This window comes from Enoplosus armatus, chromosome 12, assembly GCF_043641665.1.
Source record: "Enoplosus armatus isolate fEnoArm2 chromosome 12, fEnoArm2.hap1, whole genome shotgun sequence".
NCBI classification, from domain to species: Eukaryota; Metazoa; Chordata; class Actinopteri; order Centrarchiformes; family Enoplosidae; genus Enoplosus; species Enoplosus armatus.
This window is the reverse complement of record NC_092191.1, coordinates 8,731,734-8,782,566: the sequence shown is the minus strand read 5'-3', so window position 1 is coordinate 8,782,566 and position 50,833 is coordinate 8,731,734. Positions and strand designations below refer to the sequence as shown.

The window sequence follows — 50,833 nt, the reverse complement described above, 5'->3', positions numbered from 1 at the left end:
GTGTGTGAGAGAGAGAGAGAGAGAGTGAGGAAGCAGCACAGGGAACAGGTAAAGGGGTCAATTTGTCAAGCCAAGGTTATTGGTTATTGGCCCCCACTTATGAGCTTTTGTACAGTCTCTCATTTCTCTGATTAGACTCTTTCTGGATCCTTCTGATTCAAACTCAGATCCAGAATTTTGTTGATTTAAGATCATGATGGTGAGGAGTACAAACAACATTACCATAATGACAAAACAATGGCACCTGGCAGGAATTAAGTGCAACATAAATTACATGAACAGAGGTCAAATATCCTCTAAGAAGGCACCTGATTTATGTTTTTTTCTTTTGGCTTATCAAGCTGCAGTGACAAAATTAAATTAAGGATGGATGTGCTGGTAATTTGGCAGGTACTTTTCCCCATATTTCACTATGCCTGCATTCTTTCCTTCAAAAAGAATAATAATTGTTTAAAATAAAAAAAAGACAGAAACCCTCTTTTTCCTATCCATATCAATTTATGTCCCATTTAAACTCTTGTTTAAATTTAAACTCCTATTTAAATTGGACATAAAGATCACACACTGACATACCTCAGAGTTTGCTATGGCAATTATGTATACACTGATATGATTTGATATTTGGGAAAAACATGGAAAGTCTCTGTTTTTGTATTTTATTCCAAATCACTCTTCTATAATCAGATTTAACAAAGTCCCTCTGATCCCCTATATATCCATATGAACTAGTATTTAGACATGGAGAATATTTGCTCTCAAGACAGATATCTACAGTAATCACATCATAACATTTTCAGGGATAATACAATTACACAACTATTAGTCCTAAGTGGTAATGTGGGAAGATTACAGTGGTTCCATCACTTAAACTTGTTATAAAGAAGACAGATTGAGTGCCACAGACACCCTAAATCCCATCAGAAGCATTAATATTTAAGTGTCTTTTCGTTAGGCGTTCATAAATAGGCTTATCCAAAGTTTATGTAGGCTAATCGTTGCTCTCGCCCTCTGCTCTCTCTCCCTCTGTGTGAATGTGTCTCTCACTCTCTAAGAATATGGCCAGGCTCCTCCTCTTTATGATAATGTGACAGTAGCATCTCCAGCTCGGAGACAAGCCTCCTCTCATTCTGACTCAACTATGTGATCTGTTTTTCTACACACGGACTCTGTGTCTCCTCTCTCCTCTTCTTTTTATCCCCCTCTCCTCCTCGGCACACTCAATGCGCACTTCCCTCTCACAAAGCAACTGCGTTTGTTCGGCGAAGTTACTTTCTTAAATAGTTGACTTTGAAGTTTACTTTTGTTCCAATTATTGGACATGACTACCATGGCAACTCCGGCTGCTCCGGCTCTGCTCCCCGCCGCTCCACTCGGGCACCACCCGGCGCCGAGTTCCGTCTCTCCGGCCACCAACTCTCCGCCACCTGCGGCCACCTCCGCCGCTTCTTCCCCGGCTCCTCCGGTGGCGCACCCGGCGCTGCTTCACCAGTTCAGGGCGGACCTCTTACTACCGAACGGGACACCGTTAAAGACCGGAGGAGCTCCGGTGTCCAGCAGCGCTAAGCCCGTGTACGCAACCCCGTCGCCCGTGGAGAGCACGCCGCAGAACAACGAGTGCAAACTGGTGGAGGTGAAAGGTGCCAAGCTGGCCTCGTTCACCGTGAAAGACACGGAGCTCATCTGCCTGCCGCAGGCTTTCGACGTGTTTCTCAAGCACCTGGTCGGCGGGCTCCACACCGTCTACACCAAGCTGAAACGGCTGGACATTGCCCCGGTGGTGTGCAACGTGGAGCAGGTCCGGGTGCTGCGGGGGCTTGGGGCCATCCAGCCCGGCGTGAACCGGTGCAAACTCATCTCCAGGCAGGACTTCGAGACGCTCTACAGCGACTGTACCAACGCAAGGTGAGTCGGGTGTGGGGGACAGGGGGGACAGGGAGGACAAGGGAGGAGTGACAGTGTGACCCGGTCGTAATGCGGTTGATGTAGGGTTAACCAGCTTATTATGGGGGAAGGGGGAGGGCAGCAGGTGGGGTCATCGAAAGCAGGTAGGCCTACAAGGGATCTCGTCAACATATAGGGTTTTAGGAACTTTTACTCACCACCTTCATACGCTGCTGTCTACCTGATACCAGGCTGCAGGTCATGACAAAACTTCAGAAAATTCAAAATTATATTGCAAATTACTTGTCAGTGATGATTCATGATTAGTTTGCAAAGACCTTGTGGTGTTATGTTTTATATTTATTAGGATATCGTAATATTTCAGGACTGCTATAGCTTTACTCTGATATCTGCATGAGATTCCTCTAAATTAAAGGCTAATAGAGTCTACTAGAAACTATATAAACTATATGGGGGAAAGGCATGTTCCATAAATTAATTTTTCTGAAAATGTTTTTGTGTGCATTGGATGTTGTATACCAGTTGATGATGACTGACTGGACGTCCAGTTAACTCCTTTTTTATTTACTGCTGCAAGGCCTGTCACTAATTACCATTTTAACGCATGATAAACGCTGTGATGGTGATGATGGCGTTGATGGTGTCGGCGATAATGAATTTCAGTAATCTCAATAAAGAAAAACACTCTAAAAAGTTTGTCATGTTATCATAGGCTATGATCTCTCGCTCTCTCTGACATGCACACACACACACACACACACACACACACTCTCTCTTTTTCTCTGACACACACACATGCCCACATTGAATCTGACACTGTCATTCTGAGAAATTGATTCTTCACAGAAATTAATTAATTTTCATTTGGCCCCAAGCGGCAGCTTAAATCAGGACAAGCTCACTCACTCACTCACTGATCCCTTTGCTCTCTCTCCTTCTCTCTGCCTCCCTCTCTCCCTCTCCCTCTCTCTCCTTCCTTAATAACTCGCTGTCTTATCATATCAACACTCTTTAGCCCTGAGCATCAGAACAGAGGAGATGATTAAATGAATTCTCGGTATTTATGATGCGATTATGTAAATTAGCTGTTTTGCAGAACTCCGATGGTGACCAACTACATGGGTCATCAATCCAATGCACCACAGAGATGTTGGGATAAAGGGGCTAAATTGGCGGGGATTTGTGGTTTCCTGGTGCCTCAGTCTGCTGTTGTGCAGACCACATGCTCATAACAGCATGGGTTTGAATCCAGAGGAGTCTGGATTAGCCTTAGTTTGGGGAATTTATATTGTTTGATAGTTAATCCCTGCTCCTTGGAGCATGAATGATCCAATTTACACCTGCCATTAAATGCGGATAGAGGATGTGTCAAAATGTGTACAGACAGACACCAACATTAGCAATGTATAAACAACTTTTTTTCCATTTCTTTATGTTTCCTGACTGTAGGTCAAATCATGCAGGTGCTCTGTTTTGATTTTAATACCAGGTGTTAGCTTTTGATACAAGCGTTGACTTGTTGAGCAAAGCCAGAAACACTCTAAAAAGAAACTAACTATTGTGAGAATCAGCTTCCAGCTCCATGTGCGTGGATTAACACCTGCACTTAAGCATTTGAGGCCCTCCAACCAAGACAAAATCCAGATGCATCTTCTGGCTGCTTTGGGATTTCTTATATGTCAGGTGTTAATGGGAATGTTGTTCTACAACCGCTGAAAATACACAGCCTCCGCCGTCTCTAATTATCCACACAACACTCAAACAGCCTTTAGTTAATGAGATCTGAAAACATCACTCGTCTGAAATCTTCAAACGACTTCCGTGATTCTTTGTCTGTAGGCTTCAAATGTGCTGTGGTAGCTATTAGTATCATCCCCCTGCATTAGAAGTTCCTAAGTAATCCCTCGTGTGGAAGGAGCAACATACAGTAGCAGGTAAAAAATGGGACTCAAGATGTTTATCGTTAAGGCAGGAAGGCTGGCCGACTAAACCTAAAAGTTCCAAGAACATCTCCAAGACTCTGATGTTACGGCTCTCTGACAGCGTCAGGGCTCAGTGAGGGTTTTGTTACTGATTAAGACAGCCATCACTTATTATTTTCCAGTCCAGTACAGTCAGACAGGCTGGGGGAGAAATAACAGCCCTGTCTGATAGTTTAACACGACGAACAGAGCGCTTTACATGGATTCCTGCTGTTTATTCTTTTGGCTGTTTGTTCAATCATTGCTTCTTTTTTAAGATTAAAACGTTTTGAAGCAGAGGTTACGGAAATGTCCTCTGTTTATCATCCTCTTTCCTTCTCGTCTTTGTCTCACTCTTTTACTCCTGCTGTGCACAAACACACACACACACACACACACACACACACACACACACACACACACACCCTGACCACTGACTCATCAAACCATGAAGAAGGGCCGACTTCACCCTCAGTCAAAGCCTAGTTATAATTCATGCATAGGTGGCACACAAACACACACTCTCTCTCTGTCATCTCCTAGCGCACACACGCACGCACACACACACACACACACACACACACACACACACACACACACACACACACACACACACGCACACACGCACACACACACACACTCACACGGTCACGCCTGTGTGTTTGCTGGCTTTGCTGCTAAATGACATTAGTTCCACAGAGAGAACATGGCGTGTAGGAGGCAACCTGATCCTCCGTCCTTTTCTTTCTCCCTCACAAAGGAACAGTTTCATTCTCTGTTAGGAACACACATCAAACAGCTCGCTCAGGTCAAACTGTGTGTGTGTGCATATCTAGATATATATGTATACTTTGTGTGCGAGTACACAAATGCCCCCCCCACACACACACATGTTGCATAAGAGTAGTGTAATATGGCGAGGTAGAAGATCTCTTGTCACTTTTTAACAAAGCATGTGTTGATAACAGCACATGGTTTCTGCATTTGTACGTGTGAACATCTTTTACACAAAAAAGCCTGAAAAAGTAGAACAAGATGTGTGTTACTTTAAAGGGTTAGATAATCTAAAAAATATAGTATATTTTATCATATGTACTATATATGATACTATATAGGTCAATAAAATGGAGGTGAATGGGATTTTGTTTGTGGTGTTCAGTGCCTTGAAAATAACATACAAACTGCCTTGTCAGTGTCCATATTTCTCTGGAGAACAGATTACATACAGACAGATTTTCAGAAGTCTTCAGAAGTACTTTAGACCTACTTCTGAAGAAATAGTGCCTGTGAAAACTGTTCTAGAGAGATATGTTGTGCTGAAAATATCATTTTCTAATGGTGTGAGGGCCACAAACAAAATTCCTTTCACATCTACTGTATTGAGGTGGAAGCAGAAAACTCAAAAACCTCTGCATCTCAAAGTCGGCATGGCTAGATATCACCACAGGTAAAAGGGAAAATGCTTTGTTGTGGACATGACAGAAGATGACCTGAGTTCACATGTGTTTCTTTGCAGCTCTAACCAGGGACTTTTACAAAAGCAGAGTCAAAATGAAGCAGGTGTAGAGTAAACATTAGGCAACAGTTAGTTAAATCAAACGATGAATGATAAATTAAACAAAGCGGCCTGCGGAGTACAACAAAAGCCTGCTTTTTTTGTTTCTCTGTGGCAAACCTCGGCCGCCCAAGTTGGCAGCGGAAAGCCGGTGTGTGTGTCTGTGTGTGTGTGGGAAGGTGGGCTCCTCAAAGCCGAGCCCCACTGCCATGCCATAACTCACTGTCAAAGTCAGCAGTGTTAGCATGAAGGGGAGGAGGGTTATGTGTGTGTGTGTGTGTTGGGGTGATTAGCTCAACTTTAACCTCCGCACTCTTTTGATGTTTTATAGAGAAGAGCACGATGAGATAGAGAGGGCCTCCGTGTCTTCCACTATGACAGGTTTTAATGGAGTACACACACACACACACACGCACACACACACACACACAGTCTTGACATCGTCTTGACCCTGGAATGTGGGAGAGGAATGCGAGGCGGTATCAGTTTAGGAGATCAGATTCTTGCCATGATCAAACGTCCCGTGTGTGTGTTGCCTGCTTCTTTCATGACATCATCACACAGGCTTTCCTAATAACAATGGCGCATATAGCCTTTTTTCAGCCCTCGATTTGAGAGGAAGATCGCAACATCAATCTTTCCCTGCCTTCTCTAACCGGCAGCATAAGTCTTCCTGCGTACAGCGACGACGGTATGATTTATCAAACCGGACCGTGACGGCGAATACAAACCCCCGTGTGATAAACACAGATTGAAAGGATGGGAGCATGGGAGCTGTAAACCGCCGCTAATATATTCCAAACAAAATCTTGTTTGAGCTAGTTCCCCTCTCCTACACACACTCACATATAAACACACACACACAGCTGCTACCTATCAGCACCTCACTCCCTCCAAGCCAGTAGCTGTTCCACTGTTTTGACTGTAACACTTCCTCTTCTTTCATTACTTTTCTCTTTCCCCTCTGTGTGTGTGTGTGTGTGTGTGTGTGTGTGTGTGTGTGTGTGTGTGTGTGTGTGTTATAGCGAGGAAGAGAGAGATCTGTCATCTTTGTTATGTTTTGTTTCTGTTCCACCTGTGCTAAGCTCCAGCTGCCATGTTTGGTGTTTCATGTTTCAGGTAACACACACGCTAAGCTTTGGAGGGCAGAACTCAATGTACAGAGTACCCTCTTTCTAAAAAAAAAAATAGAAATGTGTGTTTGTGTGTGTGTGTGGCCAGAGCGTTGGCATGAGGGAGGACGTCTGGGTGAGATTTTAATTAAAGTTTGAGACAAAGAGGTCATAAGCCATACACCCCCTCCTCTACACACACCTTACACACACACACACACACACACAATGCACTGTTTTCTCTCTTCCCCCTCCTCTCTCTCATTCCATCCCCTCAGCTTGATGACTTTTCCATGAAAGGCTTTTTCATTAATCCTACCTCAGGGAACCGGTGCTCTCCAACCTCACACACACACACACACACTCGCAAAACACACACTCGCATGCACAACACACACATAGACCTCCCTCTACGGGTCACTTTGATGTATCAACGCACTTGCAGACTAAACACAAAATTAGGTTCCAGTTCTTTATGCCTCCTAAAATGCAACATATACAAAGGCTCACACATACACACACACACACACACACACACCAACACACACACACATACACAGGCCATTAATTAGTGTGTGCAAATAAACAGTAGCAAGGGAAAGGGAAGCGGCTGCAGTTAAAACCAACCACAGTCTTTGGTCCATGTGTATTTTATTTCCCCCCACTAGTGTTTGCTTCTGCATTGTGTGTGTGTGTGTGTGTGTGTGTGTGTGTGTGTTCATTTGAGGTGTTTCAACATCATTTGCAGTGGAACTGTGTTGCTTTACCTTCAAACTTGAGACCTAAAAATACATTTCCTGCTTTTGTTAAGCACAGTATGCTGCTCTATATGCGCTGTGCAAAAAAATATTGTGTGTGATGTGAATGTACCCCCACCTCCCCCCAAAAAACCCAACACACACTCACAACTTCATCCCTCTTGCACATTCCTGCCGTCTGTCTGTCTGTCTGTCTGTCATGTTGTGTGTGTGAATATGTGTACATCTACCTATCTCTCGCTGTCTACGTGCCGATGTGTCTATGTGTGTCTCTCGCTGTCTACGTGCCTGCGAGTATGTGTGTGTGAGAGTGTGCGAGTGTGTGTGTGTGATATCTGATGTCAGCTGTCACATCCCAGTCGGTCTGGGCCCATAATAAGAGACAATAATAACAACTCATTAAAACCGAGGGCAGGAACTGTGGAGCTCATCGGCTCATCAAATTAACCTTTGAACACTTCATAATACACACACACATGCCAGACACGACCACACACACACACACACACACACACACACACACACACACACACACACACACACACACACATACACTAGGTACCTGTTTTTCTCCCACAGTTAGTGACTATACAATCTTTCTCTCTGTCTTTTTGTCTCTCTCCATCTTCCCCCCCTTTCTCAGCCAGTGGGTGTGTCAACAGGGGATTGGTCCTTTCTGCTGGGTAATTGATGAATTATATGCAATATGCAAATGAGGCGCCATTAATCTCCTGACTGACAGCTTCGTTTATGGGGCCTTAATGACGGCTGGATTAGATTCTAATTAAAATCTGCTCAAAGACACCCCACGCTAGGAAGCTGCTGCTGCTGCTGCTATCTCTCCCTCTTTTTTTTACTCTTTCCCACCTTTTCTCACTCTCTCGGACTCACCTTCTATATGTTTCCCCTCGTCTTTTCCTCTCACGTTCCCTATCTCCCTTTTCATCTCTATTGTTCTGTCTGTTTCTTTTGCTCTCTGTCACGCCTTCTTCGTCTCCTCTTTCCCCTCTCTTTTTCCCTCTTTCACTCACTTTGTCTTTTAACATCACACACACACACACACACACACACACACACACACACACACACACACACACACTTCACACACACATATGCATGCCTGCCCACAGACTCATGTTATCCAATGTCAGGCTGGTATAAAAGGAGATGAGCTGCGCTGGTTGTCATTAAGCCTGATGTGGCCCGTGTCATTTCCCCTGTCAGGACATTCACACCGTTTAGTCAGAGCCAAAGTGATGTCTGACAGCTTTTCACATACTTCCTCCAGGATTGATTGAGCATGCCCGGCTCAATCAAACCATGTGAATCTGCTTGTAGTCGCAGCCTTTATTGAGGAAATTTCTGACATGGCAGGAAAAAAGGGGAATGAATGACCAAATGAGGAAAGGATGGAAAGGGAAGGAGGCGAGCAAACACATTTAATAAGCAAACAAATGAATGAGTAAGCTGAACAGTAATGAGGTGCTTTATTGATGCCATAGGGAAACTCCTTTTTTGCTTGCTCGTATCCACAGGGAGGTCAGATTTGCTGTACAGCAGCCTTCCTGGAACCGGTCAGGTTTCAGTGTTTTGCTTGTTGACACTTCAGCAGGATCAGAGGTTTACAGACTGAAGGACAGTTTTCTCTAACCAGGCCACCCATCTCTGTCTCAGCATGAAAAACTGACTGAGGGAGTAAAGTATTAAACTGCCTAATGACTAATGTTAGCTTGTGTTTTCTGCCTGCAGTTCGAGGCCTGGACGACCGCCCAAGAGGCTGCAGAGTGTGACAGAGGGCGGGACTCACCACATGCTGTCCCACAGTGGTCTGATGCACGCTGGGATCATGCCTCCTGCAGGTGACCACCCAGGCCTGATCATGCACATACAGTACATTTGTGCACATGTGCACATGTGTATACTGTAGAAACAATATCACACAGGCGCACAGACATGCTAAACCACCACTGTTTGGAGGAATCATTTCTGACACCATATAATTATGATGTCCGCTGTGCATCTTAATTTGACTAGTCTGCTATTATATTCAAGTTCCAAAATTTGCACTTTTCAAAATGAAGTGGAAAAATAACAAAATAAGTTTTTATTTTTTTATTTTGTTGTACTTTAATCTTTTCTTTGTGTTTTCTTTTTTTATTCTGTGTTTATTTAATTTTCATTAAATAAACACATTGTCTTGTTTGATGGGCAAAGCTAGATTCTTGGTCTTAATTTTCTACTTCCAGTATTTTTTTTTTTATTTTCTCTGTGATTTTGGTTTTGCTCAACAATAATCCCAAAAATTCAGTAGTTCATAAAGTTCAGTAACTTGTGCCCTCAGTTTTCATATTCATAAAAAAAAAACCCTCATCAATAATGATGATCAATCACACATTAGGGACATAAAGTTGGGATGAGGACAACAAGGACATGATAAAGTAGACACATTAAAGTAGACACATTAACAGAAACGTTCCATGTTTGGAAATGATGTAATGTTATGTGCAGTATTTCAATGCAAAGGTTAAAAATATAAAAATAAATTGATCAGAATAAATTAAAGAATAAAATGATAAGCACAACAAAAAATATATATTTTACTCCTTTTGATATACATTTTATTTTGACAAAATGTGATAATGTTGTAAAAGATTTCAGTCACTAAATTGTCTTTATAGCAATTACGCATTTATGCTTTTGATATTGCTGCACTAGAACTACTGCCACTATTACTACTTATTGTAATGCTGAAATTACTTTCATGTAAGTGTAGCCTAATGACATACACAGTGCTATTTTCAAATATTTCAGTAAAGTTTCACCTGCGAGTGTATTCTGTATCATCAAGATTCATTAAAAGGGGGAAAGTCTCTTTGACACTCTAAATCCTCTACGTTTTTCAAAAGGTCAATGTTTGTAATTCTTCAGAGCTGTGAGTAAGTCACAGCAGAAATCCCTCTTTTGGCTCCATGAGCTGTTTTAAAGAGTGAATTAGTGTCACATTGTTGCTTCAGCCCTCAGAGTTATCTTTTCAGCTGTCGGAAAGTGAAAACCTGGCAACTCCATCAGTTTAAAGAAAGAACAAGTTGCTTATGCAGAATAGATAGAAGATGGGGCAGTTTTATACTTTTCCTGCAGACCCCCATAATGACACATTTTACCCATCATCAATAGTACGAGGAGGCGGGGTGCTGGGAGGCGACCTGTGTGTTGATTAATAAAATTAGCATACACACTGCTGACACTCGGGAAACAACTCATAACTTGCAAGTTGGTCTTTTTATTGAGTTATAAGTCCTCTGTTAAGTTGAGTAAGATTCAAAATCTTTAGGCCTTTGAAACCACTTTGAAATACACTTTTATAATTTCAAAACACAAGCAGGAATGTATAAAGTATGAAATGAAGTTTTAGGATAATTATAATAATAATAATCTGTTATTTGTACTGCCATAATATCATAATATGTCTTAATATATTTATTGTTTTATGCTTTGACTTTGTGAGGACAGTCTTAGTCAACTGCTTGCTAAAGGCCATAGAGCTGCTTGTTCTTGTCACAAACAGTTGTGTGTTTGAGTCCCTATTGTGGTGTGTTTGTGTGCCTGTGCATGTGTGTGTGTGTAGCACAGAGAAAGGGAGAAAAGTAATTGTTGGCACCTCGCCGCTCTCAAAGTTGCCCTTGGCTTTGTGCTCTTCACTGCAACCTGATCTTTTCATTCCCCGCCTCAAAAGAAGCCATTTTCTGTTAGCTCCGCTTCCTCTCACTGTTCAAAGGTGCTTGAGTGTGTGTGTGTGTGTGTGTGTGTGTGTGTATATATGTGTGTATTGTGTACGTGTGAGTGTTCAAGAGCATCTTTCTCAGTGGGAAAAGAGTCTTTTTCCACCAAAGGAGAGGGCACGGCGGCAATGTCAGCGCTACTGATTAGAACTGGCCACATGAGAGGGGAGAAAGAGACAGAGAGAGGGAGGACATTTGAGCGTAAAAGGCAGGGAGAATCTTTGATGTGATCCTCCTTAGTCTCTTTTTCTCGCCCTCTTGCACTCACACACACACACACTCAACACGGTGGCTTATGTCCTGCTGTGATGCTGACATTTGAAAAGGTAAAGTAAGGAGAGGGGATGGGTGGAGAGCAGGAAAGAGAAGAAGAGAAGATGGGAAGAAAAGGAGCAATTTGTTGTGGTTGTCTACGTCTTGGACCGACTGTTCACCTCAGACAACCGTTGTGTAAGAAAAAAAAACACTCAGTTCTCAGCAGTTGAGTTTGTTGCAGATGTTTAGATGTATCCAAGATCAGGAAATTAAGACTTATGGCTTGTTTGCATTTCCTCGGTGGTGTTTGCACAGTTGCGTGGTTTGTCCAACTTTAATAATTCGCTGTGTTTGTCTGTATTAGTGCAAGAGATATTTGATTTTCTGTGGCACAAGATCGAGTTTTAAAGGGTGCTCTGTGGGTCAAACTACCTTCTGAGGTTCAAGACACAAATTAAAATATGGCTCAGCCCTCCTGCCACATTTTGTCACTCTCCATTTCTTATTATCCCAAAGTGCACAACCCCTATTAAAAAGTATCTTCACTTTTTTTCTAATGCTTCTAATTTATACTGATAAAGAAGTACTTTATGACTAAAAGGTGGAGCTGCTGCCACCGCTGAGTGTCGTCCTGTGTGCTGTGCTGTGGGATGTGATGTCCCTGTGTGGGAGAGATGAATGTCTTGGCTTGTTCCTATCACTGCTGATTCCCTGGCAGACTAAACGGCCAGTGCAGCGGTGCAGTCAGAATGAATGGCTGGCCTCTGTCTTCCCATGACAACCTCCTGCCTACCCACTGCTCTAATCCTCCACCGGGGCCATTGATCTGGCTCTTATTGATTCCTTCTCTTTCTTTCTTTCCTTCTTTTCTCTCTCTCTCTGTCTCTCTCTCTCTCTCTCTCTCTCTCTCTCTCTCTCTCTCTCTCTCTCTCAGATCTGTCTGCCCTGGCCAAGAAGATCAAGCTAGAGGCGATGGCCAGTTACCACAGCAACCAACAACATGGCGGGCCAAACGGAGAGAACGGTGACCACAACCCCGGACTGGGTGAGTCTCATCCGTTTGTCCATCCACACTCCACATCCACATCCACATGTTTAATTACGGCTGTGGAACACGTCGGACTGTTGTTGTCTGTACACATCTGTGATGCCAAGTCAATGCAACTTGAGCAGCTGTGTTTATGTGCGGTTGAAACCAGGATGTGACATCACCTCTGCTGCCTGTACATTTCCTCTGAGAGACGGTGAATGAAAAACAAACTGTAGCAGCACTGAGACATTAGAAATAGACATCTGGGCCAGGTAATCCAAACCATCAAAACATAAGGAGCTGATTTTTTGTTTGTACATATTTTTTCCTCACCATTTTTGTATTTTTTTTCACAGTTCTTTTCAGGTCGTGATAAATACCCGTAAGGGTGAATATTTACTTTTTCTTGTGGGATTCAATTCAGGAAACGTATCTGAAAACTGAAAAACACAGTTGGTCATCCGCTCTGCAGCCTCAAATCATGTTGCCGGCAAATCATTAGTACACATTAGTCATCACATCAAGAGAGCGTTGGCCCAAACCAGCTCTGTTACTCATGCTCAACATGGCTTTGGTCTGTCATACTGAGTAACATTAGCTCAGGATTTACTGGAAGAAAGCCTTTGCTTCACAGAGCTAAGTAAGGAAGCAGTGTGTTCTCGTTTACAGTTAAGACACTTTGTCCCTGGAAAGCACAGAATCACCTCGTTTTGGAATTGAGTCCCTTTGGCTACTCATTACTTGTGCAGGTATGATTTTTTTAGTCACATGTTGTTAAAAACGGCTCCCTTTACTGCAACCGATCCCTGGCTTTGCAGTAAAGGAGAGCAGCCAGCAAAAGTGGAGCACCAGCGGACGAGAGCAAGCGCACCGCCGGGATGATAGAGAGATGAATAAGATGAGAGGCTGAAGCCAAATCAATAGTCTTCTCTCTAATTCACTATCCTGAATGCAAACGACAAATGCTGGACAATCGATGGTGGAACGGACACACGCACACACGCGCGCTTTCACGCAAACACAAATACACACACACAAACAAATCGGACGCACCGCCCCCACTGTTATCGACAGGTTAAAGCGACATCAGTGTGTTTAGACAGATGACAGGGCTTATGGAGGCCTGTGTGGAATACGCTATCAACCTGGGACACATACACACACACTTGTTCAGCACATACTGCTAAGGCTTTAGGACAGAAATGAAAAAAAGAAGCATTTGTCCTTGTTTTTCAGGAAGGAGACAAAAGTAAAATCACCATATGTTTAAGCCCACTTTTTTGGCTTTTACTGTTTTTGTGTGTGTGTGTGTGTGTGTGTACCCGTGTCTGTAAACACTCCCAGTCTTAAGCATTGTTTACCATTGTATACACTCAGTTACGACTGCGAGCATCTGTGCACAGTTAGGTGGCATGGTTACCACCAGCCATTATAAACCTGTAAAGCTTAATCACTGTTAATGATAGAGTCAAGTGGAAACACACACACACACAAACAGCACAGGCATACATACACACATAAGCACAATGTGTTTTTTCCATACCGCCACCCACGGCCTTATGGGAAGGATGGGCCCCTACCAGAGCTTTAACCACTACAAAGGCAATCTCAGATTACACACATGCACACACTCACAAATGCTGAGTGTGACACCTTATGGGCTTGGGAAGAGCGGGGAGCAGCCATTTCTGCATTTAACAAGATCTTCTGGGAAATTTACAGTAACTGTTTGTTTACAGTAATGGTTTGTTTGGATAAACATAAGAGAGGCACTTTGACTTTTGATGTTTTTTAATGAAACATAAGAGAGAGTGATGGGAGGGCAGAGAAAGTGAAGAGAGTGGGGGAAAAAAACGGAGTTGAGAAGAAGGAGAGAATGAGAGTGAAAATGAAATTATAGGGGCTGGGGGGCGGGGGTGACAAAAGTGGAGCGCTGGTTTTTAACCAAGGCTTAATATTTGGAGTTGGCTGCTCGTTGATTGTCGGAGCATCTGGTTATTTAGCTCCATTCAGACAGATCTTTTGTTTGGATTGGTTTCTGCTCTGGGCAAGTGAGAGACTAATCTGCCAAATGCACAAAGCACTGCACATATGTCCAGCAAGCCCGACTCATAAAGTCAACGCCTCACTCTTTATTTCTTAGTTTGCCTTTTCTTTTTCTTTCTTTCTTTCTCTTTTTCGTTCCTTTTTTTTCTCTTTCTTTCCTTTACCTCCATTATTTGTTCTATTTCATCTCTCCTCTTTGGATAGCCTTTTTTTGTTTCCATGCACTCGTTCTATTATTTGTGACAATTGTGTGGAATAGAGTCCAAGATTTTTTCCTTTGTGTTTATAATTACCCAGCGTGCATTGCTGGCCCAGCACCAGGACTGCCATCAGCTTCTTTTGTTCCACTTCCTCCCTGTGTTTCTTTTGTTTTTGTTTTTCCTTTTATTAAATGATAAATATTTATGTCATTTTCTCCCCCCCCCCCCCCCCAACAGGATTGTTTGTTTCATGAATAGAGGGACTGCAACAACCCACTGGGGTGCTGTTGAGAGGAAGGATTTTCTTTAAAGATAGTGGATGCCTGCCTTAAAGAGAGGAGTACGAACAACAGATTGGCCAAGATAATAAGAGTTTGGTTTGAACCGCTGAAAACGTATTGGATTATCCTCAAGAACACCGGGGCATTGAAAGAAAAGAAGTTAGCCAGTTTGTCTTTATTCCAGAGAGGCTGAATTTGTGTTTTGTATGTCACAACAACATCTTGAGGCCATAACTGTCTTTACATCTTTGTGTTGTAATGAGCAGGACGAGTGTTTCTCAGACATCTCTTCTTCCACTTTCCCTCCCTTTACTTCTCCTCTCCTCCTGCACTCATCTTTTTCCGCACTCGACACCTCTAAACCCTTGACACGCACACACACATATTTTCGAGTCGTGGTTTAGAAGCTGAGCAGTCATCCAGGTAATATTGACATCACAGAGGAATGATATTGGTGTCCAGTTTCAGTCCTGTCATCAGAGAACCAGAGACGCTGCGGGCTCTCAGTTCAGTACACACCACAGGACTGAGCAGAGGAAGGCCTTTAAGTTGTGATGGAGTGAGACAAGACCTGTTTCATGTTGGGTGCATGCATAGTGCAGTTCTGATGGTCTTTAAATAGAGCTGCTGGTTTGACCTTTGCTGAATGAGAAGCATCATACTCTCACTGTATTCTACTGTCTCTCCTTCAATACGTCTCTATTCTATTCTATTTTGTTCTATTCTCCCCCACCAGTTCTGGATCAGTTGCCCTTCATGATGATGTCACATCCTCTGATCCCTGCCAGCCTGGCGCCGGCCTCCGTTTCCATGGCGATGGGCCAGATGAACCGACTAAGCACGCTGGCCAGCATGGCCAACGTGGCGCATCTCCACGCCAAACCCCCTGCCAGGGCTCCCACCTCCGTCATTAAGGTGAACTCAGAGGCCCATCAGCCCGGTGGAGCCGACCACCAGCCAGTAATCTTCTGTCCATGTGACACTCGGGAACTGTAAATTCAAGAGTTTTAGTTACATTAGATAGTTTCAAAATGGGATATTTGCAAAAACAAAAAACGTCACTAAATTAAAGAACTCTCCAACTTGCTTTTAACGTCCAAAGACATATTTCTTATTCCTTAAGTTTCAAGATGAATTCATCTTTTGATCATTTACGTGCAGAATTTAGGATTAAGTTTCTGTCTCTCTTTTATCCAATGATTATGGCTAAAAACAGGTAATTGTCTACTGGGAGATATCCAAGTTCTGGATCACTACCAGAATGTAATCAGTTGTTCCTTGGCTTAAGGCCAGTCCCATATCTATTTATACTTTCTTGAGGTATCCTGCACACAGACAGAAACACTGACCATCTTAGCCAAGTTGGTCACTTTGATTTAAAAACTATATTTCAGTGGTGTCACTCGTAAGACTAATTAAAGGAGATTTGGAAGGATTATATGTAGCCAGAAATTTCATATTGTAAGTGTCCTCAAAAAGTGTTACATCACACCATGTCCTCGTCAGTCGCAGGAAGTGCTATCTGCGGTCATAATCTTAACGATGCAGACCATTGTTTTTCAAACCCTGGGCTGGGTCCCAAATATGGTTTACGAGGCATGTGGACACACCAAAGAATACCAGATTATATTTCCAAGCTTCTTTTGACTATAGGTGATTTGTGGATCCCTCTATTCTGCCCTACAAAGACAAAACGCAGCTACTACATATTGAATTAGGTCCAGAAACTTTTTTGACATCTGTTTTATTATATAAAAATGATTATGCCATGAAAATGTAGAATTTCTATGGAAATCAGAGACAATGAGACAGCTATATCAAGTTAAAGCTAGCTGGCAAGATAGCCATTTTTGATGGTAACGTTGGTATTTCAGTTTGGTCATAACTAAATGAGAAAGTAGCTATATAACCGCTAAACAATTTCAGCTAAAAGATAACTAACATTAGCCTAGCTATAATAATCTTTCTTGTTTGGTAGGAGCGAGTGCGTGACAGCCCCTCCCCTTCTCCGTCATTGGAGGAAGCTCCGATGTCATCCAATCACAGCAGCAGTGTGTCGAGTTCACCGTCTCACACAGAACGCACTGCAGAAAACACACGTACGTACTTCCCTGCGTGACCTGGCCATGGCAAGCTAGCGTGAAAGTATTCTCGCACAAATGAAGGAGGCTTTAGCTACAACAATACCTGTTACAATACCTGAGTTATGATATTTTTGACTTTCGATATTTTCGTTCCAGACTTGCTCGACAACGGGCTGTCATCAAGTCACACTGTGTTGGGACATTCGCCAGGTGTGGTGCAGGGGGCTAGAGAGACAGATGTGGCTACGGTGGACTACAGCAAGGAAAACAAGAGGGGCCACACTGACAGAGGTGAGACACACTGTTGTGTTGGTATAGCTTTGGTCAGCATTGGATCTGAACTCTGCTCTTTAAACAAATCACACATTTAGATGTAACTTTTATCTTGTATTTAGATGTTTTAGTCTTTTTTTCAAGTAATTTGAATTGTCTTACATTATGCAAATTTATTGAATGACAACTTTACTTCAAAGGTCAAGTTCTTACTGTTTTCAGAGAATTTCTTGTTACAGTCATTAATCACTCAATGATTATTAATGAGTAATGATTATTTCGTGGATAAATCACTTGCCTTTGAACCAAGTCTGTCAATACAGTACAACAAGCATTCAGTTTCCATCCAATCCATCCATCTATGTCATAATTTATACTCTGTGGATTGAAACACTTGTGGCAACTATGTGATGGTTTATTTAATTGAAAAGAGAAAAGGCTTTTTAACAGTTTGACAAGAAAGAAATATCTCAGTAACAGGTCGATAAGGATTCACTGTCTCACTATTTCTCTCCTCCTCGCTGTCGGTGGATCCCGTGGCTTCCCGCGGAGAGCAAAGACAAATAATTCTGCAAAACAGGGCTCCATTAGACCAGGAAGCAGTGTTACATTAGCGAACCATTTGCCGGGCCGCGGCCTAACGAGCCAGGCGGCCTCCCGCGCTCTCAGCTGGACCTCATCTGCATAACGACCGCCTCCCTGTCGTTAGGGCCCGCGTTGCCACGGCGCTGCAACGTCAGTTGTTTGGTTCTCTCTGTCAGGGAGGTTTGCATTAGCTTAATGAGGACTGCTCAAGGACAAACAGTCAGCAGAAATCTACAGCGAGAGAGAGAGAGAGAGAGACAGGGAGAGAAACAGAGAGTTTGTATGTGTGTGCACGCATGCCTGTGTAAATGTATTCTAATACTGAATCGCATTATTCAGTAATCGAATCTAAAAATCACAAAGGCCTCCCGTGTAAGGTTTCAGATGCTGTCAGGTGTCTGTGAACATATTGACAAAGCAGTGATGGCACCAGCAACGTGAATGCCATGCATCACACATCTCATTTATGCAATTGATTCCCAATTGATTTTGCTGCATGCAAATGAAACACATGTACATTTGCTGGATCGTGGGCTTTTTTGTTTGACCTACAACATCACAGGATAGGTTTATCATGGATTGAACAGAGTTTCAAAGAGCACTTCAGCGCTGTCACTCTGTCAATCCAATGTATGAATATCTCTGAGTGTGTGTGTGTGTGTGTGTGTGTGTGTGTGTGTGAGTCAGTTTTGGCTGTGTGTGCTGTTTCAGTGGTCTTTGAACAACGTATCCATGCAGCAAAGATCAGAGGCCATCCCTGACACCTCACTCCCATTAACCAAACATCAGCAGAATTTTATTCTCTCTCTGCCTCTCTCTTTCTCTTCCTCCCTCCCTCCCTCCCGTTCTCTTCCGCTGACTGGCAGTCTTCACGTGGTGAAGTTCATTAGCCCTGGGGACGGGTGGAAGAGGAATAAGAGAGATGAAGTTGGGAGAAAAGAGAAAAACAGACAGTGACCTTGGTTAGGGAGATGGGTAAATGATCAAACGAGCTGGCAGCTGTGTGTACGTGTGTGTGTATTTATGCCAAATGTGTGTGTGAGTGTGAGGTAAAGTAGGCGTAAAACAGTAACTCAATAAAGGATCAGTCACATCCAAGGAGCCTGGGGAGCCCACGCTGCTGACTGCGCACTTCAGCGGCTACAAATGTGTGTGTGTGTGTGTGTGTGTGTGTGTGTGTGTGTGTGTGTGTGTGTGTGTGTCTGTATGTGAGCCACGGGAGTGTAGTTGGATGCCCTCCGCTGAGCTCGCCAGCACCTGCTAATTACCTTTCTCTACAGAGCAATGCTTTTAGCAAGAAAGAGGGAGAAAGAGGAGGAGGAGGAGGAAGGGGGGGGTATTGCTTCTCATCTGTGAAACACCTTGAATGTGACAGTTGCCAAGACGTGAGGCCGAGGCGGAGAAGGGGAGGTGGGTGGATTTGGAGCAGAAGATGCTGTGGTCAGCTAAGTGGAGAAAACACTGTCATTTGTCACAGACAGAGAAAAGTGCCAGATATCGCATTGCACGTTCACACTCGTCTCTGCTCCAATAACCGCCGGACTCCCAGGACGTCTTCGTCCTCAGTGGCTCGGATGACAGTAAGCGCATAAAGTGAGCAACTGCCTGATGTGGAAAAAAAAAATGCAGAAAATGGCTAATCTTCATCTCCCCCACTGTCACGAATCGGGAACACGCAGTTCTCAGGTTTACAAACAGATGGTCATCCATAATGCAGCTTCTTAGCTGTTTTTATGGGAGATGTCAAGCTGTGATGCATTATCAATAGGCAGAGTGCCATCTAATAAAGGGTAACCACATTTTCAAAACCCCAAACCAGGACTTCTGTGTATGAGTACACGCGAACAGTAATTAGTGTAAACACCTATTTAGTGTTGAGCTTGATGTGTTTACAAGAAATTAAGTAAATGTATTAGTAAGCGACAAATTATAGACATTTGCATTCAACCTTGGTTACATATTGTCGCTGGAATGATGATGTGTTCTCAGGTTTGAAGCAAGCAAAACACCTGACTGCTTGGAAACAATATATTAAACAGACAGAAGTGGTATGTTGGTGGTAGTGGAGACACATAAGTCAGTGGCACAGGAAAAGACAGTAAGTAAACAAAATTTACATAGCACTTAAAAAACAGTACTTTCAAAGTCCTTTACAGGAGGGAGTAAAGAAAAAGAGAAATCCCTATGTCTTGTTCCTGATGAAGAATGCACTGATTGCAAGCTGATTTGGATAAAAACATTTGCCAGATGAATGTGATTTAATATAAAGAGTAGACAATGTATAAAAACAAAGATGCAAAATGTACAATCCACAAAATATAAAGAACAAGAAAGACACAAAGAATCAGGTGACTTTTAAGACGCTTTTCAGAACTCTGTAATTTAAACATATCAAAATGTTATTTTGAAGGTATCTTTATTACAAAAAGAAAGTAAAGCCACCTACTGTATATCCCTGCTTAAAGGATAATACTGGGAGGTATTCTATATTTTTCTTATTGTCAGCAAAACCCAAGAAAAGACCAAAACAAACAATTCGTTAGTCCATCTCCCAATACCTTCTGACTCCCCTACCCTGTGTGTGGCGTTCATCCCCAAGCCCATCTGTTCCTACTGAAGACATAAATCTTTAAAAACACATCACGAATATTTAAACTTTCATTTATGAAAAAGGCCAAGCTTTTTCTAAAACAGCTGGGCACTGTAGTTTTTGGCAGACGTTACTGAAACAAGAGTAAACTGCATTTATTGGGGACTATTTTTCGATCAGATTTGGTGCACGACTGAGTATTTACAACAGCAAAATGAACAACTTATAAATAACTACAGTGCCCATGTTCTGGGTAATGAAGGAACATGTTACACAGTGCAACTGTGTGGCTCACTGATGTGTTTTTGACAGTTTTTTGGACAACAATGGAGGTCTACAGCACAGAGGAGTTGGCTATATCGAGCTTTGGCTACCCAGAAAATACTTTTGTTTTGTTGACAATAAGAAAAATATAGAATATGCAAAGGTAAAATAGAGTAAACTGTAAGCCTTTTTTAAGAATATTGACCTTATTGACTAGACATCAAAATGTCTCTTTGCCCTCCAGATAACAGCTCCTTGGCTACTCACACAACCAGGGAGAGCTGTGATAGACAAGTCTACCAGAAACCCCCATCAGGCAGGGAGGGCTGCGAGAGGGTATCTTACCCTGCGGGACAGAAGCTCTCAGCAGGTCTTCACCACACTCCCTTCATCTTCCCGGAAGGCTTGTCCTCCATAGAGACCCTGCTCACGAACATCCAGGTGAGGCTCTGCCGGGGCTTTATTATTATTATACTCTGAGATGAATAGGAAGGGAGATGAGCCACTCTTTGGGATTTCCTGAAATGGTAAATAGCAGACGAGGCAGACATTTAGGATGTGCAGTAATTGGGATGGGCGTGTGCTGACCTGCTTCTCAGATTTTACATGTCTTTGTTATAGAAGAGTCACAATGAAAGCACTCTCTGCCTGGGTTTTTCATTGGGGAAAAAAATGTTTTTAACCTCATCTGACCCTGATGTGATGGCAGTTCATATTTAAGCACGTTGTTCAAAGATCAGTGTTGACTTTCATGGAGTTAAAAATCAAATTTCTTTTTTTCCTGCCTGAGTAAAACATGAGGCTAAAACATTGCCTGAGGAAGAGCCAAATTCTTTGTGATCTTTGTACTTTTACCGTGGGGTGGTCTACGTGCTCCTTATTTTTTATATCAACTGCACCTCATTTTGAATTATTTTAACCTTGAAAGTTTAGAAACGCACTGCCTTTGATAAAGTGCCAGAAAAAACGAAATGTTTACTTAGGATTAGGTGATTAGGTCGAAAAAGAAGAAGACAGACACGTCTCCTGGCTTTTGTTCAGTGTGTAACCTGTTGGTGTCTGCCTGTGTGTCTCCAAGCAGGGTCTGCTGAGGGTTGCCATAGAGAACGCCCGGGCGCAGGAGAAGCAGGACCAGCTGGAGAGGACGGAGCTGAAGATGGAGCTGGTCCGAGAGAGGGAGCTCAGAGAGACCTTGGAGAGACAGCTTAGCATGGAACAGAAAAACAGAGGTAGGCTGCACCGTATCAAGCATCACATACAGGAGAAAATGCTCAGGTAGACTTTGCAGAAACAGTAAACACTCAACTGTCAGTGTTAACTTTGGATTTTTCCCTGGAAATTATTCTAGCTGGCAAGTGTTGATTTACTCCCTTGTAGAGCTAGTATTAAGATCTAAGTGTTAAATAAATTTCCCCTCATATTCCCCTTTATAAACACTGACATGGTGTTGATTTTTACATCTGAACACTGATAATTCTGCCGTGCAGCTAAACCAAGTTGGTCTAATCCACTTCTAAGCTGACAGGATGTCCAATAACTTGAAAATCAGACGAGGAATTGAGGACACCTGCTGTATATTACCCCTCACAGCGTCTGCAGAGGTGAATTAGACTGAGGTTGGCAGCGTACTACAAACTAAATCAAGTTTGGCATGTTCACAAAAGCTGCCGTGTACAGGGCAGTGAGAGCAAATGCCAATCAAGGAGTGTTTGTTTGATGGGGTCACACCAGATGGAGAAGTTTATAACTTGTGGTGGGAAGTGACTGTAAAACCTACAACAGCCAGTCACATGATGTTGCTGACCTGTTGCAGGTGACAGTGTATGGGGGAGCAGTAAAATGCCTCAACCTGTCAAACGTCCTCTGCATTGATATCATGCAGACTATACTGTACTTTCAGAGCATATTGCCTTCACTGACTGACTATTACTCTGAAATTAATATCTCATTCAAACCACAACACAACAAACACTGCAAGCTCACAATACCTTCAAAGACCCTCAAATCTCTTGATGTAAGGATCCAGGAAGGCTGGGAAGCAGGGAGACCACACAGAAATATAATAAACAAATTCCTACAACAATAGATACAAGTGAAGTCAAGTATAGAAATATTAGAAGCATCTGAATCATTTTATTGCTAAGTGTTTGGAAACGTTTCTGACATCCTTCCGCTACCTCCTCGTCTTGTTTTTCTCTTTTCAGTTCTGATCCAGAAGCGCCTGAAGAAGGAGAAGAGGAATAAGAGGAGACTACAGGAGGCCTTGGAGGAGGAGGTCAAACTCCGTGATCAGGCAGAGCTCAGCCTGCTACACACTGCCAACACACACACCGGTACAGACACAGAAACCTTTTAAAATGTTATAAATTTGCCATTTCTGCCTTGACTCAGGATTGAGCTTAAAGTTAAAATAGCATAATTCTCATTTTCATATTAAATGTCACCAAGCCTTCGGTGCAACACAGCCTGGACTGTTCATTTGCCTCTAATTAAGTGTCTTTATTAATTAATGACCAAACTACAGGCCATCAATCATCGGCAGCCCCTCCTCACACAGAATCTGTGACCCAGGACATGGATGGGAGCAACCACGATGACAACAGGCTGGACACCAAGGCGACAGTACAAGGTACAGGTGTCTGGATAACAAATACTGCTTCCTCAGTGTGTCGCTGCGAAAACAGCCTCATATTCTGATCAGTAGACATTTTGTAGTTGTGCAATTATTAGACAGAAAAGACTGAAGTAGAAAAAGCTGCTGTCACTGCTAAAACCTTCTGTCACCAAATGACAACCTAAAGGAGACGAAGACAAACAACCTTATTATAGAGTTTTGAATTTCATATAACTTTTAATTTGTGTTCCATGCTCTGCTGCCTAACATAAAGTTTAAATGGTCAACTTAAAAGTTTTTGAAGCGGATACTGTCTCTGATCTTTTACGTTTGAGTCTAGTTCTTAGAAAAGAAAAGTCTGAATGAATTTCTTTAGGAGCAAAGGTTTGTGTAATAACATTTGTGAAGGAACTGCACCACGTTTGTTAGCAGTCTGTCATGTTTTCTAATAAATGCCATTTCAGTGTGAGAATTGTGAAATAAAGAGTGAAATAGCTGCTGGTGGGGATTTCACTCCTTTCAACTGAGCTAGGACAACAGATTTCATTATTTCTACCTACTCACTGCTTTTGATGCTTAACTGACCGCTCGACTGGAAGGGTTTTCAAAGATTTCACACAGAGACTGCCTCTGAGAAATTGAACAAAATTAAATGAAGCATGAGGCAGTTCACCGGGGCTACTATTTTAATGGAGACAGGCGTTTAATATATTTATTTTGCCAACATTATTGTCTTCACAGGGATAGATTAATGAGAAAATCCCACATGTAACATCTTAAACGGACAGAAAAAGAAATGGCCGTGATCTCTAGCCCGGCCTCATCAAAAGAGTGCATGGTCCCAGCCCACCTCTGCTCCGCGCCGTGCCAGGACCGCCGTACCAGACAGCGTGCTTGTTCAAAGGCAATTTTTAATTGAATGTCAGTGAAGCAAGAAGAGAACTGGCCAGTAATTAACGGCTGTCTTAATTGTCCTCGTGACGAGTTTGTTTGGACATCATTTGCATAATTAACACCCAGTAATAAATCATTTAAAGGGGAATTGTCTGTCAGACAGCAGGGCAGGATGTGGTTCCTTTGTGCCAGGAAGTTTTATCGCCAAAAACAGGGATCAGGGGCTCAAAAACATTTTCAACTGAGCCTTACTTAATAATGATCTTTGGTCAAGGTTGTAGAGGACCTTGTCCAATATTCATATGAATAGCATACAGCATTTTTCCTCCGACTGTTATAGTCTCTGTGGTCTACCCTAAAGAATCTAAGTGTATTGTAACTTATTTTCATAGTGTTTTATTAATCTGGATTTCTTTGTGGATTTCAGAGGGCAGAGTGTTCCTGCAGACCACTGGGATGTACTGAAGACGAGGTGGAAGGATGGATGGATGGATGGATGAATGGAAGAACAGAGTGATGATGACGAGTCCTCCTTTATTAGAAATACAATCGACTGGCATGCTCAGTTGCATCTGACACACACATCTCCTCAAGAGGACTCCCCTACATTTCAAGGGTGACATTTGAACTTTCCCATCGTTCTCTTGTTTAATTTATTGCATTTATCACGGAGTCTCGGCCGTAGTGGGAACAGTACTTTATTCTGATGATGTGTTTGACTGTGTTTCTTTCAATCAAGGTTTTTAGATCCTAGATGACGATGACCATAGTTGTTTTTTTGTCAGTGCTGTTTATCTGGACACAAGTGATGAATATAACTTGTAACAGAGTTGTGTACATATATATAGTCATCATTTTTGTTATTATTATTATCATTAAAAAAAACATAATGGCATGTTGTACAGTCAGTAAATGACTTGTATTGTGTATGTTATGCAGTAGTGCAGTTTGACAATACAAACAATACAAATCCTTTTTATTAAATTGTGTCTGTGTCTCTTTCGTCATTTCAGTGCAGTCTCTGAATGCATCGTTCATTTAATTGTTTTTTGTGAATAGATAGTTTTATTGATTTCTCTGAAATACATGGCATCTGTCTGAAATATGGATTTATATTATAGTTTAGTTGTTTTTTTGTGACAAACAAAGCAGTTCTGCATTCAGTAAACCCCTGAGATTTGTCGTGTGTGTGTGTGTGTGTTAATGAGGTGCTTGCATGTCTACACATATGTGAGGGTGTGGGTAGTGATGTGACATTGATTCTTGCTTCATCTCCAAAAACATACACGTAAGTATTGACAGACAGGAAGGTGGTGAGCAGGGTCACACGTAAGCCATCCTTTAGTGAAACATGATGACGATGCACTCTCTCTCACTGCGGCTGCACTCATTTTTTATCATGTTTCTCGCTCTCGAGGGGGCGAGGGACTTTAAAAAGCTAAACTTGGGTCAATAAATGATTAAGAGCACCTTTTGGTTAAATTTATAGAAAGACAAGAAATGGACAAAGAAGTATACAAAAATATGACACACAAGACACTTGCTGTGCGAAACAGCCTTGGCCTGCCAAATGTTTGCATTGCAGGAGATGGAACCATATCTAATTATACTAATGAATAATATCACTCATTTTGGATTAAAGCCCTGCAAATGTCTGGTAATATAAATCAACTGTGGCTCAACTTGTATTGTTTTAGGCCTTGGGACACAGAGTGTGTAGCTGGAGACATGCAAAACTACACTTCAACTGATGCGTAGGGCTAAAGGGTGAATATGTGATAAATTATGTAAGGGGTCAAGGGTCACTAATGTTGTTGAACATTGATTGTTTAGAAATATTTGAAGCTGGTCATTTACTCGAGGACGTACAGTTGATGATCCTAATTAGCAAGCAGTATTACGTTTTCAAAAGTAAGTAATATAAATAATATATTTTACATTGTTCTGAAATCTTTGAAGTAGGCCAGATTTTGCAAATGCAACCTTGTCTAAATGTGCAGCGTGCCATTTCCTGGACACAGGCAGATAAGCTGTGATGCAGGACTGAAACAATACCTCTGTTACAAGCGATTCTTCCTGAATACAGAGTGGCTGACAAGTGAATAGCAATGATTCACATAAATGAATGTGTGAATGAGTCATCAGCTTTTCAGATGACCACCTCAGAGGCTGTCTTGACTAAAAAAGGTTTGTGACTTCATTCAGCGCCGCTCTACTCTTTCACGCTCCCTTGTATCTCTCTCTCTCACACACACACACACCCCTCACAATTCACCGAGTAGCATTGTCCTGCCGAGAGATGTGTAATGGAAAAGATAAATGGAGGATAAAGCTAAGGTGACAGGACCGAGCATGCATGTGTGTGCGTGTGTGTGTGTGTATTTGCATGTGTCTGTGTATGTGTGTGTGCCCGCATGTGTGTACTGCACAACAGACCAGCAAACCATCTGCTCATCTCCTCTTAATGAACAAAGCAAACAGCAGGAGTCAAGGCTGTCTCCAAATCTGGAGTCTCTTTATTGGTAAGCACACACAAACACAGACACACACACACACACACATACACATACACACATCTCTGCGCTGTTTAATCTGATTATCTTTGATTGAGAACAGGGGCAAAGCAACCTTTTTAGACCTCACTCCTACATCAGTGACAGAGAAGGTCTGAAACACAATTAGCAAGCTGTTCCTGAGCTCTGCTTTGCAGTCACATCTGACCACAGGCAGCCAAATAGACCTAATGGGTGGGAACTAACCAATGGGAACTAACACGCTACTGCATCTGTGGATGATGGGGAAATGCAACACTATTAGACAGCTGTTCGCCATATCTTTTCAAATGTACTTGGACGTAACATAAGCATTGGATCAATTGGCTCAGGAGCAATCACAGCCAGGCATGAAGGTATACACACACGATCTGATGTGAATAATACTGGCAGCCTGCAGTGTAAGACAAAGCAGGGCCTCTGCAAAGGAAGTCTGGACCTTGACAAGATATGACATTGTGTGCATAAGGCCAGAGAACCATAAGAAAAAGTCATTAATCTGGACTTTGTGCAGCCACATCCTGCTCAAGGCCCCCAGGATAATTAACAGTGTTACCACTCTGTTGAGAGAGCTGACCACATGGCTTCAAGACATGAAACACCCCCTGTCTGCTGCTTCTATGCATCCAACCCACAAACACATATTTAATCTATCTATAATTTCGTTATCCTGATTGTCTGAACTGTAATTTTATGATGTTGGTCTATTCCGTACACTCACATCTAATGCATGTCTGTCCGTCTCGGGAGAGGGATCCCTCCTCTGTTGCTCTGCCTTGGGTTTCTTCCATTTTTCCCTGTTAAAGAGTTTTTGGGGGAGTTTTTCCCCATTTGAATTGAGGGTCTAAGGATAGAGGGTGTTATATACTGTACAGATTGAGTTCAAACTGAGCAAATGGTCATAGATGACAAGGCTAAAGATCAAACATTATTAGACCAGTGCTTCAGGGCCTGGGAATACCCTGTCTGAGGTGCAGAAGAGAACAGCAGGGTGGTGTCGTGGGTAAGAAGACTGCCCTTCATCAGGAAGAATCATCCGGCTACAGCATCCCTGCTGAAAGGCCTGTGAGCAAGACGCTAAATCCCAGGTGCAGGATGCTGCAGCCGGATGGTGGTTCTCAACCTGGGGTTACAGAGTGGTCACTCGGCAGACAGATATTATAATACAGATGAAGATGACTGCTGTCACCGCTGTGTGGATGCACTGTGGTGTGGTGCACCAAGACCACGATCTGATATAACACATCTTTACAAATTTGCTTTAAGTAATTTGTTCTCATCACCTCTGCCATGGTTTCGTTTTTACTGTACTAACACAATATTTTTTCTTTTTAGGGCTGTGTTTTAAGTGTATGTTCTATTATTTTACTGTCACTTTACTTTTTCATTTATATTAAATGTTTGGTTTGCTTGCTTGCCTGTTTAGTTTGCTTACATTATATTATAATACATTATTATTAATATTATTATTATTATTATTATTATTAGTAGTAGTAGTAGTCGTAGTAGTAGTAGTATCAATTTATTCCTGCAGAGCCAAATTTATTTTCAATTTTTGTTATTTTTTATTTCATTCTTTATTTTTTTAAGTACTTTCATTTGAAAAAATACATCAGATAAATTAAACTCTTTTAAACCAGAAATTTGTGTAATTATTTAGTTTCATGCCTTCAGCAACTGATCACAGAAATAATGTATCGATAATCTATATTCTCTGTTGTTTCATCAGTATTAAAGCCCTCACATGATCAGTAAATATGTCTATGGATCCTCAACACGGAGCAACAGCGCCCTCCTCCGGTCTATTGTATTCTAATTTCAGCTGACCGCGAAACAACACCTTTTGGGCTTCTCGGGCTTCTGTAGGCGATTCCCTTTCCCCTGTCTCTTTTTCCTCACAGCATGGACCCTCTCTCCAACTTTATTTCGGTGTTTTAGTGTTAGTTTTGTGTCGCCTTGGGATTAACGGTTCATCTGGATTCCGGAACTCACCGAGACACCATGTTTACCACCACCGGCTCTCGGGGCCTCTGTAAGTATCCCGGGTCCACCGTTAAACGACTGCCGGGCTGTGGCAGTCCTGTCACCGCTTCCCCTGTTAGTTTCAACGGTAACAGTTAGCTTAGCTAACCGATGTTAGCATGTCGCTGTCATTGATTTCTGATTCGAGGCAGTATCTATCAATTACAGCCGCGTTGAGTTAATTAACAACCTACGTTTTGCTTTTCCATCTAAGTCGGTTATTCGGCTTAAGTGTCATAGTTAAAAATCGCATCTTCTGAATGAACAGCTAAATTTGTATTTGGAGGGGGAGGATATGTGTCTGCCCTGCCTCCATACTCAAATGAGCCCCTTCTTTCTATTCAAAAACGGTTACTTAAAACACCTCAACATATGCAAAACTGCTCGCTGAAGAAGGCGACAGTGTCAGTGTCTTGTCATAAACTATCCATGTTGTGTGTGTGTGTTCTGCACAGACAAGGCTCCTCTGTCCAAAGGCCTCCTGCTGGTTCTCAATGGGCTGACTGTGATGCTCACCCTGCTGCCACAGTACCAAGACCTGTTCCTATACAACCTACAGGCTGTCACACAAGAGCACCAGGTATGTGTCTGTGTGTTACTGTGCCACATCCTCCCACTTTGTGTGAAACTGTCTTGTTTTAAACACCAACAGACACACATTGTTTAACTAACATTAACCATCATGAGGACTAGAGGATAAATAAGCTTTCAAAACAGAGAGACCATCTCTGCTGTGTTTTATGAGGCCCACTAACTAGCATTTAGCAGAGTTTTCAGGTCTTTCATTGTCTTCACCAGCGAAATGGAGTTTGCACAGTTGTCCTGGTGTGGACTCTATTGCCATCACATGACCTATGTAACCTAAGGAACTTTGATCATATGATAATAAATTGGTGCGGTGTTGTGTGAACTACATCTGTGACACTGCAAGGATCCTGGAGGATGAATACAAGGAACTGACAACATCAGCTGTTTGTGACCAAAACCGGTCGCAGCATCGACTGGGAGAGGAGTCAGCGGTCGAGGACCAGAAGAGAGTGTACAGCTGGAGAAAGACGAAGACCATTCACATCTGACGCCAAAAACCATCTTTGAACAGAGACAGGGATTACGTTCTCACCCCCATACACGACCACCTGTTATCACATGACCAAAGTCCCTTAGGTCACATGTTAACGTGTGAGCCACTTCCATTCACTGATGAAGACCAAGACATGCAGTTGAAAGCTCTATTAAGTAGACCTTGACTTAATATTATTTTGCTTGAAAATGATTTGTATTGAAATGTAGCGCTTCTTATTGGGTCTAATATGCAAGATAGGGTATAACATTGTGGTTATATATGCTGTGTTATTCAAAAAAGGCATCATTACACTACAAGTCATAATGTTGTCGGTCCTCCCCTGTGCGTTAGGTGTATTTGTGTGTATGTGTTATAACTTTGCTCTCCCTCGTGCTGTAGGTGTGGAGGTTGTTGTGCGGCAGGCTGGTCTGTCTAGACGTGAAGGACGCCTTCTGTAGCAGCCTGCTTATTTACAACTTCAGAATCTTTGAGAGGAGGTTTGGCACCCGGAAGTTTGCTGTAAGTACCAAAGTCATCACTAGATGAATACATAGATTTAATCCACACATTTATTAAACTTGCAGATATTCTTAGCTGAGTTAGATGGCCCCAAAATCTATAATGGATGGATGAATTGCCATTTCACACTGTGTCACACATTGTTGACATGTTCTGTGACACAGTGTTTTCTTGTGTGGTATTTCCTCTCCAGTTAATTTCATAAACAAAAGCAAAATGACCCTTAGTAACAGTTCATCAAATCAGAAATGTTTGAAGACATGCACAAGACATTTGTTTTCTTGCTCTTCTTAATTCCAGTCCTTCCTGTTTGGCACGTGGTGTCTCTCTGCACTATTGGACTTCCTGCTTGCCCACGCTTTCCAGTTTCTATTCGACTATGAGGTAGAGGAACTGCCTGCAGGACTGTGAGTAGCTTGGTCACTTTAGTAGCCACAGTACATGCTAAGCTTCACTAAAGCACATGCTGCATCTCTGAAAAGATAAGAGCTTGTTTTGTCACTTTTATGGCCACTGAGTATCCCGCAATTCAAATATGAATAGTCTGGTATTTAGTTAGGCTTATTTATGGGTTTATTAAGTGTCAAAGCAATGTTCAAACCATGTGTCACTTAAGTGGAAAATCTTCATTTTTCACCTCCACATATCACCATGTAAGCCTTGGGCAGTATCCAGTTTTTAATTTCTTAATCCCCTCCCTTCATTATATTTGGGTATACGGTATTTAGATGGTGGTGGACTGTGACAGAAGCATACAATCCACCTCCACAAAAGAAGAAAAATAAAAATGGCTCGACAAACTTAGTGAAATAATAAGAGAAGATACTAAAGTAACTAGTTTCAAAAGCCCAACGCCCCAAACCCAACATTGTATTTCCTGGATTGTCTGAAACATTACTAGTACTGCTAAATATCAATTTATTTTCATGTTAATGTCTGGCAAATAGCTGTTTCAGTGATTTGTATTAAGCCGCATATAACAAACTCTACTCTACTCTGTCTCTTTTCCTGTCACCTCCTCTCCCAGGCTCGCTCCAGTCTTCTCTCTGTTTGTGCCTTTCTACCTGTTGATCCCCAGGATACCAATCACCCAGGTCCTGGGCCACATCCAGATCACCAACAAGTCTCTGGTCTACATAGTATGCTTGCAGGTAAGCCCATGTTCTGCTAGTATGGGCATGTATGTATTTATTTAGTTTTCTCTTTTACGGTTCATGAACTCTTGAGAAGAATTGCTTTCTAATTAGTCTGATCCTTCTTGTTTCTGTCTTCCTCTCACCATCTTCTGTGGCACAGCTGTTGACATCCAGCCCCTTCATGTGGCTGCTTGTGCTCAGTGGACTGGTGAGTAGCCAAATTCTTCTTTCCTCATTTAGCTTGTATCTTGTTAGTGTAGCTGTATTTACAACAAAGATGCACTGTGAGCTAACTTCGGTGTAATGTTGCTTAATACTTGTTTGGCTTGTGACTTTCTTTCAGATTTCAGGCGGACTATACCACTCCAATGTTCTCTGGATACAGAAGCTCCTCTTTGTACCTGCCTGGGTGTCTTATATTGGACGTTACATTCTGGAGCCACTCTTCACAAGTGAGTCCAACTGTTAGTAATCACACACACAAATCCTGTGCCAATCCTTAGCACTGGTCACTGCAGTGTTGAAGGGCCTTGTCTCTCTCTGTCTAATTGAGGAAGAATAATAGTTTTACATTTTAAGCATTTGAACAGTCCTATGATGCAGGAAGACTTACAGCATTAACATATGCTAAATTCTCCTTTATATTTTTCAGTGTTACAGGTTCAACGGACCACACATCTGACCACACATCTGACCACACATCTGACCACACCCAACCACACCTATCAGTGATGTTGGATGTGGTCAGAGGTGAAACAGATGTAAAACTTTCAACCAGAGTGGGCAGCAAAACACTGCTTTTTAGTCTGGTGTTAAGTTACACTTGTGAAAGATGTGAAGGAGTGTTTATCTGCCTCAAAATAGTCAGAGCTGAACAATGTTGCTTTCCACATTTTGTTCCACAACTGAAATGGAGCATGATAACAGCAATCTCATTTGGTTACTGCTATGTTTCTATGTCCAAATGATAGGACGTCAATATGAACTGCAGGACATCTAAAATATTTATGCTATTTACAAGCAACAGATGCAGATATATTTTGTCTTTGCCTTTGTCTTCATGTGTTACACTTTGCCCAGTGATGTACACACACAGTATGACATGTTTTTTAGTCTACCTATTAATGTGTTATTAACATCTGGGGTCATCAAGGCTCCCAGCCAAGCAATGAGACGCCCCTGGGGATGGGTGCCACACTGGACATCCAGAGGCAGCAAAGGATGGACCAGCTCGACCAACAGCTGCTGCTGGCCCAATACAATGAGGACAGGAGGAACACCAGACAACAGCCACAGGTAGATGGACACGCACTGATGCACAGACTGACCCCCAACAAAAACACAATGTCAGAACTTTGTCCACTTGAAGCATCAGATGCCAGTAGTTACCGTTGTACCATCTGAACAATCTATACATATGTACAAAGTACTTGATTCTGCCTCCATGTCTGTGTAGTCTGGGTTGTTACAGTGGACCAGGTTGTTCCCGTCCCTGAGACACAGAGGACAGAACCGACCCCCAATGCAGCCCCACCCCCAGGCTCAGACGCACCCATCCATGCAGCCACCACTATTGGACAACTCTCCTGTCGCAGAGGAGCAGGTGTGTGTTCGCCTGTGTGTTTCTGTGTATGTTTATACATGTGTGTGCAATGTTTTTTTCATTAGTAGTATTGATTTTCTTTTTTGTAATTTGTAGATATTCTTTCACATAAGAACCAGAATCTTAATACAAAGACAGACTCTTGTTCACCAAAACTAGATTTTCTGGCCCACCTACACCTTACTTTGTGCAGGGTAGCCTTTATGAAATATTCCCAGGTGATGATTTGTCTGCAGCTGATGTCTCTCAACTGATGTTTTTCTTTTTGTTGTCCCACAGGTTGCACGGTTGGTGGAAATGGGCTTTTCTAGGATTGATGCCCTCGAGGCCCTCAGAGCTTCAAATAACGATATCAACATGGCAACCAACTTCCTCTTGCAACACTGAGAGAGAGAGCTCAGTGAGTAAAACAGAGGTGAACGAGTACAGAGAGAGAAGGCAGGAAGAGAGGCAACCAAAGCAGAGGAGCAAAAAGCAAAACAGAGAAAAAATGTTGGAGAGAATCTAAGACAGTAAATGATGGAGACGATATTTGTACAGATAATCGGAAGGCTGTGTCACTACTCACTGGAGCAGTGTTGGGCTGACTCAACCTGAACTGAGCCTGATAGCAGGCTGATTAATGAAGAAGTGTGAAGCACAAAGTGGAAGACATTTGCGTCATAGCTTTCTGACGGTCGCCGTTGTGTGAAACAGGCGTCATTGCTCAAGGCACATGAGTTAGACCTCTAACTCCAAGGGGGTTCCCTTTTGAAAAATATACAGAAACCAAACAGGTCAGAGCTTTCCTCACAGAGTCTTCAGTCCAGTGGAGGAAACATAAAGAAGGTTATTTCTTTAAAACAGAACTGATGCTGAAGCACACAAATCAGCTGAGATCTTACACACCCTCCATATGGATGCCATCTTATAACTATGTGAAATAGAGTTTTATATAACACATTGTCATGTACTGCCACTCTACTTCCAAAACGGCTACTGTGTAACCAGCATCTTAGACCCTGATAACTGGTTGGAGATGATAAGTATGACATGGAAAACATAAAGAAAAAGGTGCACAAGGTGTTTGAGACAATGGATCAGAGACATTATGTCATCTGTCAGGTGTTCATCTCCTACTGGATAAAGTAAAATACTTTTTGTTAAGGATTTTAGGCTGTCCGCTCTAGATAGTCGATTTTTGTTGAGACAATAGGAGTGACAACAGGAATGCAGCACCTGCTAAACGGTTATATTTAACTCCATGAGAAGGTGCAAAGGTCATAATTACAACATCCAAATTTGTGATTAAAGAATCCATGAACAATATAACCTTCTTTACCATGTTTTTATTACACAGTTGTTATTTCTTTATGTTGGCAGTCTTAAATGGAAGTAGCAGGGCTTAGCCCTTTCCTGCTTTAGATGTTTTAACATCGCAGTCAGCCTGACTGACAGCTTCTGTAGAAGCCACATTTCTTTCAGAGCTGACTGGTTTGGCCCATTTGAAACTCTACAACTACATTGTTGGTGACAGAAAGGGCTGTTTGGCAGGATATGGGTTAGATGGGCTATCTCAGGGTCTGTGCGGTGACTTCTTCTGTTAATGATCTAATCACATTTACAGACATGAGTGCACATACACAGATGCACAGTAGCCTTTCGAGGAGGCCATGTCTCGCATCTCAAGCTCTCAAATGCATACGCACACACTCGTCAAGGTTTTATTTATTCTGTCTTAACCGTGTTTGAGTTCTTTCTCTGCCAGCACACGTGTCTGAATCATAGTCTTAAAAGACCAGTGATATTTATTATGCAATATCATGACGAGAAATCTATGGAGGCTATGCACATGCATAGTAACTACTTTGTGTATATAAATGTGCAAAAAATGTGTGCAAAGAAGTAATATTGCAGCCACTGTGTGTTGATGTCAAAGACAGATGCTAGTTTTATATTTTGTGCATAATAATATTGCTAATATATGACCACTGAGATCAGTCTGTCATTTGTGTGTATGTATTTTCTAGAGTGATATAATAGTATGTGGGTGTGATGAGGGAGTTGTTGCATGGACAACTTTCTGATGAACTGTAATGAATCATATTCGATCTGTGGAATAAATCAACTCGCTGAATTATTTGCATCACATAGGAGTTTTTCATTATGACAAACAGTCTACAGTGTTTTCTGTACAACTAAACCTTATGTTATGAGACCTTAATTGACAAAGCATGAGTCATGAAGTGAAATTGAAAGTTTTAAAATGGTTTGTGGGGGCCTGATCTTCCTGAATATAAACACTAATATACTCATGCACCACATGCATTTAACTACAGGAGACAAAGAGGACTACATGCGACCAAAACATGCTGACAGCTGTTTTTTTTTGTTTTTGTTTTTTGTATGATTTATGGAGTACACTCTTGCCATCAAGAGAAGGCTCCAGGAGAGATCCTCTGTAGTTTTGTTTGGATGAAGGAATTGTTGACTGTTGCACTCTAATACCATTCAGTGCAAATGCTGACTTTGTATTTCTTTAATCTGCTACCACCATCTCCAAATTCCCATGCAATTAATACCAAATATAACAATTCACTGTTCTGTTATGAAAATACACAATTACAACTTGAGTAACACATTTTAATAGCTTTAATGCAATAACATATCAGATGCTGTCTCCGTACAGTATTAATTGTACCCTGGCATCATTTACAAGTTTACAGGGAATCATTACACTGTTGTGGTACTACTTGTCAACACATGATGGCCCTCTTGTGCTAAGATAAGAAACTGATTTATTTGTATGAAGAGAAAATGTTCAATGACAACACATATGAGCAATGTACTGAAAATGAAAAGTGAAAGTGTAATTTAGACTGGCTGTAAACAGTAAAATGAAAAGTGAGACTATAATTTAGACTGGATGTAAATGGTAAAAATGAAAGTAATGGCTTGTCAAAATCCCTTGTGTTCAGTTGAAAAAACTGGAAAAGTATTTGTACCACATACGTCTTCAGAATTGGAAACATTTTGATAATAAATCACAGTTAGAGTAAAAAGACTCCCAAGACTACCTGAGATCTGTCAGGCAGAAGCCAGTGCATATAAAACTATTTTGCTAATGCTTTCATCTTGAGTCTGCCTTTTCTCACTGTCTGTCCAAGGGCCCTGCTAGAGACTCTTGTATCTGCTTTTTAGGCTTTTGAATAGAATCCACAGCAGAGACATCCACTGTAGAAATACTGTAGATATATTTGTGCATTATTACAATACAAATGTACTCTAACTGTACATATCTTTCCTGAACATTGCATGGTAAGGAGAAAAAAAAGTAATTTAACTTATAACTCATTTAAAACCAAGACAAATATCTCTAAGCCAGCTCGATGCTCATTAGGAAAGTTAAAAATGGAACATTATCTGTGATTCCTCCAGGGTTTAAAGGAAACGTGCACCAGTAACTCTGAAAGCAATAAAAGTGGGGTGTGCACATGCACAGAGGCTTCATGTGTAACGTCTTTACGCCACACTGTGGTATTTTGCATAATAAATACTGCATGTATTACAGGAAAATGCAGTAGAGAAAAAAAGGGTTGCATAATCCCAGTGGGAAGTGTACGTTCAACTGAAATTAGACAATTCAAGATACAAACAAAATGCAACCGTGCTGTAACAGATTCGAGAAATACCCTTTGAAACAACTTGACCATGATTGCTCTGTTATTGTGGAAGAAAAATCCACCTGTTAAAGTTAAGTTTCCTTTTGTCACTAGATGGAGACATTGCGTCAAGTCTGTGGTGTTGTTGTTGCCAGTTAGCCAGCTCTGCCACACCCACCCGCTCCGATTATTCCACAGAGCAGACAGCTCCAGCAGACAGTCTCGCTCCAGGGTGGCTGAATATCAATGTAGAGAAATTATGCACATCTTCAAGTCAAAGAATTTCAAAAGCATATGGTTTGCCAACTATTCCCTGAAACACAAAGGAACAATGAACAAATGATAACCTGAGCAGCCTATATTTTTCATCCCGCATATGTTGCAAATCTTATCTGAACTCCCACAGACACTCATGTTATTTATTTTATTTTATTTTTTATTACTGAAAGGTCTCCTGAGTTCACATTGACACAGTTCCATCCACCCTCAGCTGACGTCGAACCCAGTCAAGCGGTGCAACTTTTAATGGCTGCTGAATTGAAAAGCAGCTTAAACCAGAGTGATTAATATCTGTATGTGTCTTTGTGTTTTAGTGTTTAATTAAAGACACTGATTAAAGAAAAAAAACATCACTGACAAACCAACCTCATTAGGGAGATTCTTTTGTGAAATGCCCACTTAATGTGCATCATTAATCACGCCTCGTTTGGGGGTAATGATTTTGATTTTTGGAGCTTAGGGAGGATGTTTTAGTCATTTTTATTTCAAAATTAGGGTAAATTTTGTCTCTTGATGGGTGATTAAAGCTGTTTTGAACAAGCATGTCTTTATATTTAAACCGCTGTGTGAAAATTTAAGGCATATCCTTGTGTTAAACCAGGAGCATCAGCAACAGTAACAGAATGATGATGTATGTTCTGGGGGTTTCTTCTTGTCTTGCAGGGAAACCATTATCGTTTACAGTACAGCCGACTGTGGCCTTGAAGCATCAGCAGTTGAGTCGGGCTATTTGTCATTTCAGGTAAGCCGTCTGTGGCTCTATTAACCAAGGCCTACTGCACTGAATATCCTGACATACTTCTACTGTATAGGAACAGTAATGTGTGTGTGTGCTTCTGCTCCTGCACTTCTGTCCTTTTGAGAAAAGATTGAGTCTTTTATTTTATTTAGGGATAATTAGCTTCTGGGCTAAGGTTAAAATTAAGGTTCAGGTTGGGATTGGTTGAGGACAATAATGTAGAGGTATTGCATAAAGGAATGGTTCAACGTTTTGGGAAACATATTTAGAGTTAGATGTGAAGATTGACACCACTTTCATATTTAAATATGAAGCTATGCCAGCTGCCAGTTAGCTTAGCTTAGCACAAACACTGAACAGAGGTTCCTGTTCCTGGCACAAGTCCAATCTTCACTTTCCTTTTAGCTCAGTTCCAACTACTCCTGAAAATAATATCTGCCTGTTTAGCTGCAAAATTTCAGTTTCAGTTTTTTGCTGGAAACATGATGATGAAGCAAAAACAGAGCTGAAAGGTGCTAAAGTGCTCAATAGAGCTTAGGAGAGCTGCCAAACTCCTGACTCCTGACATTACACGTAGTCATTTGATCTATTGTTAACATGAAAATGTTATATGTATATCATGCCAGTACCAGTATTTATTCACAGAAGCTATAAGTTAGTGTTTATGTTTCAGTGTGAGTGAATCACTTGCGGATGCTGTGCAGCTGGCATGCATGTATCACTTCAAACAGCCAGAGGCCAGCACCAGCTCCAACGCTGTCTCCGCTATATTCCCTTGCCGGCTCTGTTGCCATGGTGAGTGCATGCCGTTTTGTGTGGTTGCCATGGGGACCCTGTATTACAGCCTTCCTCCTGCTCTCATCGTGTTTCTGCATGATCATTTGTATGCCTCCTGTACACTAATGCTTTAAAAAAAAAACATTAGCAGCACAGGGGAGTGCCCTCAGGGATTACCTTCTGTAGAAACACGCCGAGGTATTCCTGACGCTGTTTCAGTGGAGGACAAAAATACCAAAGCAGCTGACTTTCTCACTGTGACTTTGCATGTTTGACAGTGAAAATGTCAGATGTATGAGAATAAGTCAGAACAAAGCCATCTCTTTTTCCTTCTCACTTGTGAGCCCATGGCTCTGAAAGGCAAGAATGCCAAATGCCTCCCACTGACATGGTAATAATATTCAAGCTAGTGTGCTTTGAGATAATGACATCATTTGTTTGCTTGATTCATTCTAACAATCACAGTTTGTCCATGTCTTTCACACTCACAGGTTATTGTGTCTTTGTATATGCCCTGCACGTGTGTGTGCATGCATGTTTGTCTGCCCACATGTGGGAATGTTTGCATCCCGTTCTCAGGGCAGAGAGCGAGCGGCAAAAGCCACTGATGTTTTCCCCGAGTCACTTTGAGAGGAACTTCATAGTTAATGGGGCACAAAAATGTACCTGCCTTCAGGCCATTCAAGGGTTTGGCATTTCACTTCCATTGTGCGCTGGCTCCTGTGTGCCACTTGTGGTCTGTTTAGTCTGTGCTTGCATTGGTTACGTCAAAAGGAGAGCAATCTTCTTTCATCATTAGGGCTTGGCTAGGTTCACTTTAGGCTTTGTGGGTTTGTTCAACCTGTTTTTTATCTTTCAACAATGGTGACAGCTTGTGGATGTGCAACTTGTTTTTCTTTTTTTCCTTTTGTTTGTTGACATCTCTTACTAGATCTGTGCCTAGACCTGCCTTAACCCAATTATAAGAAATCCACAATCCCACAAGATACTCATCTGGGAAAACTGTCATTTGCAACCCCAGCATCTACAAAAAAAAGCACTCTGTACTCCAACTGTCACAACTCTCTAATCAGCATTACTGTGAGGTAAGCAGTCATCACTCTTGACCATCAATTGTCACTGACCCCAAGCATATGCCCACAATTGTGTCTACAAATGAAAGCTTTGTGAGTAGCTCCATCTTCTGGACCACATAAACAGCGTTTGGTTGTAATGACAAAGATGTGATTGCCACTTCTGTTTGTGCTGAAGTGACCAGAGGAGATTTATTTGAGGTGAAACCTAAGTAACTCCAGATAAATACAGGTGCCACCGTTATATGAGGATTTAAACACCACAGCAAAACAAAATGATTGGTTGTTGGTTTTGGAGGGGAGTTCATCTGAAAAATGACGAGCTAATGTGGCCTTTACACTCCCTTCTCCCCCGTTTCCTGAAACATGATACTGATGCACCACAGACACTCGCAGTAAAACTTAAATGTCCAGAATGTTGACAGGAGTGGAAACAGCCTTCTTTGCTCTCTCCCTCCTCTATAAACTATACCTTGCTCTTTCCGTGCCCCTGTGTAGCACTCAGCACACTCCCAGGAATCTCTGTGTCCTCTGACCTTTAATGTGGTTCACTTCCTCTGTAATTGTACACACGGTATGGCATGAACGCATGCTTCGTGTGCCGGTGCGTTTATTTTTATGCATCTGTGTATGCATGCCAGTGTGTGTCTATTAATGTGACGAACACAGAGTACCCATTCAGGCTTCTACTGAAGGTGAAGGTGTTAAGCTGATGAAAGCTTTCTCTTCCGTTGCTCCTCTAAGAGAACTTTACACACATACAGACACGCTCCGGCAGATCCATTACATCCGGTCTAAAACCAACTTCACTAAACACTTCCGACATTGTCCTGACTGTGGAAGCGTCCAGCTGTTAGTGCATTCATCACAGAGGGTTAGAGCTGATTCTGGTCGTCTTTCTGCGCCACTGACACACAGCAGGAAGACGTTTCCTTGACTCAACAACAGGGAGAGAGGACTTTTTTAGCAGACCCATCTTCTTTCTACTCTCTCCTCTGCTCTCTGCCTACTCATGACCTCACTGCTACTACTTACCTGTTTTTGTGCTCCATCAGTCTTTCTAAGTAGTGCTAACTGGGCATCCTGTTTCGAAAATTCATGGACTCACCATCCTATTCCGGTCATTGCAGCTTCTGAGCACATCAGCAGTCAGCAAGTCTACATATGAGTTTTGTTCGGAGAAATGTCAGACGGTCAAACTAATTTCAGTCAGCTTACTCACATGGAATAGATTGTTATTTGAATGTAGAATATGTACAGCATTGTTATTAGGTGTATAGGCTCTGACCTCCTCACTCCCGACAAGGACTAAACTCAGCATGGGCAGGGATTGGGGCATGATGACGAATGACTTCCCCTGAGGAAGAACATAGACCCTACAGGTGGATGCTGGAGTGGAGGTGTGAAATGCTATATGAACAGTGGCAGCAACATTGTCACATACATAACAGAAACAAGACATAAGTGAAAAAACTAAAACAACATGCTTGACTCACACATGCAGTATATGTTGCAGTGAGAAGAGTATGTCACGCGGACTTGATTTACCTGGTTGAACTACATGTAGCTTGCAGTAGTTTTGCAGGTATTTTGTCATAAACCAAAGTATTGGACAAATTTAATGTTTGAATCCTTGAAAATTTAAGGGATCACTGAACTGAATATAATAAATCCTGAGGGAACATGAATGTCTGTGCCAAATTCCACAGCAATCCATAGAATATATTCCAGTCTGGACCAAAGTGGACGACCGACCCACAGCCCGACAATGCCATTCCTAGAGTCATGCAGCTAGCTTAGCTAGGCAACAAAACAATGATAATAGATGTTCTGTTGTCTTTAATGGGAAGAAGAAAAGAGCAGAAACAAGCGAACGATTGACTCTGATCTCACAAAAACAAGTTCATCCTGTTAATAAAGCCATGAATATACTATACTAGAGGTCAATCATGCCAATAAAACCAATAAAACACCAATAAACCAATAAGCACTCACTGCATTTTATGATGTTGTCTCCTCTGTTTGAGTGAATGAGACAAGGGGGAAAATTACATTTAATGTGCTTGAAAATGAACAATGGGCAAAACCACCACCAGATCAAAATCCTATTCTTTAGTTGTGGATGAATGAATGGTGTGGTGTTAGCTGAAAGCAGAAAGATGCTGGCACCTGAACCATGCAAAGAATACTGTTGACGACAACACAAATCTCAAAATACGAGACATTTTTATCAGACTATTCCTGGTTCCTTTGTCACATCTGCACGCATGAATGGTCGGACACTTTGATCACCTCAGTGTTGGGACTAAGATAACAGAGAGCTCACAGTGTTCTTTTAGTCATGTTTAAACACAAAGAGACCCCACCACCACCACCACCACCTTCCCCTCCCCTTCCCTTTTTAGTCTGTGCTGATTCACAACGGTCTGGAACCAGCCAGCTCTGGAAGCTTGTCTCCATGGAGACAAGGGTGGGAAGGAGAGTGATGATGTTGCTGGCAGAACAGCAGTCCCGAATCAGCCATGTGTTTCAGTGTGTGTTTGTGTGGGTATATACAGGAGACAAACAGAGAGAGATGATATTTCCTCTCTAAAAATAAGGGTAATTTGGTTGTCTAGCACTGCACGCAAAATAGCTTTTATTCAGTCAGAGGGATTATACGTGACCTGTCAAATCTGAGAGGGAAAAACAAGCAGCTTGTATTGATAAGTAAGGCCATGCCCGACATTGATTGATGGTACAGGTTGTGACAAGCAGAGAGTGCAACCAATTTCTTGTGACACGCATATTCTCACATGTTCAGATTATAGATAGCAACACGGAAAAACTAAGTGACATTTAACAGCCATCTTTCATCTCCTTTAAATGTTTAAAAAAGGGGATTATGGTAGCGGTGAGGAGTCTTAGGGGTATCATTTATAAATTCTTCACAGGGGCTGATTTCAGAGGAACTAAATAACTAAACCATTTGGCAAAATTGACATCGTGTGGAAAACTGGATGGACAGTTAATAGTAGTGTTCGTCTCAGCTGTTTCAGAAACACAATTATTACATGTCTACAGAACTGGAATTTCAGGAAGCGGTTGTAGACTGTGTGGCACACTGGATTTGATTCACAATTTTAGTGAGCATTTTTGTATTTGTCAGAGAAGTATGGCATACAGTCACAGTCATTTTTAATTTAATTCTAAACCACTAATTATTGTAGTGCTAATTGCACAGAGTTGCAGTGATGACAGCGATGATGATGATGTGGTACAATGCAGGTGCTGAGTGAACAAGGACAGCTTTGGTATCCGCCACTGAAAACATCTTTGTTTTGTTGACCTGCAGCGACCCACCTTACTAAAATTAAGCTCAAAGTTTTGGATGCCATGGTGATGGAGAGGTGTTAATGGCAATTTTAGAGGGGATGGAGGTGGAAAGGGAGGGGATGGAGGTGGAAAGGGAGGGGATGATCAGTTAGTCATGGTTTAGGATGAGGTGTATGTGTGTGTGTGTGTTTATGAGACATGAGTGAATGACGCTCAGTCGGAGATGAAGATGGAGAGATTTGTTGATAGTGTTGTGGCAAAGAATGCAGCATCATTTTAACATTACACTGTGCGCCATGTTGGAAGGCACGACAAGAGTCTATTGTTTATGTGTATCAGGTCTGACTTTAGCCCCGAGGAGATGAAACGTCCTATGCAGCTTTTACAAGACGCTGAAGATGGCTTCCAGTTTCAGATTCAGAGGTTAAGGGGACCATAAATGATGATATTCAGTGGCAGATTCTCTGTTTTTGCACCACTTATAGTTGCGAAAAAGTAATAGACAGCATTGTAAAAGGCGATTTAAAACCCACTTTCAGATTTGTGAAACCTTTATTCTATTTGTGAAAACAGAGATAGTTGTAATAATAATTCTATGGATGTGTTTTCTCCGTCCAGATAACATTTGACCAGGTCCTAGACTTGTCAAACCTGGACTAGCTTAACGCGTAGACTTTAGTGACTGTTTAAAACAGTTTCGGATTTGTGAAACCTTCAATATATTTGTGAAAACAGGAAAAAAGGCAATTTAACTGCTACCACATAACACTAGATTAAAATAACTATTTTAGTTGGGGAGGGGGGGTATATTTGACAGCAGACAGGAAACAAGGGGAGGGAGGGGCAGGTATGAAATGCAGCTGAAGACTGTGCTCCACTTTACCTGCAGGTGTCTTCAACAGTCAGAGGGTAACTCAACAGAAAGAGGGCAACACGTTGGCTGGATAACGTTTGCAAGCTAGCTAGCTAGGTTAGCTAACTTGTTAGCTGCCTGGGCCTGTCACTCCGTCGGTCTGCAAGAAATGTGCATAAGTGTACTTCCTTGCGCTGAAGAAATGTTTTGTGATACTGTTATTCAGCCCAGAAATCTCTAAAGGGCTCACTGTGAGGTGCAGGGTAGTTGACAGCATCTTTAAACTATTTCAGCGAAGAATAGGAGCAGACATAAAAAGCTGCGAGCCAGGGATGATTAACTTAGCTAACCTACAGCCAAAGGTTTAAACGAGTGACCACGTTAACTGGCGATTTTCAGCCGAAAGCGTCAGTTGTTGTCATAGTTACGTAGTTTTTCATGGAAACACATCTAGTCTTGTTTGAGGAAACGTGTCATATACTAACACTCATTTGCTTTTTGAACGTTGCTTGTTGTTTCGGAATTTGTTGAAAACAGGAAGAGCGCATGTTGTTTTCAACAGCCGTCGTACAACAGACGCCTTCGGCTGAAAGTCGCCAGTTAACAGGGTCACTCCTTAAGCCGAAACACCGGTTGTCAGTCTCTGAAGGTAACGTGCAAGTCCCCTTCTCACCATTAGATGGCTATTTTCATGTTACTCTGCTGACAAGCTAAATGCTCATTGCTGTTAGTGTTCAGCTGTGCCCCAATTCTATACTTGTAATTCTTAACATGTTTTACGTCGCAAAAGTGACTAAACTAAAAAAAGTGAATATAATTAGATACAAAGAAATGTACAGTATAGACATTTTTCACAGCAGACATTTTGACTTGTCAAAAGCATGAAAACCCCATGTGTAATTAATCATTAATGCTATTAATCACACCCGTGCTTTTCATGCTTTGACAAATCAAAATGTCTGCTGTGAAACAGGTCTATTGTTTCAAAAAGCAAACTGAAACTACTGACAGCTGTAAAACGTTTAAGGATGGCGGTGAGACAGATCCAGGATGATCTTGGAAAACAAACTAAAAGTGAAAAGGTTGGAAAAACGTTTTGTTGACAGTTGATGTTATGGTACATACTAAACACAATTAGCATGTAGTATGGGGCATAGCACTTGAGTCCAATCTCAGTAACTGTAGTGGTAAAAAATAATAATCCCTGCAGAGTTGGTTGTTAGTTTTAAGAGGTATTGGAAGCAAGTGTTGATATAAAAACATTTCCTAAGGCATGTTTTTTTATATTTTATCTAGATACATCTGAGCACAGTGGCTAACCAATGCCCCAGAAGTAATGGAGGTTCCAACCATATTTAAAGGCCCTACACATCCATGATTCACTCCCACATTTTGCCTGATTAGACTTCAAGATCTCAGGGTGGGACAGTTTACACCTTTATCATTTGTATTGGTTATTGCTGACCTCACACAAGCAAAGCTCTGTCCAGTTTTAGACTGAGCAGAGGACTATTCAACCAGAATAACTGAAAACAACTGTTAGGGTGTGCATGGCCTTTAAAGGCAGTTAGCTCCTGTTTTGTTGCTTCTGCTGGGAAATGCCTGTAATTTTCTGAACCCTCAAAGGAGTTGAAAAACATAACAAAAACAAAAACACAATAGCAGTTTAATTTGTGTCTCTGGTTGTTTATCAAATAGGCAAATGTTTATGCCACTTTGTCTGTTGGTCGTCCCCAGGGACAAAAAATTGTCCACCTTTACAATACAGAGAGCATCAATAGATTTTGCACCATGCATTGATTATCTCTCCTTCTGACTGTCTTAGAAACAGTACACTGGAGGGTTTATGGGAATTACTGCGATGCAAAGAACCTCCAATTACACTGGTGTCTTTCTTTAAAACTCTTTAGAATCATGTTAAGCATAATCTTTAAATATGTTTAGCACATACCTAGTAATTTGTTCTTACGAAAGCAGTGACTTTGATTCTGTTGTGCCTTCAACTCCCTGTTTGGCAGAGTGAGCATGTGTAGAGGGCTTAGCACAGCAAAAGAACTCCTTTGCTGAAGGGCTGCTGAGAGAGATAACATAGCAGAATACATTATGATGATATTAACCAAGACAATAATGACTGACGTTTTAAAACTGGAGGGCTAACAGACTTCTAGTGTAATCAGATTTCTCAACACATCACTTCAACATGAAGACATAGTGATGTAGTAGCAGGGCCTCAGGGGAAAACAAATGACATTTTAATGAATATAATAATATAATATTACAATATCGTAACAGGAGTCATTCAACGGGATAAAAACAACATGGTGTTTCTCCTCTCCAATTCAAAAATGATACATATTGAATCTTTATTTCGTCCCGTAACTTAAATCACTTTGTATTTTGCCAATTTTGGTCCCACATGACGAGGCCAACCTTCCTCTCGTCACCTCACTCAGGAGTGTCGTCTTTGGTTTCCCTCTCTCTGGCCTCCGTTAGAAAAAAAGAGCTCTCTCGCGCCAGCTCTCCATCCTCTGGGAATGCCATCCTGACATTAATGGCCCATTTAAGCAGGTAAATGCAATTTCGTGCTGTTTCAAACAACGTTATGTCAAGCTGTAATGGTAGGTAATGGTGCTGAGTCACTGGAATAAGTTATCATCTGATTCCCAGGACAGAATGGCTCGATCCAGATGCTATCTCATTCCATGACTCAACAATTATAATTGTAGAGAACAAACAGCGTTGATTGTCAACATTGTTTACAAGCAGCACGTTGAGTCTTCATATGACAGTAGAGCTGTAAAACTGCAGACCATAGAGCACTTCTAGTGAACTATAATAAAGCTAATAACTGTAATTTTTGGAAGATTTTTTCCCCCTGTTGCACAATTATTTTCTTTTACCCCAGGGTGTTCTGTCTTGGCATCTTCATGTTTCATTACTTGGGAATGTGGGAAATGTTATACAAAGCATTATATGTACTGTAAACTCATTAAAGATGCACTTGTGGAATAAAACAGTGCATATATCAATCCCAAAACACAATTTATAGTGTCTGCAGAACATTTGTTTATAAGAGATCGTGTGCAATATGTAAGCTTAACGGACTAAATCTCATGTCAAAGTTTTCTTTCAACAGATCATTTTGCTTTTTCTGTAAACAATTACTACATTACATTATTATTGTGAGCCTTAAAACTTTAAAATTAAATTAGGACTTTAATTACTCCCATGATACCATATAACTAGTGAGCTACTTTTGGAGCCCAGTGTAAATACAGGTGTTTAAATAAAGCCTGAACTCTAAGCACAGATTTAAAGATTACAGAGCTGTTTTGCTGTTTTTGGATAGGAAACAAAGATGAGGAACTGGGAAATTGGGGCAGAGAAGAGAGGTCACATGGAACAAAAGGAATGAACCAAATACCGCAAACCCACAACATTACTATCATGTCATGGTTTGAACCTAAACCCATTGGTTAATTAGGCTAGATAAAGATAAACACAATTTCAGGCTGAAGAGGAGGCAAGATGACAGTTTTAATTTTAGGTGCATGCCAAAAACTCACTGCCATAACAACCTTGTAAATTACCTGAAGTGAGCAGTTATATTAACACACACTCATGTAAACCAACACGTTTAGACTGAGAGCCTCAGAGCGAGATCATCAATCATAAGGGAGTGCAGACTGATCACAGAGGCACTTGCTTCTTGTCAAAGCCCTCCAGCCGTATTTAACATTTCAGTGATCTGTTTTGAGGTAAATCCTGACCTGGAGTACAAGTTTCGTCAGGTTTCATCACCTGTCTGAGGAAGCTGAAATAAAAGGAATTTGTTTATGTCAAAGCAAAAAAAAGAAAGAAAGATGCTGTCTATGTTTTCTGGTAGATTACTTTTTTCAGACATCTCTCATCGCATGTCCCAGAAAAAAAAAATCTTACTGTCCCCATTCTAACTTAAAGGCACTAAACCTCACCTGCTTACACTTTCTGTTTACTGTAAATTTCAGGATAAATGTGGGTTTCTATGTCCCATCTCATCATCACTGTACTGTTATTACCTTGCTTTGGGAGTGGTGACTTAAAAAGTAGTTATTTCATGAAATAGCAGTAATTTATGCTGCACCATCACGACTGAGGAAGCCGTGCTGTCTGCCTGTTCTTGGGCTTTAAGTGACTCCCTTCTTCTGCTTTCTCTGGCAGCTACAGCACGGTGAGACTGGATTGACTGGAGAGATCAAGCAGCCTCTGGACATTGCGGTGTCAGCAACGGCAAGGCAAGTGCAAGACACATCTACCATTTACACTGTGCTAGATACAGACCAATATTAAGACGAATACACATATTTTCTTTAAAGTCCCTCTCCTACTGACACACACACACACACACACACACGAAGATGAATAAAGATATTTACAAGTGCATGTACTGCACATGCCTCTGCATCAGCACCCTGACCATAAAACTGCAAGACGCCTCAAGAGGAAAATTAAAATGCAAAAATCGATAGTCTGCTCTTTGTCATGTTTGCATTGCATGCTGCATTAATTTTCACAATAAGCAGCCAGTTGGGATGGGAGTGCTTGGCACCAGGAACAATACACTGAATAATACAATACAACAGTATTGATTTTCACTGCACTCTGGAAAGCAGAATGTCCCTCTGCCAATTAAAAGATGTCATGTTCATTTGCTCTAGGATGATGTGTTTGTACGGGCTTTACAATATTTGCAGAGTGGATTAACTGACTGTGAGGAAGCGACTCAATGTGATGCTGTTCCACAGATGGGAAAACGAGCAAAAATAATGTTGTGAGGGGATAACAATTTTTAGTCTGAACATGAATATGTTGAGAAACAGAGATTCAATGAGGAAGTGATGTTGTTATAGAGCCATAAAGTCCACGTCGAGGTGGATGTATGGGTCAACAAAATGTGATGTTTTAACACGAGAGCCCGGTGTTTGTTTCCCTTTTCCACCTTCTGTCAGCGTTTGTTTCTTTTAGCCACGATGACGAAGGTCCCCTAATCTCAACGAAGAAGTAATTTTAACCAAAACCATGATCTTTCCCTAAACATAACATGGTTGTTTTTGTGCCTAAACCTAAGCAAACCTTGACGAAAACATTGGCAGATAATAAAACAAATACTTACACCTCCACGTACTTATAATTAATAAGGTTTTTGCTTTCTGGTTGGCTCAGTCTTTTAAAAAGGATAGTTTCAATTTATATAATGTCCTTAAAAAGGAAACAATAAGAAAGACAATAATGAAGATAGTGTTCCCTCTCCTCTCATCTCCTCTCCCCAAATCTAAATAAATCCTAATTGATAAAAACTTCCTGCCCTGCTGAAGAGACTCAGGTTGCTTGCTGTGTTCATTTGTGTGTTAATATTGGTTGACTCCCCAAATGGCTCCCCAAACATTAGAATGAAATCGTCAGTAAAAATGGAGCCCTCCATCCTCACAGCTCTTTATCAGTCAGCAAGCACCTGTCCGGACCTGACCTGATTACAGAGGAAAGTAGGTCTGAATTTAAACCTCATTGTTGTCACACTACCTGAAAGGACAAATGAAAATGAGCCCCTCACTCCTCACCCCCTCACTCTCATTCTCTGTACAGGCTGAGTACAGTTAAAAAGGAACCATGGTCAAGTATGTATGTTGTCCTGTATTTTTGTCTTTTAGAGATTCGGCATGTGGACAGTTTTGTGAATTTGAGTGGCCATTTTGATCCGGGCTCGTTCTTTCCAGGGCCATTTATGGCTTAGGACGTGGCTGGAGTTCGTGTAGGGTCTTCATAAGGATAAAAGTACAAGATACGTGTGCATGTAGGTGTGTCTAAACTTTTCCCAAGCTCTCTAATGGATCTTTGTTGAATCATCTATCCGTCTATGCTCCAATATGTGGCAGCTGAGCATTCATGTTTTGACATTAAATAGGCTTGAGATGGGACACACTGAGATGTGTGTGTGCAATTATATGAACACAAGACATTTTTTCCAATTTTTAGACAAGCCTGTATCACATTTTTGGGGTGGTGCTCCATTTTAGTCAGATCATGTTTCACCTATTCTTGGCCCAGAGGCTGACTTACCACATCAGCACAGAAAATGCCAAAGTGTCATTTATTTCATAAGACCAGGCAGCCGCTAAGATAACGAAGCTGCATGCCAGTAGGATGCTGCTGTGTGACCAAACCTTTTGGTCTTAAATTGAAAATGCAGTTTTACAAATTTGCTTTGTAAGGTGTTAAAAATACTATATTTGTATGGTGCAGAGTTTGACTTGACATATTATCCATAGATTACTGCAATAAAACAAGAGCTGCTGTCATAGGCAAACTGTCTTGGGTAATAATGACCTCGCTTGCATTTATTGATTGCAGATAAACATGCCGTTGATTTTAAAATGTGAATTTAAATGAGATAGAAGTTGCATCCGCTGTTATTCTTTGCACTAAGGCCATCATTGAATTGATGCTTAGCTTGGTATGATTCATCGGAAGGTTGTTTTCATGGGGGGAGCAACATTCATCCTACGTGATGATTGATTTCTAGTGAAGGTGGCGGTTGGTTTGTATGGAGCCCCTCCTATTGTGAGCCAGGGATGGGAAACCCCCTGTAGAGCTGTCTGTCAGGCCCTATCTGGCCTCCGCATACAGCACATTGATCAGAGACTTTCGATCCCGAGCATGATGGATGTGAGAAGACACTTCACTGTGGAGGCTTATAGGGTGGCTTCAGTTGCAGTCTGGGTAGCTGACATGTCTAAGTTACAGTTGTGGCAGAGATTCCTTCCCAGATTTACATTAGCAAAGCCTAAGCCATTTCAATAGAGGTTTTCTATTAGTGTTGCTTCTTGGATTAATGTGGACGAGTGAAATTTGCACAATGTACCTGTCAATATTGTTAGCCATGCTAGTGGCATTGCTCTATGGATGGCAATGTCCGTCTGTTGGTCAGTCCACCACTGAACTATTTCAACAACTATTGGATAGATTGCTGTAAATCTTGTACAGACATTCATGTTCCCCAGAGGATTGGAGCAACTTTGTTTATCCCCTGACTTTACCTCTA

At 41.7% G+C, this 50,833-nt stretch overlaps 2 protein-coding genes across 2 annotated transcripts; both read left to right on the top strand.

Annotated features, from left to right (window-relative positions):
- Positions 1-1,327: 1,327 nt before the first annotated feature.
- Positions 1,328-24,648, top strand: dachc (dachshund c). Its single transcript, XM_070916186.1, has 11 exons — positions 1,328-1,902; positions 9,038-9,147; positions 12,257-12,367; positions 15,616-15,794; positions 16,858-16,978; positions 17,120-17,254; positions 20,920-21,116; positions 21,757-21,904; positions 22,880-23,008; positions 23,200-23,304; positions 24,611-24,648. Exons 1-11 carry the CDS (start codon positions 1,328-1,330, stop codon positions 24,646-24,648), a joined length of 1,848 nt encoding a protein of 615 aa, XP_070772287.1.
- A 3,995-nt stretch (positions 24,649-28,643) lies between these two features.
- ubac2 (UBA domain containing 2) lies at positions 28,644-35,195 on the top strand. Its single transcript, XM_070916131.1, has 10 exons — positions 28,644-28,767; positions 29,213-29,337; positions 30,220-30,339; positions 30,640-30,746; positions 31,367-31,490; positions 31,636-31,683; positions 31,819-31,927; positions 32,629-32,771; positions 32,932-33,078; positions 33,358-35,195. Exons 1-10 carry the CDS (start codon positions 28,737-28,739, stop codon positions 33,463-33,465), a joined length of 1,062 nt encoding a protein of 353 aa, XP_070772232.1. The 5' UTR covers positions 28,644-28,736; the 3' UTR covers positions 33,466-35,195.
- The last annotated feature ends 15,638 nt before the right edge of the window (positions 35,196-50,833 follow it).

What these genes read in the sequence shown, in the direction of transcription:
- ubac2 (XM_070916131.1), top strand. Translation starts at nt 28,737, where the DNA reads ATGTTTACCACCACCGGCTCTCGGGGCCTCT. An exon ending in TCTACATAGTATGCTTGCAG is followed by an intron (nt 31,491 to 31,635) that starts GTAAGCCCATGT and finishes TCTGTGGCACAG; the next exon opens with CTGTTGACATCCAGCCCCTT. An exon ending in TGCTTGTGCTCAGTGGACTG is followed by an intron (nt 31,684 to 31,818) that starts GTGAGTAGCCAA and finishes ACTTTCTTTCAG; the next exon opens with ATTTCAGGCGGACTATACCA.
- dachc (XM_070916186.1), top strand. Translation starts at nt 1,328, where the DNA reads ATGGCAACTCCGGCTGCTCCGGCTCTGCTCCCCGCCGCTCCACTCGGG. An exon ending in AGCGACTGTACCAACGCAAG is followed by an intron (nt 1,903 to 9,037) that starts GTGAGTCGGGTG and finishes TTCTGCCTGCAG; the next exon opens with TTCGAGGCCTGGACGACCGC. An exon ending in TGGGATCATGCCTCCTGCAG is followed by an intron (nt 9,148 to 12,256) that starts GTGACCACCCAG and finishes TCTCTCTCTCAG; the next exon opens with ATCTGTCTGCCCTGGCCAAG.